At 42.7% G+C, this 68977-nt stretch overlaps 10 protein-coding genes across 10 annotated transcripts; 4 read left to right on the plus strand and 6 right to left on the minus strand.

Moving 5' to 3' along the window:
* Positions 1-9180: 9180 nt before the first annotated feature.
* LOC131978631 (trace amine-associated receptor 13c-like) lies at positions 9181-10811 on the minus strand. Its single transcript, XM_059342341.1, has 3 exons — positions 10476-10811; positions 10222-10394; positions 9181-9991 (listed from the first exon to the last, which is right to left on the minus strand). The coding sequence occupies exons 1-3, from the start codon at positions 10809-10811 to the stop codon at positions 9181-9183; spliced, it is 1320 nt and encodes a 439-aa protein (XP_059198324.1).
* A 7384-nt stretch (positions 10812-18195) lies between these two features.
* On the minus strand, positions 18196-19574 carry LOC131978632 (trace amine-associated receptor 13c-like). Its single transcript, XM_059342342.1, has 3 exons — positions 19518-19574; positions 19264-19466; positions 18196-19006 (listed from the first exon to the last, which is right to left on the minus strand). The coding sequence occupies exons 1-3, from the start codon at positions 19572-19574 to the stop codon at positions 18196-18198; spliced, it is 1071 nt and encodes a 356-aa protein (XP_059198325.1).
* A 3940-nt stretch (positions 19575-23514) lies between these two features.
* LOC131978633 (trace amine-associated receptor 13c-like) lies at positions 23515-24711 on the plus strand. Its single transcript, XM_059342343.1, has 2 exons — positions 23515-23678; positions 23901-24711. Exons 1-2 carry the CDS (start codon positions 23515-23517, stop codon positions 24709-24711), a joined length of 975 nt encoding a protein of 324 aa, XP_059198326.1.
* Positions 24712-27994: 3283 nt separating this feature from the next.
* Positions 27995-29953, minus strand: LOC131978634 (trace amine-associated receptor 1-like). Its single transcript, XM_059342344.1, has 3 exons — positions 29830-29953; positions 29363-29582; positions 27995-29130 (listed from the first exon to the last, which is right to left on the minus strand). The coding sequence occupies exons 1-3, from the start codon at positions 29951-29953 to the stop codon at positions 28320-28322; spliced, it is 1155 nt and encodes a 384-aa protein (XP_059198327.1). The 3' UTR covers positions 27995-28319.
* Positions 29954-35190: 5237 nt separating this feature from the next.
* On the plus strand, positions 35191-36539 carry LOC131978635 (trace amine-associated receptor 13c-like). Its single transcript, XM_059342345.1, has 3 exons — positions 35191-35253; positions 35335-35507; positions 35729-36539. Exons 1-3 carry the CDS (start codon positions 35191-35193, stop codon positions 36537-36539), a joined length of 1047 nt encoding a protein of 348 aa, XP_059198328.1.
* Positions 36540-42747: 6208 nt separating this feature from the next.
* LOC131978636 (trace amine-associated receptor 13c-like) lies at positions 42748-44129 on the minus strand. The gene is made up of 3 exons (XM_059342346.1): positions 44073-44129; positions 43819-43991; positions 42748-43558 (listed from the first exon to the last, which is right to left on the minus strand). The coding sequence occupies exons 1-3, from the start codon at positions 44127-44129 to the stop codon at positions 42748-42750; spliced, it is 1041 nt and encodes a 346-aa protein (XP_059198329.1).
* Positions 44130-45387: 1258 nt separating this feature from the next.
* LOC131978637 (trace amine-associated receptor 13c-like) lies at positions 45388-49266 on the plus strand. Its single transcript, XM_059342347.1, has 3 exons — positions 45388-45397; positions 48011-48233; positions 48456-49266. The coding sequence occupies exons 1-3, from the start codon at positions 45388-45390 to the stop codon at positions 49264-49266; spliced, it is 1044 nt and encodes a 347-aa protein (XP_059198330.1).
* A 3972-nt stretch (positions 49267-53238) lies between these two features.
* On the minus strand, positions 53239-54872 carry LOC131978638 (trace amine-associated receptor 1-like). The gene is made up of 3 exons (XM_059342348.1): positions 54749-54872; positions 54282-54501; positions 53239-54049 (listed from the first exon to the last, which is right to left on the minus strand). Exons 1-3 carry the CDS (start codon positions 54870-54872, stop codon positions 53239-53241), a joined length of 1155 nt encoding a protein of 384 aa, XP_059198331.1.
* A 5297-nt stretch (positions 54873-60169) lies between these two features.
* On the plus strand, positions 60170-61518 carry LOC131978639 (trace amine-associated receptor 13c-like). The gene is made up of 3 exons (XM_059342349.1): positions 60170-60232; positions 60314-60486; positions 60708-61518. The coding sequence occupies exons 1-3, from the start codon at positions 60170-60172 to the stop codon at positions 61516-61518; spliced, it is 1047 nt and encodes a 348-aa protein (XP_059198332.1).
* A 4009-nt stretch (positions 61519-65527) lies between these two features.
* On the minus strand, positions 65528-67366 carry LOC131978640 (trace amine-associated receptor 13c-like). The gene is made up of 3 exons (XM_059342350.1): positions 66812-67366; positions 66558-66760; positions 65528-66338 (listed from the first exon to the last, which is right to left on the minus strand). The coding sequence occupies exons 1-3, from the start codon at positions 67364-67366 to the stop codon at positions 65528-65530; spliced, it is 1569 nt and encodes a 522-aa protein (XP_059198333.1).
* Between the last annotated feature and the right edge of the window lie 1611 nt (positions 67367-68977).

A 68977-nucleotide genomic window follows, 5' to 3' on the forward strand; every position in this document is an offset into this window, starting at 1 on the left:
GTCCCTGATCCTGTCTCCTAGTCCCCTGACTCTGTCTCCTAGTCCATGACTTTGTCTCCTAGTCCCTGACCCTGTCTCCTAGTCCCCTGACTTTGTCTCCTAGTCTCTAATTCTGTCTCCTAGCCCCTGACCCTGTCTCCTTGCCCCCTGACTTTGTCTCCTAGCCCATGACTTTGTCTCCTAGTCCCTGACCCTGTCTCCTAGTCCCCTGACTCTGTCTCCTAGTCCATAACTTTGTCTCCTAGTCCCTGACCCTGTCTCCTAGTCCCCTGACTCTGTCTCCTAGTCCCTGACCCTGTCTCCTAGTCCCCTGACTTTGTCTCCTAGTCTCTAATTCTGTCTCCTAGCCCCTGACCCTGTCTCCTTGCCCCCTGACTTTGTCTCCTAGCCCATGACTTTGTCTCCTAGTCCCTGACCCTGTCTCCTTGCCCCCTGACGTTGTCTCCTAGCCCATGACTTTGTCTCCTAGTCCCTGACCCTGTCTCCTAGTCCCCTGACTCTGTCTCCTAATTCCTGATCCTGTCTCCTTGCCCCCTGACTTTGTCTCCTAGCCCATGACCTTGTCTCCTAGTCCCTGACCCTGTCTCCTAGTCCCCTGACGCTGTCTCCTAGTCCATGACTTTGTCTCCTAGTCCCTGACCCTGTCTCCTAGTCCCGACTCTGTCTCCTAGTCCCTGATCCTGTCTCCTAGTCTCTAATTCTGTCTCCTAGTCCCTGACCCTGTCTCCTAGTCCCCTGACTTTGTCTCCTAGCCCCTGACCCTGTCTCCTAGTCCATGACTTTGTCTCCTAGTCCCTGACCCTGTCTCCTAGTCCCCTGACTTTGTCTCCTAGCCCCTGACCCTGTCTCCTTGCCCCCTGACTTTGTCTCCTAGCCCATGATTTTGTCTCCTAGTCCCTGACCCTGTCTCCTAGTCCCCTGACTCTGTCTCCTAGCCCATGATTTTGTCTCCTAGCCCCTGACCCTGTCTCCTTGCCCCCTGACTTTGTCTCCTAGTCCCTGACCCTGTCTCCTAGTCCCCTGACTCTGTCTCCTAGTCCATGACTTTGTCTCCTAGTCCCTGACCCTGTCTCCTAGTCTCCTGACTTTGTCTCCTAGTCCCTGACTTTGTCTCCTAGTCCCTGACCCTGTCTCCTAGTCCCCTGACTTTGTCTCCTAGTCCATGACTTTGTCTCCTAGTGCCTGACCCTGTCTCCTAGCCCATGACTTTGTCTCCTAGTCCCTGACCCTGTCTCCTAGTCCCCTGACTCTGTCTCCTAGTCCATGACTTTGTCTCCTAGTCCTTGACTCTGTCTCCTTGTCCCCTGACTCTGTCTCCTAGTCCATGACTTTGTCTCCTAGTCCCCTGACTCTGTCTCCTAGTCCATGACTTTGTCTCCTAGTCCCCTGACTTTGTCTCCTAGCCCATGACTTTGTCTCCTAGTCCCTGACTTTGTCTCCTAGTCCCTGACCCTGTCTCCTAGTCCCCTGACTCTGTCTCCGAGTCCATGACTTTGTCTCCTAGTCCCTGACCCTGTCTCCTAGTCCCCTGACTTTGTCTCCTAGTCCATGACTTTGTCTCCTAGTCTCTAATTCTGTCTCCTAGCCCCTGACCCTGTCTCCTTGCCCCCTGACTTTGTCTCCTAGTCCATGACTTTGTCTCCTAGTCCCTGACCCTGTCTCCTAGTCCCCTGACTCTGTTTCCTAGTCCATGACTTTGTCTCCTAGTCCCTGACCCTGTCTCCAAGTCCCCTGACTCTGTCTCCGAGTCGCTGTCGTTGATGACTTTGTGTCAGTCTTCTCAGATGAGCTGAGGCCCAAGAAGTTGTAGTTGATATGCATCTTTCTTACCTGTAACCAGGTACCAACTTAAAAATGGTGCTGCTGGCATCAAATTCATATTAAATAGTTACTTGAAGTTGACAAGGTACAATTAATATAGTGTCTTTTTGGACAGTTAACTGAATATTTCTCAAAAAGGACTTTGTTTGTTTGTTTGTGTCCTCCCTAAGACAAACAGCCACTCCTCTGGCAGGTAGGGGGCGCTAGTACAAAAATAACCGCATCAGTTACAGAGCAATGACGTTTCCAGCTGTCCAGCCTCTCTCCAGGGGCCTTACGCGGTTTAGTAGCATCCTACGTTGGTTAGTTGGGCCCCCTACTTTTCCAAGGTGGTGGCCTAGTCGATAAAGAAGTAGGGCAGGTGTGTCAAACAGTTCCATGAAAGGGCCATGTGGCTGCAGGTTTTTGTTCAAACCATAGATGGTATAAATAATGGACGTAATCACCGTGACGTCCCCCGTTGGTTTGAGGCATTGAGTTCAGCCTTACACTCGTCGCCATCTTGTGCCGCCATCTTGTTTCCAATATGGGGATCAGACCATATTTGGACTGTGGAGGAGGAGAGGGATCTGACTACAGCCTCTCTACACCTCAACCTGACTGAGAGAAGCTGCTGCTAATTCATGTTACCATTAACTGGGAAAATGTACGTTACTTCCCTAAGAAAACTGAATAGCGACTCCTTGGAGTGTCTGTTGAATAAGACAAACGTTCAAATAATGTATGTATGGTCATTAAGTGAACATACAGTGTGAAAGGGTCAAAGTTATGAGACCAAACTGGTAAACATCCTTTTTTTCATGTAACTTTATTGACAAGTTGCCGTGGATACACATTGCTTTGCTTCTCTTCTGATGACGGCTCGCCTTGTTAGTGACCTGTCAATCAAAGAAAGCCACGCCCCAAATCATACGATTCTTTATCTTCTATTTTCTTCTAAATGGGGCCATTATTAGAACTATTAACATCAAATTGTCTTGAAGAAGATTTGATAGAGACCATAGTGTTGCCCTAAAAAACATTTTTGAGGTAATAAATCAAGTGAGAAGTTTTCTCATTTTGTATTGAAATGAATGGAGCCAAATGCTTCTGCAGCCTCAGTCAGCCCCCCTGCTGGCCCTTCCATGGATGAGTTAGACCCCCCTGAAGCCAGTAAAGATCAGTGTGGTTGATAAGCAGATAAGGCTGCCTGACATACTGTGGGGGCTGCACATATTCCGTTTGGCACATCTGAATGGGCCGACTGCATTTACGCAAGTTTCAGTGGGCAAATGTTTGCCTGTGATCCGAGGGGAGTATCACCCATAGAGTCCAGTAGATATTGTAACCTTTGTTGTATTTCAGCTACATATTTGCTGGATTACTTTACATTTATTCAAAAAAACATTTCACATTTATTCAATATTTCACAACCATATAGAGTTTGTGTGCAGTATTGTAGTGTATGAATGTACCCTCTAGAGTGTTTTATACAGAAGCAGAGTCCATTCACCAAAGAGACAAAAAGTGATTTTTGTTTCTCTGACTTTTCTGGAAGGCCAATGCCACTGGTGATGAGTGATAAGATATTTTAATTTTTTGGCGATTTGGTTGATCAGATCCCTTAAACAAAGATTGCATCATGTTTAAAGAGGTTGCATCACAAGTGCTTGGTCATGAGAGAAGTTATCTCAGCTAAAAAAAACTGTTTACTTTTTACTTTGAATTGTTGGGCGATGTAGTAATGATTGCATCATGTGTTGATGTTAGTGCTTGTTGTTTTTCTGGCAGTCACACCTTTGATTGCATTGACGTCCTCATGTGACACTAATGAACAAAGGTGTGAAAACTTTCTGAGCCAGAGAGGTACACAGTCATTAGAGCAGTTAATGGGCTTCACACTGAGAGTTGTTTAGAGCCCAATGGGCCCTAATCTCACACAGTGTGTGTGTTTGTGTTTGTTATGGCCATAACAGGCAAATTAAACTTTGAAGTTGTTTGTTGTGAACAGATATTTTCCAACTTAATCAAAGAAAAAGAATGAGACAATGTCAATGTAATATGCATTGTGTTTGTATTAAGAGTATACAACACTGATTAAGGAAAAGAAAAAGCTGGGATGCTGTAAAAAACGTAAATAAAACAATGCTATTTTTAAAATATAGTCAATTGAAAACTGTCCGGAGAAAATATATGTTCAAAGTGATAGACTTCATTGTTTATTGTAAATATACACTTCCAAATTCCGAATTTAAAGCCTATACACATTCCAAAAACCCCCGAACCGGGGCAAGTTTATCACTGTGTTACATCACCTTATCATTTAACAACACTCAGTTGGAACTGAGGACACCAACTGTTTTTTAAAGCAAAATTCTTTCCAGTTCTTGCATTGTATACAACTTCAGTATTTCGCAGACGGGCCAGTGTAATTCCTACACTCTATACCAGTGATTCCCAACCGCTCCGTGGCACACAAGTGTGCCGTGAGAAATCATCAGGTGTGCTGTGGAAAATTGTCCAATTTCACCTGATTGGTACTCCAACAAGGTTTTTCGACCAGAGCCGGTTTCCAGTGTGCTAGCCCACTAGTGTTAGCCCGCTAGTCTGTATCAATCACATTGCAAAACAAATCAAATAAATTAATGATACACACTTTAGTTGGTCTCTCTCAATGGAACCAAGTCGGTCTTGTTCTTGCTAGCCTGCTAACGCTAGCTAGCTATCTAGCGCTGCACTGTGTGAGATAGGTAAACATTTGCAAAGTCTTGAGCAGAAGTTATCATGTGCTTTCCCTTCACTTTCCACTGATTGCCTTGACTGGGTTAGGAACCATATAGCTCAACTGCAGTTGGAAGGGACATGACTTTGCAGGAGCAGGAAGAAATAACTGAACTGAGACAAAATCGTGGCCTAAAGCTGAGCTTTGCTGATCAACCTTTGACAGTTTTTGGCTGACTTCTGCCAAGGAGTTCCCTATTCTGAGAATCAAAGCAGTTTCAGCTCTTCTCCCTTTCTCCACAACCTATCTATGCAAGCTGGGCTTTTCAAGCATGACTACTATAAAGACTAAGAAAAGAGAAAGACTCAGAGCTCAGATCTTCGTGTTTGTCTTTTTCCAATTCCTGCAAGAATATCAGCTTTGCAACTAAACAGGCCAGGTTTCACACAGAGTAAGTAAATTGAGACTGGATTTCCATTATATTTCATTATAAATACTTTTTGTGACTTTTTTGTTTGGTGGTGTGCCATGTGATTTTTCTCCCATAAAATATGTGCCATGGCTCAAAAAAGGTTGGGAAACACTGCTCTATACCTTTGAAGCCAAGCTGTTGTAACATGTGGCTGGAAAAGACGTTATTGTGATGGCAGCATGTGTTGCTACGAATCCTGCATGCATCTTTCAGCATTAATGGGGCCTTCATAGATGTGACAGGCACTAACACACCCCCATACCATCACAGATGCTTTTGAACTTTGTGCTGGTGACAATCTGGATGGTAGTAGTAGTAGAAGAAGGGAAAATCGAAACATACATTCTTTGGGGTGTTCCAAGCAAACCACATCACCGAAGATGTAAGAGGCACTCATAATTTTTGTCTTGGGGCTTTTAGAAATGTTCAGCCGAGTTGGACAGAGCCGGCTTAAGTACTTCTGCTCGGGCAGGGGGCGGCAGTTGATTAGGCGGTCCCTAATGTGGACAAGAGTCACATATCCTTTCTCACTACTATCTGAATGTGGACACATGCGGCCTGAACCACCTCCAAATGTGTTTTTTGACCGATCTCAATGCGTCCTCAATGCTCCTGACAGTGTTTTCACCTGTATTAACCCATTTAAGCCGGGAAAGCATTACCGCATTTCTACCATTAAGGCCGGGAGCGATGTTGCGTTATTCTACCATTAAGGCCGGGACAGAGGATATGTTATTTTGTAGTATTTGTAATTTTTTTCCACCTATTTTCGGTCTCTTGGCCAATGAAATGCATCAGAATCTGCTGTTCATTTATGTGTTCATCTGGCCAGTTGTCGAGGTTGGCTTGAACCTCTGGGGTAGCCTACGTTTGGCCACGATTGGCGGTGTGTGGCATGTTTACTCTTTTCTTCCTCCCGTGATGCATTTCAAATAGTTCGTTTAGACCTGAGTTGGTCCAGGTTCACGTTCTCACCAGAGGGACCGCACCAGAGGTTGGCATTTGGTGCGGAATCAAGCGGACCGAGACCATCTCTTTGGAGGTCTCGGCCCGCTTGATTTAGTGCGCACCTGAGTGCGATTGTTGCTTTCACACCGACAAAAACGAACTGAACTAAGAGCTTTTGGTTCGAATGGACTGCTGTCGGTGTGAAGTCTCTGAAGAAAAATGCAGTAAGCCGGTGTGATCAATCAAAGCCTTTAGTTTCGTGCAGCTCGGAGAGAAGTCCTCAGCGTTATCTCTCAACAAAAGTAACTCCTACACTTATATAAAGAAATTCAGTCTTACATGATGAAAGGGCCAGAGGTTGTTTCAGGTGAAGTCACGACTCAATGTAATTAACATACAGGAACCAGACATTACAGAACAGTGAGAGAAACTGCAAAGAAACAGTAGAACGTAGATTGGGAACACAGCCAGTCAGATACTCATCATGCAAATACACATTATAACCCCCTGCCGTTGGGTTGTCTGCTCATGCTCATGCTGAGACAGGATTTAATTACTATGCTGTAAATGTTTATTGCTTAAACTATCAAGACTATAACAATATTTTTCCACACTCCACCGCCACTAAGGGCCCTACGTCTCAAGCAAGACTGATTCCTCTGTAATTCCCAGGTTGTGGAAAGAACTTTCAGCCTCCATTTGATCTGCTGAGTCCCTCTTAATCATTTAGAATAGACTAAAGACCTATTTGCGCTTGGGGTGCAACGGTACAGGTAACCCACAGTACGGTCCGTACCTCGTTTTTTGAGCCACTGTTTTCGGTACATGTTAAATTTTTCTTCTCCCAAAATGATCTCTTTATTGTGCTTGTCAGCAAAAACTGCATATCACAGTAAACAAATTCCAGTTACACTGGTGTACTGAATAATATAACTTTCACCAGGCTGGCGAGCCACGTCATTACGTCACTGTTTATGTCTGTATATGTCTTCGCCCTCTCGACAGTCGGCAAGTTTAATAGCAACAAATGCGGACTACATCGGCTCTTTATAAATGTTGCTCCTGGCTCTGTAAGCCTACATTTGCATCCAAACACGACATAAACAACACATCTGTGCTGCTCACCTTAACCCATAAGAACCCAGACCCAGTAATCCGTAAAGGAAAATTATGGTGGATATACCACAGACCAAGTTGACCACATAGATAGATTTATGTTTTCAAAAAATTCTACCCCTAAATGTCAAAGATCTGTGCTGTGACATATACAATACACTGGGCGCTTATTGTATATATGTTTATGATATTTCTTATTTTAAAATAAAATAACAAATAGACACATTTTCTGCTTACAGAAATACAGATTTGCCTTTTTGTTTGCATCTCCAAAACATATATCAAAATTGTGACTTTAATTCGTTCAGTTCCCTATTAATGGAGTAGAACTGTTAAATGGTTTAACAAATAAACTTAGCCTCGTAACAAAAAGTAAGCTTTTTGAAATTAGCTACTTTTTCACATTTCTGTCTCCAGTCACACACATATTTTGGAGAAGTCACTTCTTGTCACAGTCACATGACCACCACACCAGGGTGTTGAGTATGTGTCGCTTAGGGTTTAATGCGTTAAGGTCAAGCATAAAGCTGAATATGGGACATTATAGAGATTTAAAGTGTCTGTTACACGGGTGTCACCATTGGTTCTTATGGGTTTATTTCTATGGATGGCGATACATTGTAATTCACACTAAATGTAAGATGTTAATGTTGTACTTTGTTGTAAACTAACGCTAGTTGGCTAGCCCGTAACAATCACATTGCAGTTAAACAAATCAAATGAATGAATGACACACATTTTACTTGGTCTCTCTTAACGGCCCTGAGTTGGTCTTGTTGGTCATGATAAAGGCGCTTCGGGTCTCTCCTGGGTATAGGGAGCAGAACAAGCCCAAAACAGCGACGGCACTTTTGGAACAAGCCCAAAAAAACGCAATTTGTATCCTCCAATATTTATAAGCGACTTTTATAAATAAGAAAGCCCAAAGCAGCTTATAATAAGCGAACCTGTCAACTATGGCTGCACATTGAACCCGGCTTCAGTTACAACAGTTTGAGCGTGAGTGGAGGCACAACAGTGATTGGACATTACATCGTGGGGAGGGCATTTCGCTTGGACAGGCACGCACACACACACACACACACACACACACACACACACAGTGGCCTGTAAAGTATCATTGAAAAATGAATTACTGGACCAAAAACCCACGGTCCATAAGGGCATATTGTACCATGGAGAGTGGACCGAACTGTTGTATTTTTCCACGTACCACCGTTGCATCCCTGATTTGCACTGTCCATATGCACTGCCTTATAGCATCTACGTCCTATTGGGCTCAAACAGAACCTGTGGCACTTACTGGGGTGTTGTCTTCTGACTTTATCTTTGCTTGTGTTGTATTAACTCTCAATTTACGTGGCTACGAAAGCTAAAATGAACATTGTAACACTGTGATGTTTATTGGGACAACCTTTTTTATTTGAAATTGAGGACAATAGTCAGCAATCACCAAAGGGTATTATATTCCACATTTCTTCCCTCCATTTCCCCCCAAAAAGACTTCAGGTTTGACAAATGAACTGATGTGTGGAAGATGTGAAAGTACATGTCTGATAACTTGGTGCTTGCTGCAATATATCACTGATAAAACTGTTCAAAAAATGGTATGGTTGGTATGTGTGCTAAGAAATTTCAGCTGCCAACAGATTATATTAACTTTTATAGATACTTGTTTTTTTTAAACGTTTGTAACAGTTTTTCTTACATTCTGTCAGGCAGCAAGTTTACCTGAAAACGATTATCATGTCAGCATTGATTACACCTCATTCAGCTGCAGTGTGGGATTACATGGCTTTAGCCTGACACACAGCGATCACAAACACTCATGTCATAAATGGATTACTAGGTCAACAGGCCTTGTAAAGTTCACTACACATTCTTTATAGATTAATTATACCTGTCTGATAGTTTTTTTGGTTCCTGGTTGAAGTATACTTGTCAAACACAATTCAAATATTTTTAATGACTATTTTCTCTGTGGGTTGCTGATTAACTTTGTTAGAGAATGTAATATGTAATACAAACGTAATAAAGATTCATAAAGACATGTTTGCAATGATATAGATATGTACAACATAAAGACAGCATCCTTTTCACTCATTCCAGCGTGTCTTTTTTTTCACAGTATCTGAGTTTCACAGGAGTCAGGCTGCAGTATCTGAAATGTAACAACAAGTCTAATAGTTTTTTTAAACCACGGGTAGAAAAAGGCATAGATGACGGGGTTTAAGCAGGAGTTAGAATACATCAGAAAAGCCATGATGACTTTAGTTGAAGACTCAATCAGGACATTGTGACCTGTGAGAGAGATGCAGTATAATGGAGAATAACACACCAGAAACACAACTACAAGAATACCAAGAGTTCTGGCTGCTTTCAGCTCAGATCTCTTAACTTTTACAGTCTTAGAGTGCTGGAGTGAGACAGTTGCAGTGTGGGATCTCATGGCTCGAGCCTGAGACACAGCCACCACAAATACTCTCATATACAGAACTATTATGAGAGCAATAGGAATAATGAAGTTAACAATAAGATCAAAAAGTCCTAGAATGGTAACGGTACATTCTCCATAGCAGGATTTGTATCTGCCTGGATGCTTCAGGTTTTCATTTGATACGATAATCCCATAAATAGTAGAACAAATCCAACATAGGGAAACAAATATTCCAACAACCTTTTGAGTGACTTTGGTGGGGTAATGCAGAGGGTCACATATAGCAACATAGCGGTCAACAGATATGAGCACCATGTTACCCACAGAGGCAGAGATTATGATAACAGCAAAAAGATAATACAAGGAACACATGAGGTCACCCAGCATCCAGCAGGTCTGCATCATGAGGATTTCAACCGGTATCCCAAAGAGCCCCACAAGAAAATCTGAGACAGCCAGAGAGAGGAGGAGGAGGTTGGTGGGGGTGTGGAGCTGCCTACAGTGAAAGATATCTTCATTGTGAACAGTATCAGCAATATTATCAATAAAAGTAGTGCAAAAAGCAGCAATGATTAAAAACAATAATATGCAACAAATAGTAGGCCAGCAACCAGTTTGTAATAATATCAATGTTAACAGTTATATATGTATAAAAGTCTGAAGCCTCTTTTCCTGTTAATAATATAGATTAAAAAGCAATAACATTTTGCTGTGACGGTTATGTGCCTGAAATGTGAGATGGAGATGATGACCAGCAGGTTGAGAGCTGCAGTGAACAGAGCGATGAAGGACAGCAGAAGGTAAATAAGCACAGTGTCAAAGTGAGGAGGCTCTGGTCTCCTGCAGGAGGAGTTGAGGAGCTGTGGAAAACAGAGTTCAGCCTCTTCCATCGTCTCAATCTTTAGAAACAGGAGAAGCAGCTGATCTGTCTTCTGGCCAAAGCTTTCTGACAAGCTGATTTAAGCCTTTTTTCATCTCACCTCCAACCATCCTGCCCATTTCTCCACGGTGACACTGACGTCTCTTTTCCTCTGCATGTTCATTACACTCTCAAGCCCTTCCCCTCTGATGTAATGTGGTCTTGAACCTCCGGGCCTGATGATGGCGGGCGTGCACAACGCTAGGCTAAGCATCTCTCCAGAATTTGTAAAACAGCAGTTATCTGCCTTGTTCCTACTGCCAAAGCACTCACCTTTGATGAAACGTATAAAACCTTCAGTGAGGACCGTCAAAGTGTGGTCAGAGGGAGCAGACTGACAAAACTCAGACTGGAGTGTGTTTGCCACCCAGGCCACACTGGACTCCCACACGGACATTGACACCTGTGTCTCTTCTGTTTTAGATTTCATCAACAGTGTAACCACCCTCAAACGAATCACTACATTCCCTAACCAAAAGCTGTGGATGAACAAAGAGGTCCGCCTACTGCTGAAGGCACGAGACACCGCTTTCAGATCAGGTGATGCTCAGTCCTACAGTTCATCCAGAGCTGACCTGAAGAGGGGCATCAAGAAGGCCAAGCACAGCCACAAACTAAGGATTGAGGAGCACTTTAGGAACAACCCTGACCCCCAATGCATGTGGCAGGTAATCCAGGTCATAACTGACTACAAGCCCTCCAACACCACACCATCAACCAGTGACGCGTTCTTCGCTGACGAGCTTAACAGTTTCTATTCTCGCTTTAAGAGGGACAACCAGGAGGTGACCATCAAGACTGTGCTCACCATCGACCACCAGCCCTTCACACTCTCCTCCACCGACATGTGTGCTGCACTGAGCAGGATCATTGCACGTAAGGCTGCTGGCCCTGATGCTACCCCCGGACGCATGCTCGGGGCCTGTGCGGGGCAGCTAGCTGAGGTCTTGATAGACATATTCTACCTGTCACTGGCCCAAGCAACTGTCCCCATGTACTTTAAAACCACCACCATCGTACCGGTGCCAAAACACTCCAAGGCTGTGAGCCTCAACGACTTCCGGCCTGTTGCCCTTACCCCCACCATCATGGAGTGCTTCCAGAGGCTGGTCCTGGCTCACCTCAAAACCTGCTTGCCACCCACACTGGACCCCCTCCAATTCGCCTACCACCAGAACAGGAGCAAAGAGGATGCCATCTCCACAGCATTACACTCCACCCTTTCTCACCTGGACAATAACACCTATGTGAGAATGCTTTTCATTGACTTCAGTTCAGCCTTCAAAACCAACATCCCCTTCAAACTGATCACCAAACTTTGTGACCTGGGTACCAACACTTCTCTCTGCAAATGGGTTCAGGACTTTCTCACCAACAGACCCCAGTCTGTTAGACTTGTTGACCACACCTCTTCTACCCTTATCATTAACACCGGCATCCCTCAGGGCTTTGTGCTGTGTCCTTTCCTCTGCTCCCTCTTCACGTACGACTGCACACCTGCGCATGGTTCCAATACCAGTGTCAAGTTTGCAGACAACACAGCAGTGGTTGTCCACTTCAGCAACAAGGATGAATCGGCCTACAGAGAAGAGGTCCGGCACCTAGCAGAGAGATGCGCTGAAAACAATCTGGCTCTCCGGAAGACCAATGAGCTCATTGTGGACTTCAGGAAGAAAGGCGGCACATACAGTAGTGTTCAAAATAATAGCAGTCCAATGTGACTAACCAGATTAATCCAGGTTTTTAGTATATTTTTTATCGCTACATAGCAAACAAGGTACCAGTAGGTGCAGTAGATTCTCAGAAAACCAACAAGATCCAGCATTCGTGATATGCGCGCTCTTAAGGCTGTGCAATTGGGCAATTAGTTGAAAGGGGTGTGTTCAATATATATGAATATATATTATATTATATATAATATATAAATATGTGGCATTCAATCAGTGAGGTCATCAATTATGTGAAAAAAACAGCTGTGAATCAGGTGGCCCCTATTTAAGGATGAAGCCAGCACTTGTTGAACATGCATTTCTCTTTGAAAGCCTGAGGAAAATGGGTCATTCGAGACATTGTTCAGAAGAACAGCGTACTTTGAATAAAAAGTTGATTGGAGAGGGGAAAACTTATAAAGAGGTGCAAACAATTATAGGCTGTTCAGCTAAAATGATCTACAATGCTTTAAAATGGAAAGCAAAACCAGAGAGACGTGGCAGAAAACAGAAGACAACCATCAAAATGGATGGAAGAATAAGCAGAATGGCAAATGCTCAGCCAATGATCAGCTCCAGGATGATCAAAGACAGTCTGGAGTTACATGTAAGTGCTGTGACAGTTCGAAGACGTCTGTGTGAAGCTCATCTATTGACAAGAATCCCCTGCAAAGTCCCTCTGTTAAAAAAAGGCATGTGCATAAGAGCTTACAATTTGCCAAAGAACACTAGCCTGGGTATACCCAGACTGCCTTGCGCGCTCAAATTTAATTTCGAACTGCGGCGGGGTCTGGAAACTAGGAAGCATTCTTAGCCCTGTTTTAGGGATCCAATCACAGAGCGGGGAGGGACTTGGAAGCTTGTAGTTTTCCGGATCCAACATGGCTGCTGCAGACGCGATACTTTCTTTAGCTGTAGATGGTGTTTTAAATAGTTTAGAGCGAAAGTTGAAAGGCGAAAGGTCTCTCGGCGGCTCCGCCGAGATCACCGGCGTTATGGTAGCGGGGCTATTAGCGTCGCTAGCGGCTATTAGCGCCGCTTGCGGCTAATAGCCCCGCTACCGCGGACAGCGGAGCCGCCGAGAGGCCCGCAGCAGCTTGTTTATTGCCCATAAAATCAGTGGATGTGTGTGGCTGAATGACATGAGGGGGAATAAAGCGTGAAAATAAATAATCTTGCAGAAAGCGAGAACTGGAGGAGCAAAGCAGCAAACAACACTCTCTCACAGACACACACACAACAAACAACCATTTCTGTTGCTCTACTACGTCATCTAGTATAACTGATCTGATTGGCTAAGAGCTACCTACAGACGCTTTTGATAGACATTCTAAGCGTCCAATAAACGGCTCTGGAGGATCGTAAACCACACCTCCTCTACGGAGAAATCCATTGCTAGTTGCCAGACTAGACCTCATTTGAGAATAGTCTGGTGTTAGCCAGGCTAAAAGAACACATCAGATAGATAGATAGATAGATAGATTACTTTATTCATCCCCGAAGGGAAATTCGGTTGTCACAGCAGTTCGGTATTCAAGTACAATAAAATACAATAGAATAAAATACTGAGGTAGCATAAATAAAAACAACAATAGAAAAAAACACAGAATAGAACAAGGACACTTAAGAAGTTAAAAAAGAACATCGGTTGGTAGGATGGTTGACAAGATGAAGGTAATTATACTGGTGATATGTTGGCAATGAAGCTATAGTGACTAGACGGTATATAATAATAATAATAATAGTACAGTATATATTATATATAATATAATATGTAATAATAGATAATAAACAATATAGAAATAAAATGAAAAATATAAATAAAGTAATTATTAGTAAAATAATATGATATATAATATATAATAATAATAGTTATAATAATAATAATAATAAATAAGGCTGGTAAGGCCGGTATAATAATAATAGTAGTATATTACAGTATATAGTAATAATGGCAGCAACAGTATATATAATAATAATAATAGTAATAATATTAATAACATAGCAAAGTGTCGTGCGTAGATTTAGTGCAAAGATTTAGTGCATTTCAGTAATGTGGGTTCTGGCAGAGGTAGACGAGTTATAGAGTCTTATTGCAGAAGGAAGGAAGGACTTCCTGTATCGTTCCTTGGAGCAGCGGGGTTGTATGAGTCTGTGGCTGAAGCTGCTCTTTAGCTTGTCCAGTGTTTTGTGGAGGGGGTGAGAGGGATTGTCCATGACAGCCAGCAGTTTTGCCAGCATCCTGTCCTTCACCACCTCCTCCAGGGTGACAAGCTTAGAGCCAACAACAGACTCCGCCTTCCTGATCAGTTTGGTCAGTCTGTTGGCGTCCTTTGCTTTGATGCCCAACCCCCAGGACACCACAGCAAAGAAGATGGTGCGCCACAACAGACTGGTAGAACATCCGCAGCATTTTGTTGCAGACATTGAAGGACCTGAGCCTCCTCAGGAAGTAAAGCCGGCTCAGGCCCTTCTTGTAGACGGCCTCAGTGTTGGTGGACCAGTCCAGTTTATTGTCTAGAGTGACACCTAGGTACTTGTAGGTAGGTACCATCTCCACATCCGTCCCACCGATGCTGACAGGAGAGGGCAGGGGCTTATTTATACTGAAGTCCAACACCATCTCCTTCGTCTTCCTCACGTTCAGCTGCAGGTGGTTCTCCCTACACCACTTCACAAAGCGGTCCACCAGCTCCCTGTACTCAGCCTCCCCTCCGCCCTCAACACACCCCACAATGGCCGTGTCATCAGAGAACTTCTGCAGATGACACGACTCAGTGCAGTATTGAAAGTCAGCAGTGTGTGTGGTGAAGAGGAAGGGGGACAGTACAGTCCCCTGGGGGGCGCCGATGTTACTGATCAGACGATCAAACACACAGTTCTGTAATTTCACAAACTGTGGTCTGCTCGTCAGATAGTCATTGACCCAAGTGATGAGGGGAGCACCCACCTTTCTGCTCTCCAGTTTGGCCTTCAGCAGTCTGGGCTGGATGGTGTTGAAGGCACTGGAGAAGTCGAAGAACATGATTCGGACTGAGGTGTTGGGTCTGTCCAGGGAGGAGTGAGCCCTCTGCAGCAGGTAGATGATTGCATCATCAACCCCAACACGGGGCTGATATGCAAACTGTAGGGGGTCTTGTAATGGGCACACCAGTTGTCTGAGGTGTGCCAGGACCAGTCTCTCCATGACCTTCATGATGTGAGAGGTCAGAGCTAGGGTTCGTAAACACCAGGCATCCTGGGAGGAGAGAGGGAGGTTTCTTGCCAGAGAGCCCAGTTGCCATTTTGAGAGGTTCAAATCCACAAATTAACCAAAATTCCCATGAGGCAAGATCCCAACACTGAGAGTTTTCTTTCCACTGTTCGACAATATCCACGAGTCAGCAGGTCTTCTCCCCCCCTGAACACATCCTTGTTTGGCTCTCAACGGAGGCGGTCGCATCTTTTTTCTCTCTCCCTCCCACTGTGTTTTTCCCTGCTTCGCTCCTCTCGTCTCGTCTTGTCTACTGTCTAACTTGGAAGACTCTCTCTACACTGCTCTCAAAAAAAACCAAAAAACCATGGATTTGATCAACTGGTCTCTTAACGCAATTGACACCATCTTCTCGACGAGAAGTCGCGGTTCTGGGGAGCCGGCCTGTCCCGATGGCACTTTTGTGGCTGGGTACACGATGAACGCCTGGAGCAGGTGGCGTGTCTTGTGCCTGGCACCTCTGTCTCTGGAGGACATTGAAGATCTTTACCTATTCGGAACCATGATAACAGGGTTTTTGCTGTTTGGATTGGGCTTTCCTCTGGTTTATCGAAACACAAAGGAAACGGTGTCAGCTGTAAAAGGCCCCATTAAGCTGCCCGTGATGATGGAATGTATGGCCAGGGCTGTCGGAACTCAGACTGTGGCCACAAACCGCGCCGTGTATACCATCCAGGAAAGGGTGGCAGCCCTGGAGAGGGATCGATCCAAAGACCGGGAGGGACATTTTTACCATCGACAGGATTAGTAGCAGAAAAATCGCTGCCACTTCCACCCACAGCTCAAATTCCAATCTTATCTGGCTTCCCCCAAAAAACAGCCTTGGCTCGAAGGCCGTTGCTAATCTTCCCTGCTGAGGAATGTAGTGAGACACTACCATCCCATCCTCCCCCCCTCTCGACTCCCACAACCACCTGTTGAACTGTCTGCCTTTTTCCCTGGCCCAGGAAGGAAGGCCATCTCCTTAGCGTCCAGGCTTATCGCTTTTGTTATTCCAGCGAACTGAGACGAACTGTTTGGTGCTTGACAATAGGCGGGTCTCAGGCCTACACACACGAACTTCCAGATATACTGATATGCATACATCCCCCCCCCTAACCACCCCCCAATCCACGCCTTCGATGCTTCATACCCCCAGCGAGACAGGCGGGTCTGAGAGCTGCGCCGGGTGGCTGCGGATCCGGATGGCCGCCTGGCTATGCTTTGATTTCCAGAAACAACTTTAAATGTGGACTCGTCAGCCCACTTTGTGTCAGTCCATCTCAGATGAGCTCTAGCCCTGTTCCTGGACCCATGTAGTAATATCCTTTTTAAGAATCATTCATTCATTACCATTAACGGCTTATAACCGGGTCACAGGTCACTGGATCCCGGGGCTGACATATAAACAGACATCACACTCTCATTCACTCCCACGGGCACTTTAGAGTCACCAATTAAACCTAAATGCATGTTTTTGGACTGTGGGAGGAAGCCGGAGTACCCAGTGAGAACCCACGCTGACACGGGGAGAGCATGCAAACTCCAAACAGGTTCCCTCTTGCTGTGAGGCGAGAGCGCTAACCACTACACCACTACAATCATGTTGCTTTACAATGCAGTGCTGCCTGAGTGGACAAACATCACAGGCATCCAATGTTGGTTTCAGCCTTGCACCTTGCATGCAGAGATTTCTCTGAATCTTTAAATGTTGTTATGGATCCCGCTCACCACGCTCTGCCAGCGAAAGGCTTCTGGCTCCACCGCCACTAAGGGCCCTACGTCTCATGCACGACTCTATTCCTCGGTAGTTACCCAGTGGTGTAACTAACTTCCAACTTCCATTTGATCTGCTGAGTCCCTCGTAAGCATTTAGAATACACTAAATACCTCTTTGCATTGGTCATGTGCAGTGCCTTACAGCATCTACGTCCTATTGGGCGCAAACTGAACCTGTGGCACTTACTGATGTGATGTCTTCTGACTTAATATTTGCTTGTGTTGTATTAATTCTCAATGTAGGCAGCTTTGGACAAAAGTTCTGCTAAATGAAACCATTGTAACATTCATTGGGACAATGATTTTACTGGAATTGTGGACAATAGTCAGCAATCACGAAAAGGGTTAACATACAAATGAAGCAGTACACTGAAAATAATTATGTCCCACACCGCTTCCCTCCATTTCCCCTCAAAAAGACTTCAGGTTTGACAAACGAACTGATGTGTGGAAGATGTGAAAGTAATGACTGTTAAATTGGTCAATGCTGCATTACAACACTGATAAATCAGTTCAAACAGTATTATGGTTGGCATGAGTTCCATAAAATTTCAGATGCCAACTGATTATAGTTAAATTAAGTAAAATAAGAAAGGAATCAATCAATTACGTGTTTTTTTTAAACATTTGTAACACTTTTTCTTACATTTTGTCAGGCAGCAAGTTTACTTGAAAACGATTATCATGTCAGCATTGATTACACCTCATTCAGCTGCAGTGTGGGATCACATGGCTTTAGCCTGACACACAGTGATCACAAACACTCATGTCATGAATGGATTACTAGGTCAACAGGCCTTGTAAAGTTCACTACACATTCTTTATAGATTAATTATACCTGTCTGATAGTTTTTTTTGGTTCATGGTTGAAGTATACTTGTCAAACACAATTCAAATATTTTTAATGACTATTTTCTCTGTGGGTTGCTGATTAACTTTGTTAGAGAATGTAATATGTAATACAAACGTAATAAAGATTCATAAAGACATGTTTGCATTGATATAGATATGTACAACATAAAGACAGCATCCTTTTCACTCATTCCAGCGTGTCTTTTTTTTCACAGTATCTGAGTTTCACAGGAGTCAGGCTGCAGTATCTGAAATGTAACAACAAGTCTAATAGTTTTTTTAAACCACGGGTAGAAAAAGGCATAGATGACAGGGTTTAAACAGGAGTTAAAATACATCAGAAAAACCATGATGACTTCAGTTGAAGACCCAATCAGGACATTGTGACCTGTGAGAGAGATGCAGTATAATGGAGAATAACACATCAGAAACACAACTACAAGAATACCAAGAGTTCTGGCTGCTTTCAGCTCAGATCTCTTAACTTTTACAGTCTTGGAGTGCTGGAATGAGACAGTTGCAGTGTGGGATCTCATGGCTCGAGCCTGAGACACAGCCACCACAAATACTCTCATATACAGAACTATTATGACAGCAATAGGAATAATGAAGCTAACAATAAGATCAAAAAGTCCTGGAATGGTAACGGTACATTCTCCATAGCAGGATTTGTACCTGCCTGGATGCTTCAGGTTTTCATTTGATAGGATAATCCCATAAATAGTAGAACAAATCCAACACAGGGAAACAAATATTTCAACAACCTTTTGAGTGACTTTGATGGGGTAATGCAGAGGGTCACATATAGCAACATAGCGGTCAACAGATATGAGCACCATGTTACCCACAGAGGCAGAGATTATGATAACAGCAAAAAGATAATACAACGAACACATGAGGTCACCCAGCATCCAGCAGGTCTGCATCATGAGGATTTCAACCGGTATCACAAAGAGCCCCACAAGAAAATCTGAGACAGCCAGAGAGAGGAGGAGGAGGTTGGTGGGGGTGTGGAGCTGCCTGCAGTGAAAGAATATCTTCATTGTGAACAGTATCAGCAATAATATCTGTAGTAGTTGTGCAAAAAGCAGCAATGATTAAAAACAATATAATTCAACAAATAGTAGGCCAGCAACCAGTTTGTTATAATATCAAGGTTAACATATATATATATATATATATGTGTGTGTGTGTGTGTGTGTAAGTCTGAAGCCTCTTTTTCCTGTAAGTTAAAAGAGATTCAAGTCAAACAACATTTTGCTGTGACGGTTATGTGCCTGAAATGTGAGATGGAGATGATGACCAGCAGGTTGAGAGCTGCAGTGAGCAGAGCGATGAAGGCCAGTAGAAGGTAAATAAGCACAGTGTCAAAGTGAGGAGGCTCTGGTCTCCTGCAGGAGGAGTTGAGGAGCTGTGGAAAACAGAGTTCAGTCTCTTCCATCGTCTCCGTCTTTAGAAACAGGAGAAGCAGCTGACCTGTCTTCTGGCCAAAGCTTTCTGACAAGCTGACTTAAGCCTTTCTTCATCTCACCTCCAACAATCCTGCCCACTTCTCCATGGTCACACTGACGTCTCTGTTCCTCTGCATATTCATTCATATTCAAACCCTTTCTCTATGATGTAATGTGGCCTGGGAATGTTTGGAGCAACCAGGCAGCAACCTCCAGGCCTGAAAAGTGATTCCAATGTAGACGTGCCTTTTTTCCCCCCATTAATTTTTTATTGCCAACAACATAACCATATACATTGAATGATACGCTTTATAGACACACACAAGCAATAATACCCCCCCCCTCACACACCACCACCACCAGTCTCCCCACCCTCCTAACATCAAGACAGTATAAGGACAGTCACAGGCACGTTATAATTACATCAACAGTAGGTCTTTCAGCTTAGATATCAAGTTCTCCCAAATCAATATTGGCTGAGCTTTATTTACTCTTGCCGACGATAGTCCCATATAGGATATGTCCAAGAAATGCCTGTAGCCAGTGAACATCACAAACATCATATTCATTTTGATGGCCGAAATACGGGCAGGTACTGAGCTTGGTAAATGTTTCCATCTGTTTATATCCTCCTCTATTTTTTTCAAAATTGTGGAGTATTTTAGTTTCGCCACAGAGGTAGGGAAAGTATTTCTTCTAGCACCCAGGTATAGGACCTCCTTGATGACATTAATCTGGACTGGTAGAGATACTTTGTTTTGATCTGTATTGATGAGCATAAGGGCAGATTTGGAAAGATTTACCTTATACCAGGAAAGATATCCAAATTGCTCTAGTACTGATAAGATGCATGGAAGTTGCTGGACATAAATTGCCAAATAGACCAAGGTGTCATAAGCCTAAAGTGATATTGAATGTGATGTTGAACCAATTGTAATTGGAGAGATTTTGGGAGAATTTCGAACCAAGTGTGCCAGAGGTTTTATAGATACTATAAAAAGTAGAGGGGACAGGGGGTCTCCCTGTCTTGTGCCCCATCTTATGTCCAACAACTCTGACATACCTCCCCCAACACACACTCTGGCTGAAGTATTGACGTAAAGAGTTGTAATCATATTGATGAATTTATCCCCAAAATTAAATTCTTTCATTGTCCTCCAGAGAAATGGCCATCCCAGGCGATCAAACGCCTTTTCAGCATCTAAAAAAGTAAGCCACTGTCTGTTGGAATTTTATGAGATGCGCGAAGTATGTGTAATAGCTGACGAATATTATCAGAGGCAAGACGCCCCTTGATGAAACCTGTTTGATCAGGGCTTATAATGTCCCCTATAACTTTCTCAAATCTTCTAGACAGCATTTTGGAGAATATCTTGAGGTCAGCATTTATCAAAGATGTTAGACGGTAGTTGGCACACTCTAGGGGGTCTTTACCGGGTTTAGGAATAACTGTGATCAGGGCTGTTTTAGGTCCCTATGAAAGGCACCATTTTCGATAGCGTAATTTAAATTATTTAACCATACTGGTCCAATTATATCCCAGAGTTCAAGGTATAGCTCAACTGGTATCCCATCTATACCTGGTGTTTTGCCTTTATTTGTAGCTTTTACTCCTTTAAGTAATTCCTCCATTGTCATGGCAGAATGTAGATATTGGATATCTTTTGCTGTCAAAGTTGGAAGCTTCTGAAGTACTTCTGTCGTTTACTGGCACATCAGTTACGACGTCAAGCCACTTCCCGTTTGATACCTAGTATTAAAAACACTAATGACACTGTTACTACAGATCCCTTGGAAATTAATGCTACTTTTAAATCATTTTACTCTTCATAATATAAATCTGAGTTTCCTACAGACAACATTAAAATGGATGAATTCCTTCAGAACCTTTTGATTCCTGTCATTGATATTAATACTTCTAGACAATTGGACTCCCCACTCTCCCTTGGCTTTCCGATCGAATTTTTCAAAACATTTATTGGTAAATTGGTGCCTATACTTCTATGTGTATTCAATGAATCTTTAGAAAGCGGTTACCTCCAACTCTGACACAAGTCACTATTTCTTTCTCAAAAAAGACAAAGAGCCAACCTCCTGTAGTTCCTACAGACCATTATCTCTGCTTAATGCTGATGTAAAGGTGTTGGCTAAAGTTATTGCATCTCGTCTAGAGAATGTGCTTCTTTATATTATATCTGAGGAGCAAAATGGTTTTATAAAGGGTCGTCAATTGTTTTTTAGTACCCATACACTTTTCAATATAATTTATTCAGAACATTCGGCTTAACTTCCTGAACTTGTGATTTCTTTAGATACTGAACAGGCATTTGATAGGGTAGAGTGGGAGAACTTGTTTGCAGTTTTAAAGAAATTCAGATTTGGTGATAAACTCATTTCTTGGATTCGCCTTCTTTATTCATCCCCTAAAGCCATACTAATGATGTTTACTCTAATTATTTTGCCTTTGTCGCTAACCCGACAAGGTTGTCCGTTGTCGCCTCTGCTCTTCGCCATAGCTGTCGAGCCTCTGTCTATTACATTAAGATCTTCCCCCTTAGTTAAAGGAATCATCAGTAATGGAATGGAATATAAATTATCGCTATATGCGGATGATTTGTTGTTATATATAATGGATCCTACATTCTCTATCCCTGCTGTTCTAAGTATTCTGGAGGACTTCAACACCTTTTCAGGTTATAAATTAAATCTGGGGAAAAGTGAGTGTTTTCCCATTAATACTGTAGCATGTCTTCTTCAGCAGTCAGACTTACCTTTTCAGTTTAGTCCATCAGGGTTTAAATACCTAGGTATCAACGTGACTCGTTCTTTATCCAGCCTTGCATCAGCTAATTTTACTCCCCTTATCTCAAAGATTACATCTGATATTCAAAGATGGGGTAACCTCCCCCTTTCATTAATTGGCAAGATCAATGTTATTAAAATTAATATCTTACCAAAACTTTTATTTTTATTCCAGTCAATTCCCCTTTTTCAACCTAAACATTTTTTTGACTCACTGGACAAGATAATTAGTTCTTTTATTTGGGGCGGGAAGCCACCTAGAGTTCGTAAATCTTTACTGCAGAGATGCAGACTTAGCGGAGGACTTGCATTACCTAATTTCCAAGCCTATTATTGGGCTGCTCACATCCATAAACTTTGCTACTGGTTAAAATCTTCTGGACCCTCTTGGTGTAAATTGGAACTATCATCCTGTAAGAGGTCTTCCATACCTACTTTACTTTATTCATCTTTACCTATAAAACCGTCTTTATATATTGAGAATCAAGTCATTCTTAACACACTTAAAATCTGGTTTCAATTTAGGCGGCATTTTGAATTTGTAGCTGCATCTTCCTCAAGTCCTATAAATAACAACCATTTATTTCCTCATCACTTTTGGACCCAACATTTTCAATATGGCGTGACAAGGGTATTACACAATTCAAACATTTGTATCTAGGTGGTATATTGGATAGCTTTGCCAATTTGTCGTCTCGCTACAGCCTCCCTTGTAATCATCTATTTCGCTATTTTCAAACTCACAGTTTTGTTACTAAGTGTTTCCCTAATTTCCCTTCTTTACCGCCAGAACAGCAATGGGAAAATATCTTATCATTTACTCCTCATCACAGAGGAATCACTTCAAAGTTGTACAATATTATTTTGGCTTTTAGCAACCACTCAAATGTTAAACTCAAGAGTGCATGGGAAGGGAAAGTGGGAATACAAATATATGGGGAGTCTTGGGAACAAGCCATAGAGAGGGTAAAATAGTTTATACTGCACTTTGTAATTTAATTTAATTATTTGTCTTTTACGATTTTACCATAGTGTTTTTGTTCATTTTCGTTTGTGTATGTGTATATGTGACTGTTTACATGTACATACATGTATAAAAAATAAGAAAAGGATAATTGTATTCCTGTAATTGTAAATTTCTTATTGTATTTTTCAATAAAAATATTTTGGAAAAAAAAAAAGAGAGGAAGGGCTTGAGAGTGTAATGAATATGCAGAGGAACAGAGACGTCAGAAGGCAGGTCAGCTGCTTCTCCTGTTTCTAAAGACGGAGACGATGGAAGAGGCTGAACTCTGTTTTCCACAGCTCCTCAACTCCTCCTGCAGGAGACCAGAGCCTCCTCACTTTGACACTGTGCTTATTTACCTTCTGCTGGCCTTCATCGCTCTGCTCACTGCAGCTCTAAACCTGCTAGTCATCATCTCCATCTCACATTTCAGGCACATAACCGTCACAGCAAAATGTTGTTTCACTTGAATCTCTTTTTACTTACAGGAAAAAGAGGCTTCAGACTTGCATATATATCTGTTAAACTTGATATTATTATAAACTTGTTGCAGGTCTATGATTTGCTGTGGTTTTTAATCATTGCTGCTTTTTGCACTACTTTTATTGATAATATTGCTGATACTGTTCACAATGAAGATATTCTTTCACTGCAGGCAGCTCCACACCCCCACCAACCTCCTCCTCCTCTCTCTGGCTGTCTCAGATTTTCTTGTGGGGCTCTTTGTGATACCGGTTAAATTCCTCATGAAGCAGACCTGCTGGATGCTGTGTGACCTCATGTGTTCATTGTATTATCTTTTTGCTTTGATCATAATGTCTGCCTCTGTGGGGAACATGGTGCTCATATCTGTTGACCGCTATGTTGCTATATGTGACCCTCTGCATTACCCCACCAAAGTCACTCAAAAAGTTGTTGGAATATTTGTTTCCCTGTGTTGGATTTGTTCTGCTATTTATGGGATTATCCAATCATATGAAAACCTGAAGCATCCAGGCAGGTACAAATCCTGCTATGGAGAATGTATGGTTACCATTTCAGGAAATCTTGATATAATTGTTAGCTTCATTATTCCTATTTCTCTCATAATAGTTCTGTATATGAGAGTATTTGTGGTGGCTGTGTCTCAGGCTCGAGCCATGAGATCCCACACTGCAACTGTCTCACTCCAGCACTCTAAGACTGTAAAAGTTCAGAGATCTGAGCTGAAAGCAGCGAGAACTCTTGGTATTCTTGTAGTTGTGTTTCTGATGTGTTATTCTCCTTTCTACTGCTTCATACTCACAGGTCACAATATCCTGATCAGATCGTCAACTGAGGCCTTGATAGCTTTTCTGATGTATTCTAACTCCTGCTTAAACCCTGTCATCTATGCCTTTTTCTACCCGTGGTTTAAAAAAACTATTAGACTTGTTGTTACTTTTCAGATGCTGCAGCCTGACTCCCGTGAAGCTCAGATACTGTGAAAAAAAAGACACGCTGGAATGAGTGAAAAGGATGCTGTCTTTATGTTGTACATATCTATATCAATGCAAACATGTCTTTATGAATCTTTATTACGGTTGTATTACATATTACATTCTCTAACAAAGTTAATCAGCAACCCACAGAGAAAATAATCATAAAAAATATTTGAATTGTGTTTGACAAGTATACTTCAACCAGGAACCAAAAAAACTATCAGACAGGTATAATTAATCTAGAAAGAATGTGTAGTGAACAAGGCCTGTTGACCTAGTAATCAATTTATGACATGAGTGTTTGTGATCACTGTGTGTCAGGCTAAAGCCATGTAATCCCACACTGCAGCTGAATGAGGTGTAATCAATGCTGACATGATAATCGTTAAATTCAGTTAAACAAATTGTAAGAATAAGTGTTACAAATGTTTTAAAAAAACATGTAATTGATTGATTCCTTTCTTATTTTACTTAATTTAACTATAATCAGTTGGCATCTGAAATTTTATGGAACTCATGCCAACCATAATACTGTTTGAACTGATTTATCAGTGTTGTAATGCAGCATGCACCAATTTAACAGTCATTACTTTCACATCTTCCACACATCAGTTCGTTTGTCAAACCTGAAGTCTTTTTGAGGGGAAATGGAGGGAAGCGGTGTGGGACATAATTATTTTCAGTGTACTGCTTCATTTGTATGTTAACCCTTTCGTGATTGCTGACTGTTGTCCACAATTCCATTAAAATCATTGTCCCAATAAATGTTACAATTTAATTTAGCAGAGCTTTTGTCCAAAGCTGCCTACATTGAGAATTAATACAACACAAGCAAATATTAAGTCAGAAGACAACACATCAGTAAGTGCCACAGGTTCAGTTTGCGCCCAATAGGACGTAGATGCTATAAGGCACTGCACATGGCCAATGCAAAGAGGTATTTAGTGTATTCTAAATGCTTACGAGGGACTCAGCAGATCAAATGGAAGTTGGAAGTGAGTTACACCACTGGGGAACTACCGAGGAATAGAGTCGTGCATGAGACGTAGGGCCCTTAGTGGCGGTGGAGCCAGAAGCCTTTCGCTGGCAGAGCGTGGTGAGCGGGATCCATAACAACATTTAAAGATTCAGAGAAATCTCTGCATGCAAGGTGCAAGGCTGAAACCAACATTGGATGCCTGTGATGTTTGTCCACTCAGGCAGCACTGCATTATAAAGCAACATGATTGTAGTGGTGTAGTGGTGTAGTGGTTAGTGCTCTCGCCTCACAGCAAGAGGTGTCAGCGTGGGTTCTCACCGGGTTCTCCGGCTTCCTCCCACAGTCCAAAAACATGCACTTAGGTTTAATTGGTGACTCTAAATTGCCCGTGGGAGTGAATGAGAGTGTGATGTCTGTTTATATGTCAGCCCCGCGATAGTCTGGCGACCTGTCCAGGGTGTACCCCGCCTCTCGTCCAATGTCAGCTGGGATCGGCTCCAGTAACCCAGTTATAAGAGGTTAATGATAATGAATAAATGAATGATTCTTAAAAATGATACTACTACATGGGTCCAGGAACAGGGCTAGAGCTCATCTGAGATGGACTGACACAAAGTGGGCTGACGAGTCCACATTTAAAGTTGTTTCTGGAAATCAAAGACGTCTTGTCCCCAAGGCTAAAGAGGAAAAGGACCATCCAGATTGTCACCAGCACAAAGTTCAAAAGCATCTGTGATGGTCTGGTGGTTTGGCCAAGGATGTGTTCAGGGGGGAGAAGACCTGCTGACTATGGGATATTGTCGAACAGTGGAAAGAAATCTCTGTGTTGGGATCTTGCCTCATGTGAATTTTGGTTCATTTGTGGATTTGAACCTCTCAAAATGGCATCTGGGCTCTCCATTTTGGTTCTCTGGCAAGAAACCTCCCTCTCTCCATCAAAAGTTGGATTAATGAACACACAGTTCATTGGGACACACAGAAATCAATTCATAAGGAACTCCTAAATCCAGCCAACCACCCAATCATCCAGTCTATGTGTTTTTATCGACTTGGAGGCTTACGACCGTGTCCCTCTGGGAACCATGTTGGGCGGTACTGCTGGAGTACGGGTTACCGGGCTTGCTGTTATGAGCTTTCTGGTCCTTGTGCAACCAACATTAGTGTTGCAGTAGTGTATTCGGCACAGCATCAAGCAGATTCTCAACGTGTTGGGGAACAGTGGAGCTGTTCAACTGGTCGAGTCTGAAGAGGCCCTATTGACTAAAGTCAGCACATATACAGATAAAATTTAAATATTACAAAAGACCAATTTTAAAAATTATGTTTAATCTGGAAATGTTGGCCTCAATACTTGTTTGGGGCTATTTGACTTGAACTACTGGAAAATGACTTTTCCATGATATTCTAATGTATTGAGTTGCACCTGTAATACACACATTTTTCGGATATTTTAATCTTCATAGGAGTGAGATAACAATGGTGGATAAACTTAAAATTGACTTAATTGATTTTGTCATTGTTAAAAGAGACATGTCTTTTTTCACAAATGTTGAACTGGGGATTTCTCAACCAAAACCATCCCTAGACAATTTTCTCAGATATTAAATAGAATTTGAAAAGATGAGTTAGAATATCATGTGATTTGCTCATTTTATCTTTATTTTTAGTGAAAGACATACATATCTCATCAACTTCAGATAATCCAAAATGTAACTTTAAATGTTCTTTGACAAGTGACTGATAAATGATGAACATTCATTTTTAAATGGAAACCTGCACTTTCTAGCAATTTTTCAGTTGATGGTAATTTGATCAAATAGAAATGCTAATATAAAATAAAACAAGTGCTTTAGAATATGCACTACTGAAGCACTTCTTTTTTGATCCGATATGTGGGTGCTGCTTATCAGCTGATCTTGACTTCTTGTTTTGTAATGGAGGCCTGTGTGAAAACATTGTGGAAATCAGCTGCTAACAAGGTCCATATCCCTTGGTCTTTTTCCTCCTATTTGTGTTAAATAAAGTCATCACTTAGCAACTGCTTCTATCCATAGAAATACACAATGCTAAGAAAAGGGGCTAAAAGTTACAGCTTTAGTCATTTTCTCTTTAAATTCAGGAATTTTCTGTTTCCCCTTAAGAAATCTAGAGCTTATAATGCAAATGGACATCACTGTAAAACTAACACAAAGTCATGTTGGCTTGATTAACAAAATACTTCATGTTTGACAAAATGGGAGACATGTGGAGGATGTAACTGATGTCATTGCATATGCTGCTTTTGTTACACTGATATATTTGATAAATCAATAACATAATTGGCATTAGTACCTTATCATTTCAGATGCAAACAGATTTGAATTAAGCTTAGTAAAATGAGAAAGGCAGAGTTTTACTGAGAATGATTATTATTATCAGCATTGATTACACCTCATTCAGCTATAGCGATCACAAACACTCATGTACAGAACTGTGAAGACAGAGAACTAGGTCAACAGGTCTGATAAAGTTCAATATGTGTTCTTTATAGAGGAATTATACCTGGCTGATTGTTTTCAGGTTGTTAGTTACAAAAGATAATACACATGCAGAACATAAAGACAGCATCCTTTTCACTCATTCTACAGTTTGTTTTTCACAGTATCTGAGCTTCACGGGAGTCAGGCTGCAGTATCTGAAAAGTAACAACAAGTCTAATAGTTTTTTTAAACCACGGGTAGAAAAAGACATAGATGACAGGGTTTAAGCAGGAGTTAAAATACATCAGAAAAGCTATCAAGTCCTCAGTTGACGATCCGATCAGGATATTGTGACCTGTGAGAGAGACGCAGTAGAAAGGAGAATAACAAATCAGAAACACAACTACAAGAATACCAAGAGTTCTGGCTGCTTTCAGCTCAGATCTCTTAACTTTTACAGTCTTAGAGTGCTGAAGTGAGACAGTTGCAGTGTGGGATCTCATGGCTCGAGCCTGAGACACAGCCACCACAAATACTCTCATATAAAGAACTATTATGAGAGCAACAGGAATAATGAAGCCAACAATTAGATCAAGATTTCCTGGAATGTTAACCATACATTCTCCATAGCAGGATTTGTACCTGCCTGGATGCTTCAGGTTTTCATTTGATAGGATAATCCCATAAATAGTAGAACAAATCCAACACAGGTAAACAAATATTCCAACAACCTTTTGAGTGACTTTGGTGGGGTAATGCAGAGGGTCACATATAGCAACATAGCGGTCAACAGATATGAGCACCATGTTCCCCAAAGAGGCAGCGATTATGATCACAGCAAAAAGATAATACAACGAACACATGAGGTCACACAGCATCCAGCAGGTCTGCATCATGAGGATTTCAACCGGTATCCCAAAGAGCCCCACAAGAAAATCTGAGACAGCCAGAGAGAGGAGGAGGAGGTTGGTGGGGGTGTGGAGCTGCCTGCAGTGAAAGATATCTTCATTGTGAACAGTATCAGAAATAATATCTATAGTAGTTGTGCAAAAAGCAGCAATGATTAAAAACAATAATATGCAACAAATAGTAGGCCAGCAACCAGTTTGTAATAATATCAATGTTAACAGTGATATATATGTATAAAAGTCTGAAGCCTCTTTTCCTGTTAATAATATAGATTAAAAAGCAATAACATTTTGCTGTGACGGTTATGTGCCTGAAATGTGAGATGGAGATGATGACCAGCAGGTTGAGAGCTGCAGTGAGCAGAGCGATGAAGGACAGCAGAAGGTAAATAAGCACAGTGTCAAAGTGAGGAGGCTCTGGTCTCCTGCAGGAGGAGTTGAGGAGCTGTGGAAAACAGAGTTCAGCCTCTTCCATCGTCTCAATCTTTAGAAACAGGAGAAGCAGCTGATCTGTCTTCTGGCCAAAGCTTTCTGACAAGCTGATTTAAGCCTTTTTTCATCTCACCTTCAACCATCCTGCCCACTTCTCCACGGTGACACTGACGTCTCTTTTCCTCTGCATGTTCATTACACTCTCAAGCCCTTCCCCTCTGATGTAATGTGGTCTGGAACCTCTAGGCCTGATGATGGCGGGGCGTGCACAACGCTAGGCTAAGCATCTCTCCAGAATTTGTAAAAAAGCAGTTATCTGCCTTGTTCCTACTGCCAAAGCACTCACCTTTGATGAAACGTATAAAACCTTCAGTGAGGACCGTCAAAGTGTGGTCAGAGGGAGCAGACTGACAAAACTCAGACTGGAGTGTGTTTGCCACCCAGGCCACACTGGACTCCCACACGGACATTGACCCCTGTGTCTCTTCTGTTTTAGATTTCATCAACAGTGTTAACACCCTCAAACGAATCACTACATTCCCTAACCAAAAGCTGTGGATGAACAAAGAGGTCCGCCTACTGCTGAAGGCACGAGACACCGCTTTCAGATCAGGTGATGCTCAGTCCTACAGTTCATCCAGAGCTGACCTGAAGAGGGGCATCAAGAAGGCCAAGCACAGCCACAAACTAAGGATTGAGGAGCACTTTAGGAACAACCCCGACCCCCAATGCATGTGGCAGGTAATCCAGGTCATAACTGACTACAAGCCCTCCAACACCACACCATCAACCAGTGACGCGTTCTTCGCTGACGAGCTTAACAGTTTCTATTCTCGCTTTAAGAGGGACAACCAGGAGGTGACCATCAAGACTGTGCTCACCATCGACCACCAGCCCTTCACACTCTCCTCCACCGACATGTGTGCTGCACTGAGCAGGATCATTGCACGTAAGGCTGCTGGCCCTGATGCTACCCCCGGACGCATGCTCGGGGCCTGTGCGGGGCAGCTAGCTGAGGTCTTGATAGACATATTCTACCTGTCACTGGCCCAAGCAACTGTCCCCATGTACTTTAAAACCACCACCATCGTGCCGGTGCCAAAACACTCCAAGGCTGTGAGCCTCAACGACTTCCGGCCTGTTGCCCTTACCCCCACCATCATGGAGTGCTTCCAGAGGCTGGTCCTGGCTCACCTCAAAACCTACTTGCCACCCACACTGGACCCCCTCCAATTCGCCTACCACCAGAACAGGAGCACAGAGGATGCCATCTCCACAGCATTACACTCCACCCTTTCTCACCTGGACAATAACACCTATGTGAGAATGCTGTTCATTGACTTCAGTTCAGCCTTCAAAACCAACATCCCCTTCAAACTGATCACCAAACTTTGTGACCTGGGTACCAACACTTCTCTCTGCAAATGGGTTCAGGACTTTCTCACCAACAGACCCCAGTCTGTTAGACTTGTTGACCACACCTCTTCTACCCTTATCATTAACACCGGCATCCCTCAGGGCTTTGTGCTGTGTCCTTTCCTCTGCTCCCTCTTCACGTACGACTGCACACCTGCGCATGGTTCCAATACCAGTGTCAAGTTTGCAGACAACACAGCAGTGGTTGTCCACTTCAGCAACAATGATGAATCGGCCTACAGAGAAGAGGTCCGGCATCTAGCAGAGAGATGCGCTGAAAACAATCTGGCTCTCCGGAAGACCAATGAGCTCACTGTGGACTTCAGGAAGAAAGGCGGCACATACAGTAGTGTTCAAAATAATAGCAGTCCAATGTGACTAACCAGATTAATCCAGGTTTTTAGTATATTTTTTTTTGCTACATAGCAAACAAGGTACCAGTAGGTGCAGTAGATTCTCAGAAAACCAACAAGATCCAGCATTCGTGATATGCACGCTCTTAAGGCTATGCAATTGGGCAATTAGCTGAAAGGGGTGTGTTCAATATATATGAATATATATTATATTATATATAATATATAAATATGTGGCATTCAATCAGTGAGGTCATCAATTATGTGAAAAAAACAGCTGTGAATCAGGTGGCCCCTATTTAAGGATGAAGCCAGCACTTGTTGAACATGCATTTCTCTTTGAAAGCCTGAGGAAAATGGGTCATTCTAGACATTGTTCAGAAGAACAGCATACTTTGAATAAAAAGTTGATTGGAGAGGGGAAAACTTATAAAGAGGTGCAAACAATTATAGGCTGTTCAGCTAAAATGATCTACAATGCTTTAAAATGGAAAGCAAAACCAGAGAGACGTGGCAGAAAACGGAAGACAACCATCAAAATGGATGGAAGAATAAGCAGAATGGCAAAGGCTCAGCCAATGATCAGCTCCAGGATGATCAAAGACAGTCTGGAGTTACCTGTAAGTGCTGTGACAGTTCGAAGACGTCTGTGTGAAGCTCATCTATTGACAAGAATCCCCCGCAAAGTCCCTCTGTTAAAAAAAGGCATGTGCATAAGAGCTTACAATTTGCCAAAGAACACTAGCCTGGGTATACCCAGACTGCCTTGCGCACTCAAATTTAATTTCGAACTGCGGCGGGGTCTGGAAACTAGGAAGCATTCTTAGCCCTGTTTTAGGGATCCAATCACAGAGCGGGGAGGGACTTGGAAGCTTGTAGTTTTCCGGATCCAACATGGCTGCTGCAGACGCGATACTTTCTTTAGCTGTAGATGGTGTTTTAAATAGTTTAGAGCGAAAGTTGAAAGGCGAAAGGTCTCTCGGCGGCTCCGCCGAGATCACCGGCGTTATGGTAGCGGGGCTATTAGCGTCGCTAGCGGCTATTAGCGCCGCTTGCGGCTAATAGCCCCGCTACCGCGGACAGCGGAGCCGCCGAGAGGCCCGCAGCAGCTTGTTTATTGCCCATAAAATCAGTGGATGTGTGTGGCTGAATGACATGAGGGGGAATAAAGCGTGAAAATAAATAATCTTGCAGAAAGCGAGAACTGGAGGAGCAAAGCAGCAAACAACACTCTCTCACAGACACACACACAACAAACATCCATTTCTGTTGCTCTACTACGTCATCTAGTATAACTGATCTGATTGGCTAAGAGCTACCTACAGACGCTTTTGATAGACATTCTAAGCGTCCAATAAACGGCTCTGGAGGATCGTAAACCACACCTCCTCTACGGAGAAATCCATTGCTAGTTGCCAGACTAGACCTCATTTGAGAATAGTCTGGTGTTAGCCAGGCTAAAAGAACACATCAACTGGCCTAAAGGGAAATGGAGGAACATTTTGTGGACTGATGAGAGTAAAATTGTTCTTTTTGGGTTCCAAGGCCCACAGACAGTTTGTGAGACGACCCCCAAACTCAGTACACAGTGAAGACAGTGAAGACAGTGAAGCATGGTGGTGCAGCATCATGATATGGGCATGTTTCTCCTACTATGGTGTTGGGCCTGTTTATCACATACCAGGGATCATGGAGCAGTTTGCATATGTCAAAATACTTGAAGAGGTCATGTTGCCTTATGCTGAAGAGGACATGCCCTTGAAATGGGTGTTTCAACAAGACAATGACCCCAAACACACTAGTAAACCAGCAAAATCTTGGTTCCAAACCAACAACATTGATGTTATTGAGTGGCCAGCCCAATCCCCGGACCTTAATCCAATTGAGAACTTGTGGGGTGACATCAAAAATGCTGTTTCTGAAGCAAAACCAAGAAATGTAAATGAATTGTGGAATGTTGTTAAAGAATCTTGGAGTGGCGAATAACAGCTGAAAGGTGCCACAAGTGGTTGACTCCATGCCACACATATGTGAAGCAGTTATAAAAAATTGTGGTCATACAACTAAATATTAGTTTAGCGATCCACAGGATTGCAGGGCTTGAAGACCTCCGGCATGGTGCCGGAAATCGGGATTTTTTAAAATATTTTTTTTCAATCATGTTAAAAAAACAACAACACCAAAAACCCTTAGTTAGTTAGATCTGGATGTGACAGGGGAGGGCAGCATTATGGTGGATAGCGTACAGTCTGCCGGAGAAGAAGAAGAAGACTGGAGACAAATCCAGCAACTCCTTCTTACTCTTCTTAACGAGCCGCTAACAAGCCGGAGGCCGCATCGTTAAGAAGAGCCGCCGTTAGCGGCAGTTAGCTACAGTTAGCTCTGTAGCAGTACAGTGTGTATGTGCTGCTGCTGCAGGGTGTGTTCACTTGGCGATCTCTGTTTGTTTACAACAAGCGCGTACCGTTAATTCACGATCACTATGTTTATGTCAGCGGAGACACTGTGCATAATAATTAGCCATGCTGCTTTGTTTATGAGCATTTTCTGTGCACAGTTAGCGACGGCAAAAACCATACGTTACCTCCAGAGTCTCTAAATCGCTCTGGGGGCTAACTTGTTGTGGAGACACGCAGAGTAAGCGGACATTTGAGAGGGTGTGGCATGGCTGTCGAGCGCTGCCTGACGCTTGACTGAATTTGCGTGGTGATATCCATCGTCACCAGAGCGTGCACATCGAGGAGTCAGAGGCGGACCACCAGAAGCTGGAAGTTGGATTTACCGGACTGAATTTGGTGAGTGATGGTTTCAATCATTTTCATATTTTCTGGTATAAGTTACCCAGGAGCTCTGTTGACATAGGCTGAGTTAACGTTAGCTACAGCTAGATGAATTGAGTCATTGAACACAGCGAGAGAACATAACGTTAACTGTTAGCAAGCTAAAGCTCCGGTGGAAAATGATTAGCTAACGCTACTGTTAGTTAGATATTGTTACTGAAGTTAGCTTTGAGTTTGTAAAGCTAACGGTAAATCACAGAAAAGAAACACTGATTATATTGCTTTTTTAAAATTCTCTATAACTTGTATTTCCAGGACGTGTGGATGCTATTGAGGTGAGAGGACTGGCAAGGCTGAAGGTGAAGTGGTCCAACTTTCTATCAATAAGGCTAAACTAGAGAACACCTTAGTAGCAGTGGTGTAGTCTATGTGATACGCAGGTATACGCCCTATATACTCGCTAGATCTTTTTTTCTTCATATATCCACTTGATGCGCGAGCATACGTAACAACGGCTCTCAAGCAACTGGCAGTGCTCAGCAGGCCAAGAAACAAACTGCTGAAGGAGAGAAGAGGGCAAGGCTGAGACATGTGGCATCACTGGTGGTCCAGGCAAAAAAAAGGAAAAAATGATCACTATCCCTTGAAAAGGGTTTTGATTGTCCCCTATTTCTTGTAAGCTATTTTGGTGCCCTTACCATATATACTGTAAATGTTAGACTCAGTGACAGGCTGGCATGAAATGGCTTGCACAATACTTAAACCCCCAAACCACCCTTCCCCCATGTGCACCCAGGTTGCAAAAAAAACAACGCAGGAGCAGGGGCCCTAGAGTCCCTAGAGTCCCCCCACCCCAGAGACCACGTCGCCCCTCGCGCACCCTTCTCACCTTTTTCACCCCTGACCCGTTTTCATGCCTGGACCCTCTGAGACCCTTTGATTGATTCATTGCTGATCTGGTGCCTGCGGTCAAGACGTAATGTTGATGTGAAGTAGTTTTAGGCTGCATGAACTGCGCATTGTTTTATTTTGAAAGAATGTCAGTTTTCCAGTTATGCAGTATTTGTTTTGGTGTATATATATATTGCAACCAGTAGACTAACCCCTCCCAACATGCCCAGACCACATCACATTAGAGGGGAAGGTCTTGATAGTGTAATGGATATGCAGAGGACCAGAGACGTCAGTGTGACCATGAAGAAGTGGGCAGGAATGTTGGAGGTGAGATGAAGAAATCTTTAAGTCAGCTTGTCAGAAAGCTTTGGCCAGAAGACAGGTCAGCTGCTTCTCCTGTTTCCAAAGATTGAGTCGATGGAAGAGGCTGAACTCTGTTTTCCACAGCTCCTCAACTCCTCCGGCAGGAGACCAGAGCCTCCTCACTTTGACACTGTGCTTATTTACCTTCTACTGGCCTTCATCGCTCTGCTCACTGCAGCTCTCAACCTGCTGGTCATCATCTCCATCTCACATTTCAGGCACATAACCGTCACAGCAAAATGTTGTTTCACTTGAATCTCTTTTTACTTACAGGAAAAAGAGGCTTCAGACTTGCATATATATCTGTTAAACTTTATATTATTATAAACTTGTTGCAGGTCTATGATTTGCTGTGGTTTTTAATCATTGCTGCTTTTTGCACAACTACGATAAATATTTTTGCTGATACTGTTCACAATGAAGATATCTTTCACTGCAGGCAGCTCCACACCCCCACCAACCTCCTCCTCCTCTCTCTGGCTGTCTCAGATTTTCTTGTGGGGCTCTTTGTGATACCGGTTGAAATCCTCATAGAGCAGACCTGCTGGATGCTGGGTGACCTCATGTGTTCCTTGTATTCCCTGTTCCCTGTCATCATAATCTCTGCCTCCGTGGGTAACATGGTGCTCATATCTGTTGACCGCTTTGTTGCTATATGTGACCCTCTGCATTATCCCACCAAAGTCACTCAAAAGGTTGTTGGAATATTTGTTTCCCTGTGTTGGATTTGTTCTACTATTTATGGGATTATCCTATCATATGAAAACCTGAAGCATCCAGGCAGGTACAAATCCTGCTATGGAGAATGTATGGTTAACATTCCAGGACTTGTTGATCTTATTGTTAGCTTCATTATTCCTATTACTGTCATAATAGTTCTGTATATGAGAGTATTTGTGGTGGCTGTGTCTCAGGCTCGAGCCATGAGATCCCACACTGCAACTGTCTCACTCCAGCACTCTAAGACTGTAAAAGTTCAGAGATCTGAGCTGAAAGCAGCCAGAACTCTTGGTATTCTTGTAGTTGTGTTTCTGATGTGTTATTCTCCATTTTACTGCATCTCTCTCACAGGTCACAATGTCCTGATTGGGTCTTCAACTAAAGTCATCATGGCTTTTCTGATGTACTCTAACTCCTGCTTAAACCCCGTCGTCTATGCCTTTTTCTACCCGTGGTTTATAAAAACTATTAGACTTGTTGTTACTTTTCAGATATTGCAGCCTGACTCCTGTGAAGCTCAGATACTGTAAAGTTAAAAAAAAACAAAAAACTGTGGAATGAGTGAAAAGACTGCCGTCTTTCAGTTGTACAAATCTATATTAATGCAAACATATCTTTATAAATCTTCATGATAGGTTTTCGGTTATTTTGTTTCCTGAGACAGAAAATGCAGGACATACGTTCTCTAACAAATTTTATCAGCAACCCACAGAGAAAATAATCCCTGAAAAGATTTGAGTCGTGCTTTTTTAACTAACAACCTGAAAACAATCAGCCAGGTATAATTCCTCTATAAAGAATATAAATTGAACTTTATAGGACCTGTTGACCTAGTTCTATATTTGCTGTCTTCACAGTTCTGTACATGACTATAGCTGAATGTGGTGTAATCAGTGCTGATAATAATAATCATTCTCAGTAAAACTCTTCCTTTCTCATTTTACTAAGCTTGATTCAAATCTGTTTGCATCTGAAATGATAAGATACTAATGCCAATTATGTTAGTATTTTGTTAATCAAGCCAACATGACTTTGTGTTAGTTTTACAGTGATGTACATTTGCATTATAAGCTCTATATTTCTTAAGGGGCAACAGAAAATTCCTGAATTTAAAGAGAAAATGACTAAAGCTGTAACTTTTAGCACCTTTTCTTAGCATTTCTATGGATAGAAGCAGTTGCTAAGTAATAACTTTATTTAACACAAATAGGAGGAAAAAGACCAAGGGATATGGACCTTGTTAGCAGCTGATTTCCACAATGTTTTCACACAGGCCTCCACTACAAAACAACAAGTCAAGATCAGCTGATAAGCAGCACCCACATATCGGATCAAAAAAAAGATGTGCTTCAGTAGTGCATATTATAAAGCACTTGTTTTATTTTATATTAGCATTTCTATTTGATCAAATTACCATCAACTGAAAAAGTCAAGATCAGCTGTATGAAAAATATAAATAAAGTAATTATAAGTAAAATAATATAATTATAAAATAAAATAATATGATATATAATATATAATAATAGTAATAATAATGATAAATAAGGCTGGTAATGCCAGTATTATAATAATAGTAGTATATTAGAGTATACAGTTATAATAGTAATGGCAGCAACAGTATATATAATAATAATAATAATAATAATAATAATAATAATAATAGTAATAATATTAATAACATAGTAATGTGTCGTGCTTAAATTTAGTGCATTTCAGTGATGTTGGTTCTGGCAGAGGTAGATGAATTGTATAGTCTTATTTCAGAAGGAAGGAACGACTTTCTGTATGGTTCCTTGGAGCAGCAGGGTTGAATGAGTCTGTGGCTGAAGCTGCTCTTTAGCTTGTTCAGTGTTTTGTGGAGGGGGTGAGAGGGATTGTCCATGACAGCCAGCAGTTTTGCCAGCATCCTGTCCTTCACCACCTCCTCCAGGGTGACAAGCTTAGAGCCAACAACAGACTCCGCCTTCCTGATCAGTTTGGTCAGTCTGTTGGCGTCCTTTGCTTTGATGCCCAACCCCCAGGACACCACAGCAAAGAAGATGGTGCGCCACAACAGACTGGTAGAACATCTGCAGCATTTTGTTGCAGACATTGAAGGACCTGAGCCTCCTCAGGAAGTAAAGCCGGCTCAGGCCCTTCTTGTAGACGGCCTCAGTGTTGGTGGACCAGTCCAGTTTATTGTCTAGAGTGACACCTAGGTACTTGTAGGTAGGTACCATCTCCACATCCGTCCCACCGATGCTGACAGGAGAGGGCAGGGGCTTATTTATACTGAAGTCCAACACCATCTCCTTCGTCTTCCTCACGTTCAGCTGCAGGTGGTTCTCCCTACACCACTTCACAAAGCGGTCCACCAGCTCCCTGTACTCAGCCTCCCCTCCGCCCTCAACACACCCCACAATGGCCGTGTCATCAGAGAACTTCTGCAGATGACACGACTCAGTGCAGTACTGAAAGTCAGCAGTGTGTGTGGTGAAGAGGAAGGGGGACAGTACAGTCCCCTGGGGGGCGCCTATGTTACTGATCAGACGATCAAACACACAGTTCTGTAATTTCACAAACTGTGGTCTGCTCGTCAGATAGTCATTGACCCAAGTGATGAGGGGAGCACCCACCTTTCTGCTCTCCAGTTTGGCCTTCAGCAGTCTGGGCTGGATGGTGTTGAAGGCACTGGAGAAGTCGAAGAACATGATTCGGACTGAGGTGTTGGGTCTGTCCAGGGAGGAGTGAGCCCTCTGCAGCAGGTAGATGATTGCATCATCAACCCCAACACGGGGCTGATATGCAAACTGTAGGGGGTCTTGTAATGGGCACACCAGTTGTCTGAGGTGTGCCAGGACCAGTCTCTCCATGACCTTCATGATGTGAGAGGTCAGAGCTAGGGTTCGTAAACACCAGGCATCCTGGGAGGAGAGAGGGAGGTTTCTTGCCAGAGAGCCCAGTTGCCATTTTGAGAGGTTCAAATCCACAAATTAACCAAAATTCCCATGAGGCAAGATCCCAACACTGAGAGTTTTCTTTCCACTGTTCGACAATATCCACGAGTCAGCAGGTCTTCTCCCCCCCTGAACACATCCTTGTTTGGCTCTCAACGGAGGCGGTCGCATCTTTTTTCTCTCTCCCTCCCACTGTGTTTTTCCCTGCTTCGCTCCTCTCGTCTCGTCTTGTCTACTGTCTAACTTGGAAGACTCTCTCTACACTGCTCTCAAAAAACCCCAAAAAACCATGGATTTGATCAACTGGTCTCTTAACGCAATTGACACCATCTTCTCGACGAGAAGTCGCGGTTCTGGGGAGCCGGCCTGTCCCGATGGCACTTTTGTGGCTGGGTACACGATGAACGCCTGGAGCAGGTGGCGTGTCTTGTGCCTGGCACCTCTGTCTCTGGAGGACATTGAAGATCTTTACCTATTCGGAACCATGATAACAGGGTTTTTGCTGTTTGGATTGGGCTTTGCTCTGGTTTATCGAAACACAAAGGAAACGGTGTCAGCTGTAAAAGGCCCCATTAAGCTGCCCGTGATGATGGAATGTATGGCCAGGGCTGTCGGAACTCAGACTGTGGCCACAAACCGCGCCGTGTATACCATCCAGGAAAGGGTGGCAGCCCTGGAGAGGGATCGATCCAAAGACCGGGAGGGACATTTTTACCATCGACAGGATTAGTAGCAGAAAAATCGCTGCCACTTCCACCCACAGCTCAAATTCCAATCTTATCTGGCTTCCCCCAAACAACAGCCTTGGCTCGAAGGCCGTTGCTAATCTTCCCTGCTGAGGAATGTAGTGAGACACTACCATCCCATCCTCCCCCCCTCTCGACTCCCACAACCACCTGTTGAACTGTCTGCCTTTGCCCTGGCCCAGGAAGGAAGGCCATCTCCTTAGCGTCCAGGCTTATCGCTTTTGTTATTCCAGCGAACTGAGACGAACTGTTTGGTGCTTGACAATAGGCGGGTCTCAGGCCTACACACACGAACTTCCAGATATACTGATATGCATACATCCCCCCCCCTAACTTTAAATGTGGACTCGTCAGCCCACTTTGTGTCAGTCCATCTCAGATGAGCTCTAGCCCTGTTCCTGGACCCATGTAGTAATATCCTTTTTAAGAATCATTCATTCATTACCATTAACGGCTTATAACCGGGTCACGGGTCACTGGATCCCGGGGCTGACATATAAACAGACATCACACTCTCATTCACTCCCACGGGCACTTTAGAGTCACCAATTAAACCTAAATGCATGTTTTTGGACTGTGGGAGGAAGCCGGAGTACCCAGTGAGAACCCACGCTGACACGGGGAGAGCATGCAAACTCCAAACAGGTTCCCTCTTGCTGTGAGGCGAGAGCGCTAACCACTACACCACTACAATCATGTTGCTTTACAATGCAGTGCTGCCTGAGTGGACAAACATCACAGGCATCCAATGTTGGTTTCAGCCTTGCACCTTGCATGCAGAGATTTCTCTGAATCTTTAAATGTTGTTATGGATCCCGCTCACCACGCTCTGCCAGCGAAAGGCATCTGGCTCCACCGCCACTAAGGGCCCTACGTCTCATGCACGACTCTATTCCTCTGTAGGTCCCCAGTGGTGTAACTTACTTCCAACTTCCATTTGATCTGCTGAGTCCCTCGTAAGCATTTAGAATACACTAAATACCTCTTTGCATTGGTCATGTGCAGTGCCTTACAGCATCTACGTCCTATTGGGCGCAAACTGAACCTGTGGCACTTACTGATGTGATGTCTTCTGACTTAATATTTGCTTGTGTTGTATTAATTCTCAATGTAGGCAGCTTTGGACAAAAGTTCTGCTAAATGAAACCATTGTAACATTCATTGTGACAATGATTTTACTGGAATTGTGGACAATAGTCAGCAATCACGAAAGGGTTAACATACAAATGAAGCAGTACACTGAAAATAATTATGTCCCACACCGCTTCCCTCCATTTCCCCTCAAAAAGACCTCAGGTTTGACAAACGAACTGATGTGTGGAAGATGTGAAAGTAATGACTGTTAAATTGGTCAATGCTGCATTACAACACTGATAAATCAGTTCAAACAGTATTATGGTTGGCATGAGTTCCATAAAATTTCAGATGCCAACTGATTATAGTTAAATTAAGTAAAATAAGAAAGGAATCAATCAATTACGTGTTTTTTTTAAACATTTGTAACACTTTTTCTTACATTTTGTCAGGCAGCAAGTTTACTTGAAAACGATTATCATGTCAGCATTGATTACACCTCATTCAGCTGCAGTGTGGGATCACATGGCTTTAGCCTGACACACAGCGATCATAAACACTCATGTCATGAATGGATTACTAGGTCAACAGGCCTTGTAAAGTTCACTACACATTCTTTATAGATTAATTATACCTGTCTGATAGTTTTTTTTGGTTCATGGTTGAAGTATACTTAGGGTTGCCAACTCCCTGAAAAATAAATAAGGGACACTTCATTGGCAGGGCCGGCCGACCCGATTGCCCTCACCCATCCTGGCGTGGGGAAATTTTTTTGCCCCTTTTTTGTAAGTAAAATGATTTTTTTAACAATTTGACTCGAACCTGAATTGAATGCATATTTTTGTGTGACATGAATACATGGAAAACAAATGATTATCTAATATTATATACTATTATCAGGAGTTTGCTGATAACAATTTGATTCACTCCTTTTGTTGGCTTTTAAAATGCAGCATGTATGCAATTCAATGGCCATTTTGGAAGATTATAGCATTCCATAATTCCAAATTGGTTCAGTAAAAAGGCATTAAATTCATGTCATGAACACATGGGGACCTGATCTTCAAGAATGCACTGGAGTTTGCTGATAACAAATTGATGTATTTATTTTATTGGAGCAGCATGAATACAATTGAATGGCTATTTTGGAGTCATGCAGCTGACAAACGGGCCGTAAAGTGCAATGTAATTGCGCACTAAAATTTAAAGTGCAGATGGCGTGACCGCAGTACTGGAAGCATGTTGTTTCAGATCAGTCAGTCCACCATGGGCTAAGGAAAAAAAGCGCCGGCACAACGTGCAGTGTGCTTTATAGATGTTATCACACACTTTTTCCACCCAGGTGCTTCCTTTTACCCATTCTTCAGTATTTTTGTATCCTTTTCTGTTTTTTTCTCGGACGGGTACTAGACACATTGCTGCTCGAAGGTGTAGCGCCCCGTAAAGCAGTGTCGGCGTCTGTGTCACTGTCACCTACGCATGCTGCTTTGTTGTCTTCCGCTATCTTCTCCTCGACCAATGGGATGAGAGTATTCTGTATCGTCATACTCGTATGTGAATATGCTGTCAGTTCATTGGTCACAGAGCAGGACGGGGCCTTGGAACAAGTTTACCGTAAGTTTACATATAAAGCGCCCTGTTATTAAATTTTCATTGGCATTTACTGACTATTTTTTGACTGTCACAATAATACGGGACAAAGTGCGTCCCTTTTCACCTCAATACGGGACGGGTGCTTTTGTTTCTAAATACGGGACGATTCCGTTTTTCAAGGGACGGTTGGCAACCCTAAGTATACTTGTCAAACACAATTCAAATATTTTTAATGACTATTTTCTCTGTGGGTTGCTGATTAACTTTGTTAGAGAATGTAATATGTAATACAAACGTAATAAAGATTCATAGATACATGTTTGCATTGATATAGATATGTACAACATAAAGACAGCATCCTTTTCACTCATTCCAGCGTGTCTTTTTTTTCACAGTATCTGAGTTTCACAGGAGTCAGGCTGCAGTATCTGAAATGTAACAACAAGTCTAATAGTTTTTTTAAACCACGGGTAGAAAAAGGCATAGATGACAGGGTTTAAACAGGAGTTTAAATACATCAGAAAAACCATGATGACTTCAGTTGAAGACCCAATCAGGACATTGTGACCTGTGAGAGAGATGCAGTATAATGGAGAATAACACACCAGAAATACAACTACAAGAATACCAAGAGTTCTGGCTGCTTTCAGCTCAGATCTCTTAACTTTTACAGTCTTGGAGTGCTGGAATGAGACAGTTGCAGTGTGGGATCTCATGGCTCGAGCCTGAGACACAGCCACCACAAATACTCTCATATACAGAACTATTATGACAGCAATAGGAATAATGAAGCTAACAATAAGATCAAAAAGTCCTGGAATGGTAACGGTACATTCTCCATAGCAGGATTTGTACCTGCCTGGATGCTTCAGGTTTTCATTTGATAGGATAATCCCATAAATAGTAGAACAAATCCAACACAGGGAAACAAATATTTCAACAACCTTTTGAGTGACTTTGATGGGGTAATGCAGAGGGTCACATATAGCAACATAGCGGTCAACAGATATGAGCACCATATTACCCACAGAGGCAGAGATTATGATAACAGCAAAAAGAAAATACAACGAACACATGAGGTCACCCAGCATCCAGCAGGTCTGCATCATGAGGATTTTAACCGGTATCACAAAGAGCCCCACAAGAAAATCTGAGACAGCCAGAGAGAGGAGGAGGAGGTTGGTGGGGGTGTGGAGCTGCCTGCAGTGAAAGATATCTTCATTGTGAACAGTATCAGCAATAATATCTGTAGTAGTTGTGCAAAAAGCAGCAATGATTAAAAACAATATAATCCAACAAATAGTAGGCCAGCAACCAGTTTGTTATAATATCAAGGTTAACATATATATATATATATATGTGTGTGTGTGTGTGTGTGTGTGTGTAAGTCTGAAGCCTCTTTTTCCTGTAAGTTAAAAGAGATTCAAGTCAAACAACATTTTGCTGTGACGGTTATGTGCCTGAAATGTGAGATGGAGATGATGACCAGCAGGTTGAGAGCTACAGTGAGCAGAGCGATGAAGGCCAGTAGAAGGTAAATAAGCACAGTGTCAAAGTGAGGAGGCTCTGGTCTCCTGCAGGAGGAGTTGAGGAGCTGTGGAAAACAGAGTTCAGTCTCTTCCATCGTCTCCGTCTTTAGAAACAGGAGAAGCAGCTGACCTGTCTTCTGGCCAAAGCTTTCTGACAAGCTGACTTAAGCCTTTCTTCATCTCACCTCCAACAATCCTGCCCACTTCTCCATGGTCACACTGACGTCTCTGTTCCTCTGCATATTCATTCATATTCAAACCCTTTCTCTATGATGTAATGTGGCCTGGGCATGTTTGGAGCAACCAGGCAGCAACCTCCAGGCCTGAAAAGTGATTCCAATGTAGACGTGCCTTTTTTCCCCCCATTAATTTTTTATTGCCAACAACATAACCATATACATTGAATGATACGCTTTATAGACACACACAAGCAATAATACCCCCCCCCTCACACACCACCACCACCAGTCTCCCCACCCTCCTAACATCAAGACAGTATAAGGACAGTCACAGGCACGTTATAATTACATCAACAGTAGGTCTTTCAGCTTAGATATCAAGTTCTCCCAAATCAATATTGGCTGAGCTTTATTTACTCTTGCCGACGATAGTCCCATATAGGATATGTCCAAGAAATGCCTGTAGCCAGTGAACATCACAAACATCATATTCATTTTGATGGCCGAAATACGGGCAGGTACTGAGCTTGGTAAATGTTTCCATCTGTTTATATCCTCCTCTATTTTTTTCAAAATTGTGGAGTATTTTAGTTTCGCCACAGAGGTAGGGAAAGTATTTCTTCTAGCACCCAGGTATAGGACCTCCTTGATGACATTAATCTGGACTGGTAGAGATACTTTGTTTTGATCTGTATTGATGAGCATAAGGGCAGATTTGGAAAGATTTACCTTATACCAGGAAAGATATCCAAATTGCTCTAGTACTGATAAGATGCATGGAAGTTGCTGGACATAAATTGCCAAATAGACCAAGGTGTCATAAGCATAAAGTGATATTGAATGTGATGTTGAACCAATTGTAATTGGAGAGATTTTGGGAGAATTTCGAACCAAGTGTGCCAGAGGTTTTATAGATACTATAAAAAGTAGAGGGGACAGGGGGTCTCCCTGTCTTGTGCCCCATCTTATGTCCAACAACTCTGACATACCTCCCCCAACACACACTCTGGCTGAAGTATTGACGTAAAGAGTTGTAATCATATTGATGAATTTATCCCCAAAATTAAATTCTTTCATTGTCCTCCAGAGAAATGGCCATCCCAGGCGATCAAACGCCTTTTCAGCATCTAAAAAAGTAAGCCACTGTCTGTTGGAATTTTATGAGATGCGCGAAGTATGTGTAATAGCTGACGAATATTATCAGAGGCAAGACGCCCCTTGATGAAACCTGTTTGATCAGGGCTTATAATGTCCCCTATAACTTTCTCAAATCTTCTAGACAGCATTTTGGAGAATATCTTGAGGTCAGCATTTATCAAAGATGTTAGACGGTAGTTGGCACACTCTAGGGGGTCTTTACCGGGTTTAGGAATAACTGTGATCAGGGCTGTTTTAGGTCCCTATGAAAGGCACCATTTTCGATAGCGTAATTTAAATTATTTAACCATACTGGTCCAATTATATCCCAGAGTTCAAGGTATAGCTCAACTGGTATCCCATCTATACCTGGTGTTTTGCCTTTATTTGTAGCTTTTACTCCTTTAAGTAATTCCTCCATTGTCATGGCAGAATGTAGATATTGGATATCTTTTGCTGTCAAAGTTGGAAGCTTCTGAAGTACTTCTGTCGTTTACTGGCACATCAGTTACGACGTCAAGCCACTTCCCGTTTGATACCTAGTATTAAAAACACTAATGACACTGTTACTACAGATCCCTTGGAAATTAATGCTACTTTTAAATCATTTTACTCTTCATAATATAAATCTGAGTTTCCTACAGACAACATTAAAATGGATGAATTCCTTCAGAACCTTTTGATTCCTGTCATTGATATTAATACTTCTAGACAATTGGACTCCCCACTCTCCCTTGGCTTTCCGATCGAATTTTTCAAAACATTTATTGGTAAATTGGTGCCTATACTTCTATGTGTATTCAATGAATCTTTAGAAAGCGGTTACCTCCAACTCTGACACAAGTCACTATTTCTTTCTCAAAAAAGACAAAGAGCCAACCTCCTGTAGTTCCTACAGACCATTATCTCTGCTTAATGCTGATGTAAAGGTGTTGGCTAAAGTTATTGCATCTCGTCTAGAGAATGTGCTTCTTTATATTATATCTGAGGAGCAAAATGGTTTTATAAAGGGTCGTCAATTGTTTTTTAGTACCCATACACTTTTCAATATAATTTATTCAGAACATTCGGCTTAACTTCCTGAACTTGTGATTTCTTTAGATACTGAACAGGCATTTGATAGGGTAGAGTGGGAGTACTTGTTTGCAGTTTTAAAGAAATTCAGATTTGGTGATAAACTCATTTCTTGGATTCGCCTTCTTTATTCATCCCCTAAAGCCATACTAATGATGTTTACTCTAATTATTTTGCCTTTGTCGCTAACCCGACAAGGTTGTCCGTTGTCGCCTCTGCTCTTCGCCATAGCTGTCGAGCCTCTGTCTATTACATTAAGATCTTCCCCCTTAGTTAAAGGAATCATCAGTAATGGAATGGAATATAAATTATCGCTATATGCGGATGATTTGTTGTTATATATAATGGATCCTACATTCTCTATCCCTGCTGTTCTAAGTATTCTGGAGGACTTCAACACCTTTTCAGGTTATAAATTAAATCTGGGGAAAAGTGAGTGTTTTCCCATTAATACTGTAGCATGTCTTCTTCAGCAGTCAGACTTACCTTTTCAGTTTAGTCCATCAGGGTTTAAATACCTAGGTATCAACGTGACTCGTTCTTTATCCAGCCTTGCATCAGCTAATTTTACTCCCCTTATCTCAAAGATTACATCTGATATTCAAAGATGGGGTAACCTCCCCCTTTCATTAATTGGCAAGATCAATGTTATTAAAATTAATATCTTACCAAAACTTTTATTTTTATTCCAGTCAATTCCCCTTTTTCAACCTAAACATTTTTTTGACTCACTGGACAAGATAATTAGTTCTTTTATTTGGGGCGGGAAGCCACCTAGAGTTCGTAAATCTTTACTGCAGAGATGCAGACTTAGCGGAGGACTTGCATTACCTAATTTCCAAGCCTATTATTGGGCTGCTCACATCCATAAACTTTGCTACTGGTTAAAATCTTCTGGACCCTCTTGGTGTAAATTGGAACTATCATCCTGTAAGAGGTCTTCCATACCTACTTTACTTTATTCATCTTTACCTATAAAACCGTCTTTATATATTGAGAATCAAGTCATTCTTAACACACTTAAAATCTGGTTTCAATTTAGGCGGCATTTTGAATTTGTAGCTGCATCTTCCTCAAGTCCTATAAATAACAACCATTTATTTCCTCATCACTTTTGGACCCAACATTTTCAATATGGCGTGACAAGGGTATTACACAATTCAAACATTTGTATCTAGGTGGTATATTGGATAGCTTTGCCAATTTGTCGTCTCGCTACAGCCTCCCTTGTAATCATCTATTTCGCTATTTTCAAACTCACAGTTTTGTTACTAAGTGTTTCCCTAATTTCCCTTCTTTACCGCCAGAACAGCAATGGGAAAATATCTTATCATTTACTCCTCATCACAGAGGAATCACTTCAAAGTTGTACAATATTATTTTGGCTTTTAGCAACCACTCAAATGTTAAACTCAAGAGTGCATGGGAAGGGAAAGTGGGAATACAAATATATGGGGAGTCTTGGGAACAAGCCATAGAGAGGGTAAAATAGTTTATACTGCACTTTGTAATTTAATTTAATTATTTGTCTTTTACGATTTTACCATAGTGTTTTTGTTCATTTTCGTTTGTGTATGTGTATATGTGACTGTTTACATGTACATACATGTATAAAAAATAAGAAAAGGATAATTGTATTCCTGTAATTGTAAATTTCTAATTGTATTTTTCAATAAAAATATTTTGGAAAAAAAAAAAGAGAGGAAGGGCTTGAGAGTGTAATGAATATGCAGAGGAACAGAGACGTCAGAAGGCAGGTCAGCTGCTTCTCCTGTTTCTAAAGACGGAGACGATGGAAGAGGCTGAACTCTGTTTTCCAGAGCTCCTCAACTCCTCCTGCAGGAGACCAGAGCCTCCTCACTTTGACACTGTGCTTATTTACCTTCTGCTGGCCTTCATCGCTCTGCTCACTGCAGCTCTCAACCTGCTAGTCATCATCTCCATCTCACATTTCAGGCACATAACCGTCACAGCAAAATGTTGTTTCACTTGAATCTCTTTTTACTTACAGGAAAAAGAGGCTTCAGACTTGCATCTATATCTGTTAAACTTTATATTATTATAAACTTGTTGCAGGTCTATGATTTGCTGTGGTTTTTAATCATTGCTGCTTTTTGCACTACTTTTATTGATAATATTGCTGATACTGTTCACAATGAAGATATTCTTTCACTGCAGGCAGCTCCACACCCCCACCAACCTCCTCCTCCTCTCTCTGGCTGTCTCAGATTTTCTTGTGGGGCTCTTTGTGATACCGGTTGAATTCCTCATGAAGCAGACCTGCTGGATGCTGGGTGACCTCATGTGTTCGTTGTATTATCTTTTTGCTTTGATCATAATGTCTGCCTCTGTGGGGAACATGGTGCTCATATCTGTTGACCGCTATGTTGCTATATGTGACCCTCTGCATTACCCCACCAAAGTCACTCAAAAAGTTGTTGGAATATTTGTTTCCCTGTGTTGGATTTGTTCTGCTATTTATGGGATTATCCAATCATATGAAAACCTGAAGCATCCAGGCAGGTACAAATCCTGCTATGGAGAATGTATGGTTACCATTTCAGGAAATCTTGATATAATTGTTAGCTTCATTATTCCTATTTCTCTCATAATAGTTCTGTATATGAGAGTATTTGTGGTGGCTGTGTCTCAGGCTCGAGCCATGAGATCCCACACTGCAACTGTCTCACTCCAGCACTCTAAGACTGTAAAAGTTCAGAGATCTGAGCTGAAAGCAGCGAGAACTCTTGGTATTCTTGTAGTTGTGTTTCTGATGTGTTATTCTCCTTTCTACTGCTTCATACTCACAGGTCACAATATCCTGATCAGATCGTCAACTGAGGCCTTGATAGCTTTTCTGATGTATTCTAACTCCTGCTTAAACCCTGTCATCTATGCCTTTTTCTACCCGTGGTTTAAAAAAACTATTAGACTTGTTGTTACTTTTCAGATGCTGCAGCCTGACTCCCGTGAAGCTCAGATACTGTGAAAAAAAAGACACGATGGAATGAGTGAAAAGGATGCTGTCTTTATGTTGTACATATCTATATCAATGCAAACATGTCTTTATGAATCTTTATTACGGTTGTATTACATATTACATTCTCTAACAAAGTTAATCAGCAACCCACAGAGAAAATAATCATTAAAAATATTTGAATTGTGTTTGACAAGTATACTTCAACCAGGAACCAAAAAAACTATCAGACAGGTATAATTAATCTAGAAAGAATGTGTAGTGAACAAGGCCTGTTGACCTAGTAATCAATTTATGACATGAGTGTTTGTGATCACTGTGTGTCAGGCTAAAGCCATGAAATCCCACACTGCAGCTGAATGAGGTGTAATCAATGCTGACATGATAATCGTTAAATTCAGTTAAACAAATTGTAAGAATAAGTGTTACAAATGTTTTAAAAAAACATGTAATTGATTGATTCCTTTCTTATTTTACTTAATTTAACTATAATCAGTTGGCATCTGAAATTTTATGGAACTCATGCCAACCATAATACTGTTTGAACTGATTTATCAGTGTTGTAATGCAGCATGCACCAATTTAACAGTCATTACTTTCACATCTTCCACACATCAGTTCGTTTGTCAAACCTGAAGTCTTTTTGAGGGGAAATGGAGGGAAGCGGTGTGGGACATAATTATTTTCAGTGTACTGCTTCATTTGTATGTTAACCCTTTCGTGATTGCTGACTGTTGTCCACAATTCCATTAAAATCATTGTCCCAATAAATGTTACAATTTAATTTAGCAGAGCTTTTGTCCAAAGCTGCCTACATTGAGAATTAATACAACACAAGCAAATATTAAGTCAGAAGACAACACATCAGTAAGTGCCACAGGTTCAGTTTGTGCCCAATAGGACGTAGATGCTATAAGGCAGTGCATATGGCCAATGCAAAGAGGTATTTAGTGTATTCTAAATGCTTACGAGGAACTCAGCAGATCAAATGGAAGTTGGAAGTTAGTTACACCACTGGGGAACTACCGAGGAATAGAGTTGTGCATGAGACGTAGGGCCCTTAGTGGCGGTGGAGCCAGATGCCTTTCGCTGGCAGAGCGTGGTGAGCGGGATCCATAACAACATTTAAAGATTCAGAGAAATCTCTGTATGCAAGGTGCAAGGCTGAAACCAACATTGGATGCCTGTGATGTTTGTCCACTCAGGCAGCACTGCATTATAAAGCAACATGATTGTAGTGGTGTAGTGGTGCAGTGGTTAGCGCTCTCGCCTCACAGCAAGAGGTGTCAGCATGTGTTCTCACCGGGTTCTCCGGCTTCCTCCCACAGTCCAAAAACATGCACTTAGGTTTAATTGGTGACTCTAAATTGCCCGTGGGAGTGAATGAGAGGGTGATGTCTGTTTATATGTCAGCCCTGCAATAGTCTGGCGACCTGTCCAGGGTGTACCCCGCCTCTCGTCCAATGTCAGCTGGGATCGGCTCCAGTAACCCAGTTATAAGAGGTTAATGATAATGAATAAATGAATGATTCTTAAAAATGATATTACTACATGGGTCCAGGAACAGGGCTCGAGCTCATCTGAGATGGACTGACACAAAGTGGGCTGACGAGTCCACATTTAGTTGTTTCTGGAAATCAAAGACGTCTTTTCCCCAAGGCTAAAGAGGAAAAGGACCATCCAGATTATCACCAGCACTAAGTTCAAAAGCATCTGTGATGGTCTGGTGGTTTGGCCAAGGATGTGTTCAGGGGGGAGAAGACCTGCTGACTATGGGATATTGTCGAACAGTGGAAAGAAATCTCTGTGTTGGGATCTTGCCTCATGTGAATTTTGGTTAATTTGTGAATTTGAACCTCTCAAAATGTCATCTGGGCTCTCCATTTTGGTTCTCTGGCAAGAAACCTCCCTCTCTCCTCCCAGGATGCCTGGTGTTTACGAACCCTACGGATGTGTGGTCACCTCATTGGTCAGGAGACCTCTGATACCACATGGGGGTCTCCTGTAAAGAACCAGAGCCCCCTCTTTTGTTTCTCTTTCTCCTCTGCCTGCCAAGGTAACAACAGCTGTACCTGGGTCTGGGTCCTCCAGAGACCAAAGCCTCCCTCTTTCCTCACCTCCTTCAGAGATCTCCTGCTCAGGTTTGAGGAATCCTGCAGCCTCCTCTACAGGCTGCTCTGCGCATCAAAAGTTGGATTAATGAACACACAGTTCATTGGGACACACGGAAATCAATTCATAAGGAACTCCTAAATCCAGCCAACCACCCAATCATCCAGTCTATGTGTTTTTATCGACTTGGAGGCTTACGACCGTGTCCCTCTGGGAACCATGTTGGGCGGTACTGTGGGAGTGCGGTTTACCGGGCTTGCTGTTATGAGCTTTCTGGTCCTTGTGCAACCAACATTAGTGTTGCAGTAGTGTATTCGGCACAGCATCAAGCAGATTCTCAACGTGTTGGGGAACAGTGGAGCTGTTCAACTGGCCGAGTCTGACGAGGCCCTATTGACTAAAGTCAGCACATATACAGATAAAATTTAAATATTACAAAAGACCAATTTTAAAAAGTATGTTTAATCTGGAAATGTTGGCCTCAATACTTGGTTGGGGCTATTTGACTTGAACTACTGGAAAATGACTTTTCCATGATATTCTAATGTATTGAGTTGCACCTGTAATACACACATTTTTCGGATATTGTAATCTTCATAGGAGTGAGATAACAATGGTGGATAAACTTAAAATTGACTTAATTGATTTTGTCATTGTTAAAGGGACATGTCTTTTTTCACAAATGTTGAACTGGGGATTTCTCAACCAAAACCATCCCTCGACAATTTTCTCAGATATTAAATAGAATTTGAAAAGATGAGTTAGAATATCATGTGATTTGCTCATTTTATCTTTATTTTTAGTGAAAGACATACATATCTCATCAACTTCAGATAATCCAAAATGTAACTTTAAATGTTCTTTGACAAGTGACTGATAAATGATGAACATTCATTTTTAAATGGAAACCTGCACTTTCTAGCAATTTTTCAGTTGATGGTAATTTGATCAAATAGAAATGCTATTATAAAATAAAACAAGTGCTTTATAATATGCACTACTGAAGCACATCTTTTTTTTGATCCGATATGTGGGTGCTGCTTATCAGCTGATCTTGACTTGTTGTTTTGTAATGGAGGCCTGTGTGAAAACATTGTGGAAATCAGCTGCTAACAAGGTCCATATCCCTTGGTCTTTTTCCTCCTATTTGTGTTAAATAAAGTCATCACTTAGCAACTGCTTCTATCCATAGAAATACACAATGCTAAGAAAAGGGGCTAAAAGTTACAGCTTTAGTCATTTTCTCTTTAAATTCAGGAATTTTCTGTTTCCCCTTAAGAAATCTAGAGCTTATAATGCAAATGGACATCACTGTAAAACTAACACAAAGTCATGTTGGCTTGATTAACAAAATACTTCATGTTTGACAAACTGGGAGACATGTGCAGGATGTAACTGATGTCATTGCATATGCTGCTTTTGTTACACTGATATATTTGATAAATCAATAACATAATTGGCATTAGTACCTTATCATTTCAGATGCAAACAGATTTGAATTAAGCTTAGTAAAATGAGAAAGGAAGAGTTTTACTTAGAATGATTATTATTATCAGCATTGATTACACCTCATTCAGCTATAGCGATCACAAACACTCATGTACAGAACTGTGAAGACAGAGAACTAGGTCAACAGGTCTGATAAAGTTCAATATGTGTTCTTTATAGAGGAATTATACCTGGCTGATTGTTTTCAGGTTGTTAGTTACAAAAGCACGACTCAAATCTTTTCAGGGATTATTTTCTCTGTGGGTTGCTGATAAAATTTGTTAGAGAACATATGTCCATGTCATAAAGACATGTTTGCATTGATATAGATATATACAACATAAAGACAGCATCCTTGTCACTCATTCCATCGTGTCTTTTTTTTCACAGTATCTGAGCTTCACGGGAGTCAGGCTGCAGTATCTGAAAAGTAACAACAAGTCTAATAGTTTTTTTAAACCACGGGTAGAAAAAGACATAGATGACAGGGTTTAAGCAGGAGTTAAAATACATCAGAAAAGCTATCAAGTCCTCAGTTGACGATCCGATCAGGATATTGTGACCTGTGAGAGAGACGCAGTAGAAAGGAGAATAACAAATCAGAAACACAACTACAAGAATACCAAGAGTTCTGGCTGCTTTCAGCTCAGATCTCTTAACTTTTACAGTCTTAGAGTGCTGAAGTGAGACAGTTGCAGTGTGGGATCTCATGGCTCGAGCCTGAGACACAGCCACCACAAATACTCTCATATAAAGAACTATTATGAGAGCAACAGGAATAATGAAGCCAACAATTAGATCAAGATTTCCTGGAATGTTAACCATACATTCTCCATAGCAGGATTTGTACCTGCCTGGATGCTTCAGGTTTTCATTTGATAGGATAATCCCATAAATAGTAGAACAAATCCAACACAGGTAAACAAATATTCCAACAACCTTTTGAGTGACTTTGGTGGGGTAATGCAGAGGGTCACATATAGCAACATAGCGGTCAACAGATATGAGCACCATGTTCCCCAAAGAGGCAGCGATTATGATCACAGCAAAAAGATAATACAACGAACACATGAGGTCACACAGCATCCAGCAGGTCTGCATCATGAGGATTTCAACCGGTATCCCAAAGAGCCCCACAAGAAAATCTGAGACAGCCAGAGAGAGGAGGAGGAGGTTGGTGGGGGTGTGGAGCTGCCTGCAGTGAAAGATATCTTCATTGTGAACAGTATCAGCAATAATATTTATAGTAGTTGTGCAAAAAGCAGCAATGATTAAAAACAATAATATGCAACAAATAGTAGGCCAGCAACCAGTTTGTAATAATATCAATGTTAACAGTGATATATATGTATAAAAGTCTGAAGCCTCTTTTCCTGTTAATAATATAGATTAAAAAGCAATAACATTTTGCTGTGACGGTTATGTGCCTGAAATGTGAGATGGAGATGATGACCAGCAGGTTGAGAGCTGCAGTGAGCAGAGCGATGAAGGACAGCAGAAGGTAAATAAGCACAGTGTCAAAGTGAGGAGGCTCTGGTCTCCTGCAGGAGGAGTTGGGGAGCTGTGGAAAACAGAGTTCAGCCTCTTCCATCGTCTCAATCTTTAGAAACAGGAGAAGCAGCTGATCTGTCTTCTGGCCAAAGCTTTCTGACAAGCTGATTTAAGCCTTTTTTCATCTCACCTCCAACCATCCTGCCCATTTCTCCATGGTGACACTGACGTCTCTTTTCCTCTGCATGTTCATTACACTCTCAAGCCCTTCCCCTCTGATGTAATGTGGTCTGGAACCTCTAGGCCTGATGATGGCGGGGCGTGCACAACGCTAGGCTAAGCATCTCTCCAGAATTTGTAAAACAGCAGTTATCTGCCTTGTTCCTACTGCCAAAGCACTCACCTTTGATGAAACGTATAAAACCTTCAGTGAGGACCGTCAAAGTGTGGTCAGAGGGAGCAGACTGACAAAACTCAGACTGGAGTGTGTTTGCCACCCAGGCCACACTGGACTCCCACACGGACATTGACCCCTGTGTCTCTTCTGTTTTAGATTTCATCAACAGTGTTAACACCCTCAAACGAATCACTACATTCCCTAACCAAAAGCTGTGGATGAACAAAGAGGTCCGCCTACTGCTGAAGGCACGAGACACCGCTTTCAGATCAGGTGATGCTCAGTCCTACAGTTCATCCAGAGCTGACCTGAAGAGGGGCATCAAGAAGGCCAAGCACAGCCACAAACTAAGGATTGAGGAGCACTTTAGGAACAACCCCGACCCCCAATGCATGTGGCAGGTAATCCAGTTCATAACTGACTACATGCCCTCCAACACCACACCATCAACCAGTGACGCGTTCTTCGCTGACGAGCTTAACAGTTTCTATTCTCGCTTTAAGAGGGACAACCAGGAGGTGACCATCAAGACTGTGCTCACCATCGACCACCAGCCCTTCACACTCTCCTCCACCGACATGTGTGCTGCACTGAGCAGGATCATTGCACGTAAGGCTGCTGGCCCTGATGCTACCCCCGGACGCATGCTCGGGGCCTGTGCGGGGCAGCTAGCTGAGGTCTTGATAGACATATTCTACCTGTCACTGGCCCAAGCAACTGTCCCCATGTACTTTAAAACCACCTCCATCGTGCCGGTGCCAAAACACTCCAAGGCTGTGAGCCTCAACGACTTCCGGCCTGTTGCCCTTACCCCCACCATCATGGAGTGCTTCCAGAGGCTGGTCCTGGCTCACCTCAAAACCTGCTTGCCACCCACACTGGACCCCCTCCAATTCGCCTACCACCAGAACAGGAGCAAAGAGGATGCCATCTCCACAGCATTACACTCCACCCTTTCTCACCTGGACAATAACACCTATGTGAGAATGCTTTTCATTGACTTCAGTTCAGCCTTCAAAACCAACATCCCCTTCAAACTGATCACCAAACTTTGTGACCTGGGTACCAACACTTCTCTCTGCAAATGGGTTCAGGACTTTCTCACCAACAGACCCCAGTCTGTTAGACTTGTTGACCACACCTCTTCTACCCTTATCATTAACACCGGCATCCCTCAGGGCTTTGTGCTGTGTCCTTTCCTCTGCTCCCTCTTCACGTACGACTGCACACCTGCGCATGGTTCCAATACCAGTGTCAAGTTTGCAGACAACACAGCAGTGGTTGTCCACTTCAGCAACAATGATGAATCGGCCTACAGAGAAGAGGTCCGGCATCTAGCAGAGAGATGCGCTGAAAACAATCTGGCTCTCCGGAAGACCAATGAGCTCACTGTGGACTTCAGGAAGAAAGGCGGCACATACAGTAGTGTTCAAAATAATAGCAGTCCAATGTGACTAACCAGATTAATCCAGGTTTTTAGTATATTTTTTTTTGCTACATAGCAAACAAGGTACCAGTAGGTGCAGTAGATTCTCAGAAAACCAACAAGATCCAGCATTCGTGATATGCACGCTCTTAAGGCTATGCAATTGGGCAATTAGCTGAAAGGGGTGTGTTCAATATATATGAATATATATTATATTATATATAATATATAAATATGTGGCATTCAATCAGTGAGGTCATCAATTATGTGAAAAAAACAGCTGTGAATCAGGTGGCCCCTATTTAAGGATGAAGCCAGCACTTGTTGAACATGCATTTCTCTTTGAAAGCCTGAGGAAAATGGGTCATTCTAGACATTGTTCAGAAGAACAGCATACTTTGAATAAAAAGTTGATTGGAGAGGGGAAAACTTATAAAGAGGTGCAAACAATTATAGGCTGTTCAGCTAAAATGATCTACAATGCTTTAAAATGGAAAGCAAAACCAGAGAGACGTGGCAGAAAACAGAAGACAACCATCAAAATGGATGGAAGAATAAGCAGAATGGCAAAGGCTCAGCCAATGATCAGCTCCAGGATGATCAAAGACAGTCTGGAGTTACCTGTAAGTGCTGTGACAGTTCGAAGACGTCTGTGTGAAGCTCATCTATTGACAAGAATCCCCCGCAAAGTCCCTCTTTTAAAAAAAGGCATGTGCATAAGAGCTTACAATTTGCCAAAGAACACTAGCCTGGGTATACCCAGACTGCCTTGCGCACTCAAATTTAATTTCGAACTGCGGCGGGGTCTGGAAACTAGGAAGCATTCTTAGCCCTGTTTTAGGGATCCAATCACAGAGCGGGGAGGGACTTGGAAGCTTGTAGTTTTCCGGATCCAACATGGCTGCTGCAGACGCGATACTTTCTTTAGCTGTAGATGGTGTTTTAAATAGTTTAGAGCGAAAGTTGAAAGGCGAAAGGTCTCTCGGCGGCTCCGCCGAGATCACCGGCGTTATGGTAGCGGGGCTATTAGCGTCGCTAGCGGCTATTAGCGCCGCTTGCGGCTAATAGCCCCGCTACCGCGGACAGCGGAGCCGCCGAGAGGCCCGCAGCAGCTTGTTTATTGCCCATAAAATCAGTGGATGTGTGTGGCTGAATGACATGGGGGAATAAAGCGTGAAAATAAATAATCTTGCAGAAAGCGAGAACTGGAGGAGCAAAGCAGCAAACAACACTCTCTCACAGACACACACACAACAAACATCCATTTCTGTTGCTCTACTACGTCATCTAGTATAACTGATCTGATTGGCTAAGAGCTACCTACAGACGCTTTTGATAGACATTCTAAGCGTCCAATAAACGGCTCTGGAGGATCGTAAACCACACCTCCTCTACGGAGAAATCCATTGCTAGTTGCCAGACTAGACCTCATTTGAGAATAGTCTGGTGTTAGCCAGGCTAAAAGAACACATCAACTGGCCTAAAGGGAAATGGAGGAACATTTTGTGGACTGATGAGAGTAAAATTGTTCTTTTTGGGTTCCAAGGCCCACAGACAGTTTGTGAGACGACCCCCAAACTCAGTACACAGTGAAGACAGTGAAGACAGTGAAGCATGGTGGTGCAGCATCATGATATGGGCATGTTTCTCCTACTATGGTGTTGGGCCTGTTTATCACATACCAGGGATCATGGAGCAGTTTGCATATGTCAAAATACTTGAAGAGGTCATGTTGCCTTATGCTGAAGAGGACATGCCCTTGAAATGGGTGTTTCAACAAGACAATGACCCCAAACACACTAGTAAACCAGCAAAATCTTGGTTCCAAACCAACAACATTGATGTTATTGAGTGGCCAGCCCAATCCCCGGACCTTAATCCAATTGAGAACTTGTGGGGTGACATCAAAAATGCTGTTTCTGAAGCAAAACCAAGAAATGTAAATGAATTGTGGAATGTTGTTAAAGAATCTTGGAGTGGTGAATAACAGCTGAAAGGTGCCACAAGTGGTTGACTCCATGCCACACATATGTGAAGCAGTTATAAAAAATTGTGGTCATACAACTAAATATTAGTTTAGCGATCCACAGGATTGCAGGGCTTGAAGACCTTCGGCATGGTGCCGGAAATCGGGATTTTTTAAAATATTTTTTTTCAATCATGTTAAAAAAACAACAACACCAAAAACCCTTAGTTAGTTAGATCTGGATGTGACAGGGGAGGGCAGCATTATGGTGGATAGCGTACAGTCTGCCGGAGAAGAAGAAGAAGACTGGAGACAAATCCAGCAACTCCTTCTTACTCTTCTTAACGAGCCGCTAACAAGCCGGAGGCCGCCTCGTTAAGAAGAGCCGCCGTTAGCGGCAGTTAGCTACAGTTAGCTCTGTAGCAGTACAGTGTGTATGTGCTGCTGCTGCAGGGTGTGTTCACTTGGCGATCTCTGTTTGTTTACAACAAGCGCGTACCGTTAATTCACGATCACTATGTTTATGTCAGCGGAGACACTGTGCATAATAATTAGCCATGCTGCTTTGTTTATGAGCATTTTCTGTGCACAGTTAGCGACGGCAAAAACCATACGTTACCTCCAGAGTCTCTAAATCGCTCTGGGGGCTCACTTGTTGTGGAGACACGCAGAGTAAGCGGACATTTGAGAGGGTGTGGCATGGCTGTCGAGCGCTGCCTGACGCTTGACTGAATTTGCGTGGTGATATCCATCGTCACCAGAGCGTGCACATCGAGGAGTCAGAGGTGGACCACCAGAAGCTGGAAGTTGGATTTACCGGACTGAATTTGGTGAGTGATGGTTTCAATCATTTTCATATTTTCTGGTATAAGTTACCCAGGAGCTCTGTTGACATAGGCTGAGTTAACGTTAGCTACAGCTAGATGAATTGAGTCATTGAACACAGCGAGAGAACATAACGTTAACTGTTAGCAAGCTAAAGCTCCGGTGGAAAATGATTAGCTAACGCTACTGTTAGTTAGATATTGTTACTGAAGTTAGCTTTGAGTTTGTAAAGCTAACGGTAAATCACAGAAAAGAAACACTGATTATATTGCTTTTTTAAAATTCTCTATAACTTGTATTTCCAGGACGTGTGGATGCTATTGAGGTGAGAGGACTGGCAAGGCTGAAGGTGAAGTGGTCCAACTTTCTATCAATAAGGCTAAACTAGAGAACACCTTAGTAGCAGTGGTGTAGTCTATGTGATACGCAGGTATACGCCCTATATACTCGCTAGATTTTTTTTTCTTCATATATCCACTTGATGCGCGAGCATACGTAACAACGGCTCTCAAGCAACTGGCAGTGCTCAGCAGGCCAAGAAACAAACTGCTGAAGGAGAAAAGAGGGCAAGGCTGAGACATGTGGCATCACTGGTGGTCCAGGCAAAAAAAAGGAAAAAATGATCACTATCCCTTGAAAAGGGTTTTGATTGTCCCCTATTTCTTGTAAGCTATTTTGGTGCCCTTACCATATATACTGTAAATGTTAGACTCAGTGACAGGCTGGCATGAAATGGCTTGCACAATACTTAAACCCCCAAACCACCCTTCCCCCATGTGCACCCAGGTTGCAAAAAAAACAACGCAGGAGCAGGGGCCCTAGAGTCCCTAGAGTCCCCCCACCCCAGAGACCACGTCGCCCCTCGCGCACCCTTCTCACCTTTTTCACCCCTGACCCGTTTTCATGCCTGGACCCTCTGAGACCCTTTGATTGATTCATTGCTGATCTGGTGCCTGCGGTCAAGACGTAATGTTGATGTGAAGTAGTTTTAGGCTGCATGAACTGCGCATTGTTTTATTTTGAAAGCAGCAAAATTTCTGACAGGATTCTGTATTGTGATCTCGTTAACAATTTCATGTCAATGCAAGAATGTCAGTTTTCCAGTTATGCAGTATTTGTTTTGGTGTATATATATATTGCAACCAGTAGACTAACCCCTCCCAACATGCCCAGACCACATTACATCAGAGAGGAAGGTCTTGATAGTGTAATGGATATGCAGAGGACCAGAGACGTCAGTGTGACCATGGAGAAGTGGGCAGGAATGTTGGAGGTGAGATGAAGAAATCTTTAAGTCAGCTTGTCAGAAAGCTTTGGCCAGAAGACAGGTCAGCTGCTTCTCCTGTTTCCAAAGATTGAGTCGATGGAAGAGGCTGAACTCTGTTTTCCACAGCTCCTCAACTCCTCCTGCAGGAGACCAGAGCCTCCTCACTTTGACACTGTGCTTATTTACCTTCTACTGGCCTTCATCGCTCTGCTCACTGTAGCTCTCAACCTGCTGGTCATCATCTCCATCTCACATTTCAGGCACATAACCGTCACAGCAAAATGTTGTTTCACTTGAATCTCTTTTTACTTACAGGAAAAAGAGGCTTCAGACTTGCATATATATCTGTTAAACTTTATATTATTATAAACTTGTTGCAGGTCTATGATTTGCTGTGGTTTTTAATCATTGCTGCTTTTTGCACAACTACGATAGATATTTTTGCTGATACCGTTCACAATGAAGATATCTTTCACTGCAGGCAGCTCCACACCCCCACCAACCTCCTCCTCCTCTCTCTGGCTGTCTCAGATTATCTTGTGGGGCTCTTTGTGATACCGGTTGAAATCCTCATAGAGCAGACCTGCTGGATGCTGGGTGACCTCATGTGTTCCTTGTATTCCCTGTTTCCTGTCATCATAATCTCTGCCTCCGTGGGTAACATGGTGCTCATATCTGTTGACCGCTTTGTTGCTATATGTGACCCTCTGCATTATCCCACCAAAGTCACTCAAAAGGTTGTTGGAATATTTGTTTCCCTGTGTTGGATTTGTTCTACTATTTATGGGATCATCCTATCATATGAAAACCTGAAGCATCCAGGCAGGTACAAATCCTGCTATGGAGAATGTATGGTTAACATTCCAGGACTTGTTGATCTTATTGTTAGCTTCATTATTCCTATTACTGTCATAATAGTTCTGTATATGAGAGTATTTGTGGTGGCTGTGTCTCAGGCTCGAGCCATGAGATCCCACACTGCAACTGTCTCACTCCAGCACTCTAAGACTGTAAAAGTTCAGAGATCTGAGCTGAAAGCAGCCAGAACTCTTGGTATTCTTGTAGTTGTGTTTCTGATGTGTTATTCTCCATTTTACTGCATCTCTCTCACAGGTCACAATGTCCTGATTGGGTCTTCAACTAAAGTCATCATGGCTTTTCTGATGTATTCTAACTCCTGCTTAAACCCCGTCGTCTATGCCTTTTTCTACCCGTGGTTTAAAAAAACTATGAGACTTGTTGTTACTTTTCAGATATTGCAGCCTGACTCCTGTGAAGCTCAGATACTGTAAAGTTAAAAAAAAAAAACAACAACTGTGGAATGAGTGAAAAGACTGCCGTCTTTAAGTTGTACAAATCTATATATGCAAACATATCTTTATAAATCTTCATTATAGGTTTTTGGTTATTTTGTTTCCTGAGACAGAAAATGCAGGACATATGTTCTCTGACAAATTTTATCAGCAACCCACAGAGAAAATAATCCCTGAAAAGATTTGAGTCGTGCTTTTTTAACTAACAACCTGAAAACAATCAGCCAGGTATAATTCCTCTATAAAGAATATAAATTGAACTTTATAGGACCTGTTGACCTAGTTCTATATTTGCTGTCTTCACAGTTCTGTACATGACTATAGCTGAATGAGGTGTAATCAATGCTGATAATAATAATCATTCTCAGTAAAACTCTTCCTTTCTCATTTTACTAAGCTTGATTCAAGTCTGTTTGCATCTGAAATGATAAGATACTAATGCCAATTATGTTAGTATTTTGTTAATCAAGCCAACATGACTTTGTGTTAGTTTTACAGTGATGTCCATTTGCATTATAAGCTCTATATTTCTTAAGGGGCAACAGAAAATTCCTGAATTTAAAGAGAAAATGACTAAAGTTGTAATTTTTGGCACCTTTTCTTAGCATTTCTATGGATAGAAGCAGTTGCTAAGTAATAACTTTATTTAACACAAATAGGAGGAAAAAGACCAAGGGATATGGACCTTGTTAGCAGCTGATTTCCACAATGTTTTCACACAGGCCTCCATTACAAAACAAGAAGTCAAGATCAGCTGTATGAAAAATATAATTAAAGTAATTATAAGTAAAATAATATAATTATAAAATAAAATAATATGTTATATAATATATAATAATAGTAATAATAATGATAAATAAGGCTGGTAAGGCCAGTATTATAATAATAGTAGTATATTACAGTATACAGTAATAATAGTCATGGCAGCAACAGTATATATAATAATAATAATAATAGTAATAATATTAATAACATAGTAATGTGTCGTGCTTAGACATAGTGCATTTCAGTGATGTTGGTTCTGGCAGAGGTAGATGAATTGTATAGTCTTATTGCAGAAGGAAGGAACGACTTTCTGTATGGTTCCTTGGAGCAGCGGGGTTGAATGAGTCTGTGGCTGAAGCTGCTCTTTAGCTTGTTCAGTGTTTTGTGGAGGGGGTGAGAGGGATTGTCCATGACAGCCAGCAGTTTTGCCAGCATCCTGTCCTTCACCACCTCCTCCAGGGTGACAAGCTTAGAGCCAACAACAGACTCCGCCTTCCTGACCAGTTTGTTCAGTCTGTTGGCGTCCTTTGCTTTGATGCCCAACCCCCAAGACACCACAGCAAAGAAGATGGTGCTCGCCACAACAGACTGGTAGAACATCTGCAGCATTTTGTTGCAGACATTGAAGGACCTGAGCCTCTTCAGGAAGTAAAGCCGGCTCAGGCCCTTCTTGTAGACGGCCTCAGTGTTGGTGGACCAGTCCAGTATATTGTCCAGAGTGACACCTAGGTACTTGTAGGTAGGTACCATGTCCACATCCGTCCCACCGATGCTGACAGGAGAGGGCAGGGGCTTATTTATACTGAAGTCCAACACCATCTCCTTCGTCTTCTTCACGTTCAGCTGCAGGTGGTTCTCCCTACACCACTTCACAAAGCGGTCCACCAGGTCCCTGTACTCAGCCTCCCCTCCGCCCTCAACACACCCCACAATGGTCGTGTCATCAGAGAACTTCTGCAGATGACACGACTCAGTGCAGTACTGAAAGTCAGCAGTGTATGTGGTGAAGAGGAAGGGGGAAAGTACAGTCCCCTGGGGGGCGCCGATGTTACTGATCAGACGATCAAACACACAGTTCTGTAATTTCACAAACTGTGGTCTGCTCGTCAGACAGTCATTGACCCAACTGATGAGGGGAGCACCCACCTGTGTGTTCTCCAGTTTGGCCTTCAGCAGTCTGGGCTGGATGGTGTTGAAGGCACTGGAGAAGTCGAAGAACATGATTCGGACTGAGGTGTTGGGTCTGTCCAGGGAGGAGTGAGCCCTCTGCAGCAGGTAGATGATTGCATCATCAACCCCAACACGGGGCTGATATGCGAACTGTAGGGGGTCTTGTAATGGGCACACCAGCTGTCTGAGGTGTGCCAGGACCAGTCTCTCCATGACCTTCATGATGTGAGAGGTCAGAGCTAGGGTTCGTAAACACCAGGCATCCTGGGAGGAGAGAGGGAGGTTTCTTGCCAGAGAACCAAAATGGAGAGCCCAGATGCCATTTTGAGAGGTTCAAATCCACAAATTAACCAAAATTCACATGAGGCAAGATCCCAACACTGAGAGTTTTCTTTCCACTGTTCCACAATATCCACGAGTCAGCAGGTCTTTTCCACCCCTGAACACATCCTTGGCCAAACCACCATACCATCACAGATGCTTTTGAACTTAGTGCTGGTGATAATCTGGATGGTCCTTTTCCTCTTTAGCCTTGGGGACAAGACGTCTTTGATTTCCAGAAACAACTTTAAATGTGGACTCGTCAGCCCACTTTGTGTCAGTCCATCTCAGATGAGCTCTAGCCCTGTTCCTGGACCCATGTAGTAATATCCTTTTTAAGAATCATTCATTCATTCATTAATTACCATTAACGGCTTATAACCGGGTCACGGGTCACTGGATCCGATCCCAGCTGAAATTTGGACGAGAGGCGGGGTACACCCTGGACAGGTCGCCAGACTATTGCAGGGCTGACATATAAACAGACATCACACTCTCATTCACTCCCACGGACAATTTAGAGTCACCAATTAAACCTAAATGTATGTTTTTGGACTGTGGGAGGAAGCCGGAGTACCCAGTGAGAACCCACGCTGACACGGGGAGAACATCCAAACTCCAAACAGGGTCCCTCTTGCTGTGAGGCAAGAGCGCTAACCACTGCACCACTACAATCATGTTGCTTTATAATGCAGTGCTGCCTGAGTGGACAAACATCACAGGCATCCAATGTTGGTTTCAGCCTTGCACCTTGCATGCAGAGATTTCTCTGAATCTTTAAATGTTGTTATGGATCCCGCTCACCACGCTCTCCCAGCGAAAGGCATCTGGCTCCACCGCCACTAAGGGTCCTACGTCTCATGCACGACTCTATTCCTCGGTAGTTCCCCAATGGTGTAACTAACTTCCAACTTCCATTTGATCTGCTGAGTCCCTCGTAAGCATTTAGAATACACTAAATTCCTCTTTGCATTGGCCATGTGCAGTGCCTTATAGCATCTACGTCCTATTGGGCACAAACTGAACCTGTGGCATATATTTGCTTGTGTTGTATTAATTCTCAATGTTGGCAGCTTTGGACAAAAGCTCTGCTAAATGAAATTGTAACATTTATTGGGACAATGATTTTAATGGAATTGTGGACAATAGTCAGCAATCACGAAAGGGTTAACATACAAATGAAGCAGTGCACTGAAAATAATTAAGTCACACATCCCTTCCCTCCATTTCCCCTCAAAAAGACTTCAGGTTTGACAATAGAACTGATGTGTGGAAGATGTGAAAGTAATGACTGTTAAATTGGTGCATAGTTATTCTTACATTTTGTCAGGCAGAAAGTTTACCTGAAAACGATTATCATTATCATTGATTACACCTCATTCAGCTGCAGTGTGGGATCACGTGGCTTCAGCCTGACACACAGCGATCACAAACACTCATGTCATAAATGGATTACTAGGTCAACAGGCCTTGTAAAGTTCACTACACATTCTTTATAGATTAATTATACCTGTCTGATAGTTTTTTTGGTTCTTGGTTGAAGTATACTTGTCAAACACAATTCAAATATTTTTAATGATTATTTTCTCTGTGGGTTGCTGATTAACTTTGTTAGAGAATGTAATATGTAATATAAACATAATAAAGATTCATAAAGACATGTTTGCATTGATATAGATATGTTCAACATAAAGACAGCATCCTTTTTACTCATTCCATTGTGTCTTTTTTTTCACAGTATCTGAGTTTCACAGGAGTCAGGCTGCAGTATCTGAAAAGTAACAACAAGTCTAATAGTTTTTTTAAACCACGGGTAGAAAAAGGCATAGATGACGGGGTTTAAACAGGAGTTAAAATAAATCAGAAAAACCATGAAGGCCTCAATTGACGATCCGATCAGGATATTGTGACCTGTGAGAGAGATGCAGTAATATGGAGAATAACACATCAGAAACACAACTACAAGAATACCAAGAGTTCTGGCTGCTTTCAGCTCAGATCTCTTAACTTTTACAGTCTTAGAGTGCTGGAGTGAGACAGTTGCAGTGTGGGATCTCATGGCTCGAGCCTGAGACACAGCCACCACAAATACTCTCATATACATAACTATTATGAGAGCAATAGGAATAATGAAGCTAACAATAAGATCAACAAGTCCTGGAATGTTAACCACACATTCTCCATAGCAGGATTTGTACCTGCCTGGATGCTTCAGGTTTTCATATGATTGGATAATCCCATAAAAAGTAGAACAAATCCAACACAGGGAAACTAATATTTTAACAACTTTTTGAGTGACTTTGGTGGGGTAATGCAGAGGGTCACATATAGCAACATAGCGGTCAACAGATATGAGCACCATGTTCCCCACAGAGGCAGAGATTATGATAAAAGAAATAAGATAATACAACGAACACATGAGGTCACCCAGCATCCAGCAGGTCTGCATCATGAGGATTTCAACCGGTATCACAAAGAGCCCCACAAGAAAATCTGAGACAGCCAGAGAGAGGAGGAGGAGGTTGGTGGGGGTGTGGAGCTGCCTGCAGTGAAAGATATCTTCATTGTGAACAGTATCAGCAATAATATCCGTAGTAGTTGTGCAAAAAGCAGCAATGATTAAAAACAAGCAAATCATGGACCTGCAACAAGTTTATAATAATATAAAGTTTAACAGATATATATGCAAGTCTGAAGCCTCTTTTTCCTGTAAGTAAAAAGAGATTCAAGTGAAACAACATTTTGCTGTGACGGTTATGTGCCTGAAATGTGAGATGGAGATGATGACCAGCAGGTTGAGAGCTGCAGTGAGCAGAGCGATGAAGGCCAGCAGAAGGTAAATAAGCACAGTGTCAAAGTGAGGAGGCTCTGGTCTCCTGCAGGAGGAGTTGAGGAGCTGTGGAAAACAGAGTTCAGCCTCTTCCATCGTCTCCGTCTTTAGAAACAGGAGAAGCAGCTGATCTGTCTTCTGGCCAAAGCTTTCTGACAAGCTGACTTAAGCCTTTTTTCATCTCACCTCCAACCATCCTGCCCATTTCTCCATGGTGACACTGACGTCTCTTTTCCTCTGCATGTTCATTACGCTCTCAAGCCCTTCCCCTCTGATGTAATGTGGTCTGGAACCTCCGGGCCTGATGATGGCGGGGCGTGCCCTTCGTTCGTCCGTCGTAGTCGACGACGACCAGGACATCACTTTTTTCATTGGGGGCCAAGTGCGGTGCGTCCGCCTGTGGCCAATCAGACCGATTCGGGCATGGAAAGATTTGCCGCAGATATCGCATGTAATGCCAGTGTCTGGTGGAGGGAGTGCAGCTCTGGCCTTCCGGACCTGGCGCTTTTTGACGGCGGCCTCGCATCTTGCTTTCTCAAAGGCCAAAGCACCACTGCCTGCAGCCGCTCTCCAGGCGGGGCGATTGAGGGCCAGGTCTTCCCAGTTTGATAAGGCGAAGCCGAAACTCTTTAGGGAAGCTTTCAGGGTGTCTTTGTATCGTTTCCTTTGGCCGCCCTGGGAGCGCTTTCTGTCTTCCAGCTCCCCGTACAGCAGGCGCTTTGGGAGGCGGGAGTCAGGCATTCTGACTAGGTGGCCTGCCCACCTGATCTGAGCTCTCCGGAGCAGGGTGTAGGCGCTCGGTAAGCCGGCACGGGAGAGTACTTCCGTGTCGGGGAACTTTTCCTGCAGCAGTTATCTGCCTTGTACCTACTGCCAAAGCACTCACCTTTGATGAAACGTATAAAACCTTCAGTGAGGACCGTCAAAGTGTGGTCAGAGGGAGCAGACTGACAAAACTCAGACTGGAGTGTGTTTGCCACCCAGGCCACACTGGACTCCCACACGGACATTGACACCTGTGTCTCTTCTGTTTTGGATTTCATTAACAGTGTTACCACCCTCAAACGAATCACTACATTCCCTAACCAAAAGCTGTAGATGAACAAAGAGGTCCGCCTACTGCTGAAGGCACGAGACACCGCTTTCAGATCAGGTGATGCTCAGTCCTACAGTTCATCCAGAGCTGACCTGAAGAGGGGCATCAAGAAGGCCAAGCACAGCCACAAACTAAGGATTGAGGAGCACTTTAGGAACAACCCTGACCCCCAATGCATGTGGCAGGTAATCCAGTTCATAACTGACTACAAGCCCTCCAACACCACACCATCAACCAGTGACGCGTTCTTCGCTGACGAGCTTAACAGTTTCTATGCTCGCTTTAAGAGGGACAACCAGGAGGCGGCCATCAAGACTGTGCTCACCATAGACCACCAGCCCTTCACACCCTCCTCCACCGACATGTGTGCTGCACTGAGCAGGATCATTGCACGTAAGGCTGCTGGCCCTGATGCTACCCCCGGACGCATGCTCGGGGCCTGTGCGGGGTAGCTAGCTGAGGTCTTGACAGACATATTCTACCTGTCATTGGCCCAAGCAACTGTCCCCATGTACTTTAAAACCACCACCATCGTACCGGTGCCAAAACACTCCAAGGCAGTGAGCCTCAATGACTTCCGGCCTGTTGAGGTCCGGCATCTAGCAGAGAGATGCGCTGAAAACAATCTGGTTCTCCGGAAGACCAAAGAGCTCATTGTGGACTTCAGGAAGAAAGGCGGCACATACAGTAGTGTTCAAAATGATAGCAGTCCAATGTGACTAACCAGATTAATCCAGGTTTTTAGTATATTTTTTATTGCTACATGGCAAACAAGGTACCAGTAGGTGCAGTAGATTCTCAGAAAACCAACAAGACCCAGCATTCGTGATATGCACGCTCTTAAGGCTGTACAATTGGGTAATTAGTTGAAAGGGGTGTGTTCAAAAATATGTGGCATTCAATCAGTGAGGTCATCAATTAGGTGAAAAAAACAGGTGTGAATCAGGTGGCCCCTATTTAAGGATGAAGCCAGCACTTGTTGAACATGCATTTCTCTTTGAAAGCCTAAGGAAAATGGGTCGTTCAAGAGATTGTCCAGAAGAACAGCACTTTGAATAAAAAGTTGATTGGAGAGGGGAAAACTTATAAAGAGGTGCAAACAATTATAGGCTGTTCAGCTAAAATGATCTACAATGCTTTAAAATGGAAAGCAAAACCAGAGACACGTGGCAGAAAACGGAAGACAACCATCAAAATGGATGGAAGAATAAGCAGAATGGCAAAGGCTCAGCCAATGATCAGCTCAAGGATGATCA

This window comes from Centropristis striata, chromosome 10, assembly GCF_030273125.1.
Source record: "Centropristis striata isolate RG_2023a ecotype Rhode Island chromosome 10, C.striata_1.0, whole genome shotgun sequence".
Lineage (NCBI taxonomy): Eukaryota > Metazoa > Chordata > Actinopteri > Perciformes > Serranidae > Centropristis > Centropristis striata.

Excerpts from the sequence above, each read along its gene's own strand:
- LOC131978633 (XM_059342343.1), top strand. The coding sequence starts at position 23,515 with ATGGAAGAGGCTGAACTCTGTTTTCCACAGCTCCTCAACTCCTCCTGC. Across the intron at positions 23,679-23,900 it reads ATCTCCATCTCACATTTCAG|GCAGCTCCACACCCCCACCA; the intron begins GCACATAACCGT and ends CTTTCACTGCAG.
- LOC131978640 (XM_059342350.1), bottom strand. The coding sequence starts at position 67,366 with ATGCCTGACTCCCGCCTCCCAAAGCGCCTGCTGTACGGGGAGCTGGAA. Across the intron at positions 66,761-66,811 it reads AATGGGCAGGATGGTTGGAG|ACAGATCAGCTGCTTCTCCT; the intron begins GTGAGATGAAAA and ends TTTGGCCAGAAG. Across the intron at positions 66,339-66,557 it reads ATCTCCATCTCACATTTCAG|GCAGCTCCACACCCCCACCA; the intron begins GCACATAACCGT and ends CTTTCACTGCAG.
- LOC131978637 (XM_059342347.1), top strand. Across the intron at positions 48,234-48,455 it reads ATCTCCATCTCACATTTCAG|GCAGCTCCACACCCCCACCA; the intron begins GCACATAACCGT and ends CTTTCACTGCAG.
- LOC131978638 (XM_059342348.1), bottom strand. The coding sequence starts at position 54,872 with ATGTCCGTGTGGGAGTCCAGTGTGGCCTGGGTGGCAAACACACTCCAG. Across the intron at positions 54,502-54,748 it reads TTTTATACGTTTCATCAAAG|AAAGCTTTGGCCAGAAGACA; the intron begins GTGAGTGCTTTG and ends TCAGCTTGTCAG. Across the intron at positions 54,050-54,281 it reads ATCTCCATCTCACATTTCAG|GCAGCTCCACACCCCCACCA; the intron begins GCACATAACCGT and ends CTTTCACTGCAG.
- LOC131978632 (XM_059342342.1), bottom strand. The coding sequence starts at position 19,574 with ATGCAGAGGAACAGAGACGTCAGTGTGACCATGGAGAAGTGGGCAGGA. Across the intron at positions 19,467-19,517 it reads AGTGGGCAGGATTGTTGGAG|ACAGGTCAGCTGCTTCTCCT; the intron begins GTGAGATGAAGA and ends TTTGGCCAGAAG. Across the intron at positions 19,007-19,263 it reads ATCTCCATCTCACATTTCAG|GCAGCTCCACACCCCCACCA; the intron begins GCACATAACCGT and ends CTTTCACTGCAG.
- LOC131978639 (XM_059342349.1), top strand. The coding sequence starts at position 60,170 with ATGGATATGCAGAGGACCAGAGACGTCAGTGTGACCATGGAGAAGTGG. Across the intron at positions 60,233-60,313 it reads AGTGGGCAGGAATGTTGGAG|ATTGAGTCGATGGAAGAGGC; the intron begins GTGAGATGAAGA and ends CTGTTTCCAAAG. Across the intron at positions 60,487-60,707 it reads ATCTCCATCTCACATTTCAG|GCAGCTCCACACCCCCACCA; the intron begins GCACATAACCGT and ends CTTTCACTGCAG.
- LOC131978631 (XM_059342341.1), bottom strand. The coding sequence starts at position 10,811 with ATGTCCGTGTGGGAGTCCAGTGTGGCCTGGGTGGCAAACACACTCCAG. Across the intron at positions 10,395-10,475 it reads AATGGGCAGGATGGTTGGAG|ATTGAGACGATGGAAGAGGC; the intron begins GTGAGATGAAAA and ends CTGTTTCTAAAG. Across the intron at positions 9,992-10,221 it reads ATCTCCATCTCACATTTCAG|GCAGCTCCACACCCCCACCA; the intron begins GCACATAACCGT and ends CTTTCACTGTAG.
- LOC131978635 (XM_059342345.1), top strand. The coding sequence starts at position 35,191 with ATGGATATGCAGAGGACCAGAGACGTCAGTGTGACCATGAAGAAGTGG. Across the intron at positions 35,254-35,334 it reads AGTGGGCAGGAATGTTGGAG|ATTGAGTCGATGGAAGAGGC; the intron begins GTGAGATGAAGA and ends CTGTTTCCAAAG. Across the intron at positions 35,508-35,728 it reads ATCTCCATCTCACATTTCAG|GCAGCTCCACACCCCCACCA; the intron begins GCACATAACCGT and ends CTTTCACTGCAG.
- LOC131978634 (XM_059342344.1), bottom strand. The coding sequence starts at position 29,953 with ATGTCCGTGTGGGAGTCCAGTGTGGCCTGGGTGGCAAACACACTCCAG. Across the intron at positions 29,583-29,829 it reads TTTTATACGTTTCATCAAAG|AAAGCTTTGGCCAGAAGACA; the intron begins GTGAGTGCTTTG and ends TCAGCTTGTCAG. Across the intron at positions 29,131-29,362 it reads ATCTCCATCTCACATTTCAG|GCAGCTCCACACCCCCACCA; the intron begins GCACATAACCGT and ends CTTTCACTGCAG.
- LOC131978636 (XM_059342346.1), bottom strand. The coding sequence starts at position 44,129 with ATGCAGAGGAACAGAGACGTCAGTGTGACCATGGAGAAGTGGGCAGGA. Across the intron at positions 43,992-44,072 it reads AGTGGGCAGGATTGTTGGAG|ACGGAGACGATGGAAGAGAC; the intron begins GTGAGATGAAGA and ends CTGTTTCTAAAG. Across the intron at positions 43,559-43,818 it reads ATCTCCATCTCACATTTCAG|GCAGCTCCACACCCCCACCA; the intron begins GCACATAACCGT and ends CTTTCACTGCAG.